The 72,089-nt window shown below is 38.2% G+C and overlaps 1 long non-coding RNA gene across 1 annotated transcript; it reads right to left on the bottom strand.

The window, feature by feature from the left end:
- Positions 1–40,508: 40,508 nt before the first annotated feature.
- LOC144218383 (uncharacterized) lies at positions 40,509–59,114 on the bottom strand. The gene is made up of 3 exons (XR_013331142.1): positions 58,744–59,114; positions 42,492–42,630; positions 40,509–40,559 (listed from the first exon to the last, which is right to left on the bottom strand). It is a non-coding gene; the product is annotated as an uncharacterized LOC144218383 (long non-coding RNA).
- Positions 59,115–72,089: the final 12,975 nt, after the last annotated feature.

The following is a 72,089-nucleotide window of genomic DNA, read 5'->3' on the forward strand; positions in this document are numbered from 1 at the left end:
TTTTCCTCCATAGAAAACTTAATCACCCATGGGAACATTTTCATTCTCTCAGTTTTGGCATATCATCCGTCCTCTCTGAACTTCAGTCTCTTTATTTGTAAAATGAAGATAAGCACATTTACATCATCATGCTTGGGAGAAGGAAGTGAGACTACATAAATGAAAATATTGTTCAAACTGGAAATTACAGAGGATAAATCATCTATCATTTTTATGATCTGTAAATATACTAGTTCGGGTTTCCTTCACTACTCACCCATTCTCTACCACCACTATAGTAACATAATTAAAATAAATAAGTAATGGGGACATTCAAGCCCCACTTGACATGTTGCATCAACAATCTTTTGTATATGTTCTTACTGATTTTGGTGAAACCAACCAGGGGATCTGGGACTGCGTCTAGAGTGCAGTAGTGATGAAAAAGCAAGTCAGGCAAGAAGAAACTTCTTGAGTATATATTGCAGCAGGCATTTTGCTAGAAATGCTCACATAATATTTTAATCTTTAGGAGGACACATAGATAGCAATATTATGCCCATTTTAAAGATGGGCAAAGTGATGCTGAAGATTCAGGATTTGTGGTAGAGAGTATTGTGTTGATAGTGGCTCTGTCTCTCCAACATGCCCACTAAAGATACACTTCCAAAATTAACACCTCCCCCCAAAAAGTCCTTCTGTTGGTAACTTCCTGTATAAGTCGAGGAATCAGACAATGCCATGTGTGGTTGTGAACAAAATCTTTTGAGCGTCAATTAAACAGGTCATTTTTGGCAGTAACATAACTGTGAGTGAATGAATACACAGGTGATTCAGTGACTAAAAAAAGGTGGCAAATGTCATCTTAAATAACATGAACCCATCACTCTCAAGTTAATTCCTTCTCAAATTCTTTCCTTCAGGCCACCCTCGCCCGACCTTAGCCTTGCTCATACATAAAACAAAAGTTCCCCTTTTTGTTCCACACGCTGTAGTCACTTATCTTTCATCTCCAGTGGAATGAGTTATTTTTCAAAACAACATAGTCACTGTAATAAAATGGCCATGTGGTTAGGTTAGCACAGAGCATTTTTGTGCAGAATAGACCTACTTTGTTCCTATCTATTGTATAACCAACATTCATTACTGAAGCCTTAAGTTTACATTTTAGATATCTAAGCAAAAATGTCAGAAAGGGGTTCCTTTATCTTTTTGTCCTTATTGTTAAATGGCCCTTATTCCTTTCTAATTGAAAAGCAAGCAGGCTTGGTGGTAGAAGGCACTCTCTTTTCCTGATCCCCTACATTATAGAAAGAGTTTGGTTCTTAAAGAGCACAGGCTTTGAACTCAGATCTGCAGTGGTTACTCAGGATCTCAGTGTGATCTTAGGAATCTTAAACTTCAAAGCCCTAATTTCCTCACGGGAGTAATAGCCACAACCTTGACGAACTGCTGTTGGGGCTAGCAAATGGGACATCTGTGTGAGAAAGCACTCTTTAGTTTTTCTTCATGTTTATTTATTTTCCAGAGAGAGAGAGAGAGAGAGAGACTGGGTGGGGAGACGCAGAGAGAGACACACACAGAATCCGAAGCAGGCTCCAGGCTCTGAGCTGCCAGCACAGGGCTAAAACTCAGGAACCGCTAGATCATGACCTGAGCTGAGGTCAGATGCCCAAACAACTGAGTCACCCAGGCGCCCTGAGAAAGTGCTCTTTTTTTCTTTTTTAATGTTTTATTATTTATTTCTGAGAGAGAGAGAGAGAGAGCATGAGCAGGGGAGGGTCAGAGAGAGAGGGAGACCCAGAATCTGAAACAGGCTCCAGGCTCTGAGCTGCCAGCACAGGGCTAAAACTCAGGAACCGCTAGATCATGACCTGAGCCGAAGTCGGATGCTTAACTGACTGAGCCACCCAGGCACCCCAGAAAGTGCTCTTTAAATGGTAATGTTCTGATGTTTGACACACTTTCTGCCATGACTTGTTCTCATTTGGCCACTTGTTCATGGAACAAGAATTATTTCCAGAGGGCCTAGTACGTGGCAGGTGTTGTTTCTCTGCGATGAATGGTAGCATCTCTTGATACTTACAGAAAATTAGAAAAGGATGAGTAGTTGGTACCTTTAAATTCTAACACAATTTTTAGGGAGAGGCAACTGTGAGCTGGAAAATTAAAAGAACCCCAAAAGGGATACTTATATGGACATGATGAAGAATATGAATATATGTTATGGTATGAAAGGAAATGAAGGTTTTGGCAGAGTGATTGGCATGGGACGTGTCCAGCGACACCAGATTTTCCTATCATGGTGATGGTGATACCCGAGGGAGACAAACCATACAGGACCCTGAAAGTCAAGCTAAGGAATATAGGTTTTATTTTTTAGGAAATAGAGAGCCTTTGACAATACTAGATATAGTAACAGTATGATCAGAAATAGGACTTGGAGAATGATGGTCCGAGGAGCTCAGGAAATACTTCCCCAGTGAAACAACCATTTAAATTATGAAAATTATAAAAATTATAAATAATAGTTAAAAAACTCATGTCTCAGGAAATATTAAATGGGAAAATATTTATTCTAGAAATTCTATTAGCTCTTAGAAAGGAAAGCAAGAGTCTGTAACATCTTAGTCACAACCTACTCTCACCTCTGATCAGTGTAAGGGGAGCTCTACTCCAAGCAGGTGTGGCTGAGAGGTTGGATGAAACAGTGGAACAACGTATGCCTGAGGTCATTGTCAAAAACAATGGATCAATCGCTTAGAAATTAATGGAAGCTACCATTCAGAAGTCATGTTGGCGACCCTCAAAACTGACCTCACTTCCACAATTCACAAGGACAAATCAAAGGGCTTCTGCATACAGTTGTACTCGAGGCTTGTGATTTATAGTTCATTGCAAGGTGACAAATTAAAATCAGCAAAAACAACAGGTGAATGAGGTGAGGCCCACAGGAAAGCAGGTGCAAGTTTCTAAGAGGCCTTTCCCAGTGGAGTCACACAGGATTTATTATTCCTCTCACCGCATATTGTGGTGACACGTGAAAAGATGTTTAGCAGTGAAGCTCATTAGAGACAGGTTTTTACTGGACACTGGTCACCTAGGCACTCTGTCTAGCATGGATGAAAATTTCAGAATCCCAAAAGTAAAGCAAAAGGGGCACCTGGGTGGCTCAGTCAGTTAAGCATCCATCTTTTGCTCAGGTCATGATCTCATGGTTCATGAGTTCAAGCCTCACATCAGGCTCTGTGCTGACAGCTCAGAGCCTGGAGCCTGCTTCGGATTCTGTGTCTCCCTCTCTCTTTGCCCCTCCCTCGCTCACATTCTCTCTCTCTCTCTTTCTCTCAAAAATGAATAAACATTGAAAAAATTACCAGACAAAAGGAAAGCAGGAGTTTAGCATAAGCCACATTCTTTGTGCAGTTTAGCCACAGTGAGCCATTATTATTGGTTCTGGTAATGGTAGAATCCCTTGCTCAAATCCAAGTTCCTAGATGTGAATTATATCACAAGCAAGCTGTAAAAAATAATGTAACCAAAGCCGAACTTCTGAAAAGTGAATGCAAACTTAATGTAGCGGGACTAGAATGGAGAAAAACTGAACACAGAAGAGAGTTCGGGGGTTTCTGCAATAGGGGGTTTCTCCAATCAAGAGGTACCAAGGAGCTGAAGGGCAGAGGAAGAGAATCTTCAAATAGTGAGCAATGATTGTGTGTATATCATGCTTGATGTGGCCCAAACCTTCATTCACAATCTTCTTTCCTGTTACTCCTCTTCACACACCCTATACTGCCGCTAAACTCAATACACCACAACTAAGGTGGTAGTAGTAAGAATGGTAGAGGAGATCATAATGAAAAATGTAGTTATAGTTTTAATTTTACCATTTCCTATACTTATTCAACAAGTTAAAACATGTATCACAAAGTATTAGACAGGAGAGTTTAGGTTATGCTACTGCAGTGGTACTCAAACTGCAGCTTGCATATGAATATCCTGGAGGGATTTTTAGTATATAGATTGCTGAGCCCCAGCCTCAGAGGTTGTGACTGAGTATTCTGGAGTGGGACTTGAGAATCTGTATTTCTAATAAGTTCCTTGATAAAGCTGATACTCTTGGTCAACGGAATGCACCCTGAGAATACCTGTGCTATTTTAACAAACATTCCTCCAAATCCTTTTGGTTTATCACAGGAGATGATTTGTCATACATGCTATTTGTCCAGCACAGGACACCTAAGGTGGGATAGAGGTGCAGGATGGTCTCTGTCCCACATAGTCACTCAGGGACACAGGCTGGACTCCATCTAGCTGCCCCATCTTGAACGCCTATGTCATTGGTTCTCATAGCAGAAGAGAGCCACAAAATCTCATGGCTATTCTTTCATGTTTGGCCTAGAGGTGACACCCATCAGGCCTGCTCATGTTCTATTGACCAGAATGAGTCATGTAACCCTCAAAATCGTCAATCTGCCAGAGTGAAAAGGAAACTGGGTATTTGTTAGATCCAATTCTCTAATATTGGAATTACCTGTTTACAGTAATTAGCTCTAGCTAATTGAACTGTGTTTAATGGAACACAAATGATCTACCTATACAAAGCTGCTGACCAAAACTTACTGTGGCTGATTAGAATATAGTTATAAATATCATTTTCTATAGTAATAAAAGTGTGATCTGGCATGAGGATAGACATATGGACTAATAGAACACAATAGAGAGCCCAGAAATAAACCCTTGCATATTTGGGCAAATAATTTTTTACGAAGTTTGTCATGGTGAAAGAACAGTCCCTTCAACAAATGGTGCTGGGAAAAATGGATGTCCACATGTAGAAAAATGGAGGTGGACTCTGACCTTCCACCATATACAAAAGAAAAATCCAAAATGGATTAAAACCTAAATATAAGAGCTAACACTCTAAAACTCTAAAAATAAAATATAGGGAAAACCTTCATGACTGTTGACTTAGTGATTGCTACTTAATGATAATGGCTAATATATAGGCAACAAAAGAAAAAATAGGTAAATTGGACCTCATTAAAAAATTTGCGCATCAAAAGAAATATTTGAAAATCATAAATTTGGCAAAGGTTTAATACCCAAAATGTATAAAGAATACATACAACTCAACAACAGAAAGACAAACAATGTGATTAAGAAAACATACAAAAGACTTGAATAGACATTTCTTTTTTTAAATATTTTTTAATGTTTTATTTATTTCTGAGAGAGAGGGAGAGACAGCGTGAGCAGGGGAGGGTTAGAGAGAGAGGGAGATACAGAATCTGAAACAGGCTCCAGGCTCTGAGTTGCTGTCAGCACAGAGCCCGGTGCGGGGCTCAAACCTACGAACCCTGAGATCATGACCTGAGCTGAAGACAGACGTTTAACTGACTGAGCCACTCAGGTGCCCTGACATTCCTTGAAAGAAGTTACATAAATGTATAAATGACCAATAAGAACTTCAAAAAATTTCAACATCATTAATCATAGGGGATATGCAAATCAAAAGCACAGTGAGATAGCACTTCCCACCTACTAGGATGGCTATAATTAAACAAAACCCAGAAAATAACAAGTAGTGCTGACAATATAGAGAAATCGTACATTACTGATGAGGTTGTAAACTTGTGCAGCTGATATTGCAAACAGTCAAAACGCTTAACAGAACTACCATATGACCTAACAATTCTAAAAGAATTAAAAACAGGGAGTCCAGCAGAAACACGTACATCAGTGTTTATGGAGGCCTTATTCACAATAGCCAACAAGTGGCCAGAACACCCCAAATGGCCATTAGCAGTTGAATGGATAGACAAACTGTGGTATATACACATGATGAAATATTTTTCAGTCACAAAAATAATGAGATTCTGCTACATTGTATGAACTTTGAAAATATTATGCTAACTGAAATAGGCCAGGCCTAAAAGAAGATTCTACTTACATGAAATATCTAGAATAGGCAAGTTCATAGAGACAGAAAGGATACTAGAAGTTATAGAGGGGGTAAAGGGAAATTATTGCATAATAGGTATAAAGTATCTATTTGGGGCAATGAAAAATCTTAGAGCTAGATAGTAGTGATGGTTGCACACATTGTGAAAATGCCACTAAATTATACACTTAAAAATGGCAAATTTTATGTTAAATACATATAATACAAAATTAAAAAGAAACTAATACTAATGTTATAGTGCCTATGTATCATAGTAAAAATAACAGTAATCACATTTTAACATGAATATCAAAACCATGTCTGGCATAATATGTACCAGAACATGGACCATACCCTAAAATAATAGGAGAAATTCTTTTTTCCCATTGTTATGAATCTATTCTTATTAATAAAACTATCCTATCTTTATGACTGACTAATGATACTTAATGATATCATTATCATTTCTCTGTAACTAAAGTTTCTTTGAGAAATACCAGATGGAGTTAGGTGGCCAGTCAACAAAGTAGGAGGGTCGTGAGCTCAGATCTTGCAGTTGGAGTTTGTGGGAATCGAATCCCAGCTCTGCCATTCATTGCCTGAGTGACCTTGGGTAAGTCACTCAGCTCCCTGTGTCTCACTTTCCTCATTTTGAAATAGAGCTAATAATAGTACTTACCTCTTATGTTATTTTCAAAGTTAAATAAATTAATGCCTATGAAGTACATAAAATGCTGTGCCTGTTTTATGGTAAATGGTATCCATGTTTGTTGTGTAAAATAAAATTTCTCAGTACTGTGGTTGGCTGATTTAATCTGTAACAGCCTCCTAATTTCCAAAGTAATGCTGACATAGTAGCTATGGTGGTAATTGCTCTATCCTTTACCTGGAACAGATTTTGCAGAGGTTATACACTTGAAAAGTTTTTGTATGATGGTGATACAACGTAATTACATTGGTGAGCAGAATAAAAATGTTTGAATTATGTTAAGCCATCTCCGTACATAAGAAAGACCAAACATAGTACAGTTTGCTCTAACGCTTCTTGCCTAGTTGGATAGAAGATGTTGCCCAAGTCTCTCTCCTCTCAGGGAATAGGGGAGTTGAATTGCATGCTCCCTGAAGGGGTCTACAAGGTGGAGATGGAAGTTGGAATCTCTTGACATTGAAATCCCAGGAGTCCACCAAATCAGTTGCTGAGATGGTTTCCCAAGTCCAATTAGCCAAAAAGCTATGCAGGCAGCGGGGACACAAGAGGGATGGCCATAGACTCAAGAGCCAAAAGGAAACCAAAAAAAGTGAACCTAAGAATAACAAGTCAGCTGTTAACAGGAAGAGGTCTGGGTCAACTGCCTGTAATTTTACTTGTTGTCTAAAACTTGATTGTATGTGCAAACCACAGCTATTGAACTAAGAGGTGCATTCAGTCATTTGTTCATTCAATGAGCATTTACACATACATTGCACCCTGCTCTGAATACCACATTGCATGTGAAATGAGATGCGGAGCCTTCAAATACACTGATATATTGTTGAAAGGAAAAGAACCTTTGAGACATAGGAAGGATCCCATGGAACTTATTGCTGTTGTTTTTAAAAGGAAGTGAAAAAGGACACTGAATATTTCTTGCATGATGTCTCAGCAAGGAAATTCTTACACCTAGCTTGAAAAAGAAAAAAAAAATCAACTGTGGGAATAAATCTCTTTTGACCTGGTGACTTATCTAAGCAGAAAGTCGCTTCCCTTGATGGTAGTTGAGATGCCTTGTTTGTACTCACTTGATCCCTGGGCTCTTTTACCCTGCCCCCAACTCCCATTTGCCTGAAAATAGTTAAAAGGCAAAGCAGTAAATCAGGAAGTCTCCAAACACAGCAGGGTTCAGATGACAGTACATCAGGGTTAGGGCTGAAAACTGAAGTCGTCTAATTTCATTTTCAAAGCTGAACATCTAGTGGTGGATTATCATTAATGACAGACAGCGTGGTGTCAAAGGGTTGTGTCGGGCTCCAGACCTTTTCATGCTTTACATTCCTATGTTTAATCAAAGGTTAACCAAATCATTGCTGGTAGCAAACTGCAGCTTCAAGGTTCTGTGGGTGGTCTGCCTCTGCCACTGAGGCAGCCATTGCTGATAAGAAAAAGACTACACTTATAGTCCATATATACACATTCCTGGATGTTTACCACTTCATGAAAACTGTAACATGCAACTGCCTCATGAGATACTGGGGCTGGAGAGGCTATGCCAATTTATCTTTAATAAAATTATTTGAAGGTATGATTGAGTTATTAAATCATTTCTTTAATTTCTTTAGTCAAACAAATAGAAATATGTCCAAAGTATTTATTACTTTTTAATTTCTTGCTTCTTTCCAAGACCTTACTTCAGCTGCTTCTCCACGTGACTGATAACTTTTTTAAATTCTTTTAATGTTTTTTTATTTATTGAGAGAGAGACAGGGCACGAGCAGGGGAGGGGCAGAGAAAGGGAGATACAGAATCCAAAGCAGGCTCTAGTCTCTGAGCTGTCAGCACAGAGCCTGATGCGGGGCTCGAACTCACAAACCATGAGATCATGACCTGAGCCGAAGTCTGACGCTTAACTGCCTGAGCCATCCAGGTGCCCCTCCACGTGACTGATAACTTTAAGGAGCTCTTCCAGCTAAGCTCTTTGCTAGGCCTCCAAAGACAAAAATAGGAGAAAATTCCTGCAGGCGAGTTCTCCGCTGCTAACAGAGAGGAAACCTGGGCTGGTCTACTCTGTGGTGTGCTGGTCAGCTAGGAATTCAGTGGCAAAAGTGAAGGGAGATAAAATTTTCTTACATACATAGCCAGAGATTTTTTAATGTTTATAGGTAGGGAGGCCATCAGCAGTGGTTCTCAAACTTCAGAGTGCATAACAATCACCTGGCTGCTTGTTAGACACGTAGAGTTTCTAATGTGAAACCTCCGGGGGATTATTTAACCTGCCCCCTCATTTCACAGAAGCAGAAATCAGGGCAGGACAACAGAGGGCCAAGGCCTGTGCACGAGAGCACCAGCTGGTCAGCAGAACTGGGATTAGAATCCAAGTGTCCTGACTCTCTGATGTGGGTAAGTATTCAGAGTTAAATAAGATTCTGTCCTTAACCTTGATAAACACATAAGCAGAGCATTCAGTTCACTGCGATAATTATTGTATTAGTAGGGTAAATGAAAGGCTTTGGGACTACAGGAGACAGTAACTGCTGGGCCACAGCCAGGAGATGTTGAGGGTGGACTTGAAAAGTGGGGTTTGTCTCTCCCTCCCTAAAATAAAAAAAGGGTGGGGGAGCCCGGGGGGCCGGGGGGCTCAGTCAGTTGAGTGTCCAACTCTTGATTTCAGCTTAAGTCCTGATCCCAGAGTCCTGGAATGGAGCCCAGCTTTGGGCTAGCGCTCTCTCTCTCGCTCTTGCTCTCGCTCTCTCTTTCTCTCTCTCTCTCTCTCTTCCTCTTTTTCTATCTTTCTCTTCCTCCCTCTGCCCCTCTTCCCACTTTTGTTCTCTCTCTCTTTCTAAAATTAAAAAAGAAAGGAAAGAGTAAGGCTTTACCAAACTGAGGGAAGTGATTGCAAGCATTTAAGAAAGAGTTTGGTTAGGAGAATGAAAATTATGCATGTGTCTGTAATACACTTGTGCTCAGCATCAGGGCTGGGCTGCAGGCCAGGGCAAAGGCTGAACATGGCTGGAGAAGTGGGTTAGGAATAGACCTTAAAGAGCCTTGTATGATATTCTAAGGAGCCATCATTGAATCCTATAGGTGAGTAGCTCTCTACTTTATCATGCAGGAGAATCACCTGGAAGCCTCTTTAAAACACAGATGGCTGGGCCCCACTTACAGAATTTCTGATTAAGCAGGCCTGGGGTGGAGTACAAGAATGTACATTTCTAGGGGTGCCTGGGTGGCTTAGTCGGTTAAGCGACGGTTAGGTCATGATCTCGCGGTTCGTGGGTTCGAGCCCCGCGTCGGGCTCTGTGCTGACTGCCGGCTCAGAGCCTGGAGCCTGTTTCAGAGTCTGTCACTCCCTCTCTCTCTGACCCTCCCCTGTTCATGCTGTCTCTCTCTCTCCTAGAAATAAATAAATAAAACATTAAAAAAAAAAAGAATGTACATTTCTAACAAGTTCCCAGGTGATGCTGCTCAGAGGATCACACTTTATAAACCACCACTGCTGATCATAGCCAGAAGCAGTTTTAAAAAATAAAGAACATAATAGCATTCAAATTGTGGAAAGAAAATCCAAGGTGGGGTGGAGAAATTAGAGTATGCTCGTTCCAGGGAAATAAGAATCTACTTTGTCCATTTGTTGCCATTTATTCTGTAGACCATTGTGTGCTAAGAGCTAAATTTCTAGCTTTCATTTAATATACTTAAACTATACAGTTGCCAAATCTTAAGCATTAGGCTTTGGTCTGACTGTTAGAATTATAGCTAATAGCCTCTCAAGAATAAGAAGAGGTAAGGGTTGTTGGGCAGTGCAGGGACCAGCTATTAACTGCTGGTGCAGGGGAAACATTTCCACTGCAGTGAATGGAGTTTTGGCACAGCCAGCTCTACACTAGCTGGGGTGTGGGAAAGGACACCTATCTCTCTTCCACTTCTTCCAGGCTCCACTGGTCCTCTGTATCAGGAGTCTTAGTAACCTCCTCAACATGACCTCACCATCTAGCGTAAAGGCAAGTTACCTAGATGTAGCTTAAACTCTGAACTCCTCATCCTAGCTCTCCAAATTCTTTTTAACCTAGATAACTTCCGCATTCACACCCTTAAGCATAACTTGTTTATGTTTGAGGGCCTGGTTACCATACCAAAATTATGCCATTTTTGGTCCCATCCTCATGTCATTTTTCATACCAATTATACTAATGCTTTCCTCCATTCCTGTCCAGTCACAAACCCTATCCATCCTTCAAATCCCAGCTCCGAATGTTCTTCCTTAGACCGGAGCCCCGTATTTCTCTAGGCTGCACTGATCCTGCCAATTGTGAAGTTCGATAACGGCAATTGACTTGTAACACACTTTAGTCCTCAACTGTGCATATTTCTGAGCCCTGCTCAATTTTTTTTTCCTTTTCCGTCTTAGCTTCTCATCCAGACTGCCAACCCTAGCTCCTCAAAGTCATCTTCTGTGCTTCCCAAGAAGTCCATAAGGTGCTCTGCACAGAGGAATTAGATTCTCAAGTACTGATCCATTATATCAATCCATGTCAGTGAAAACAAGTACAGCTAAAACCTGAATCAAACATACATTTTAAGTGGCACAGTAAGGCGTTTTAGCAAATTACCTAAAATTAAAAAAAAACTAAAGTAACCAAAACGTATGTGGCAGACGTTCTGTTTGCCCATCCTCACCATGTCTACTCTATGGCAACATCATCATCGCACCATTGTGTTTGCTTGTCCCCATTTTTGCAAGCATTTTTCTTTTCTTTGTTTAACTTTTTTTTTTCCTTTTGCTCATTTTAAGCTTCTGAATTGCAAGCCCTCTAACCATAGAGAGAGGCAGGATTAGTACAGATGCAAAATCTTGAAACTCCAGACAGGAGTAAAGTACCCTCAGCACTCCCACCTCAGCCTTCCTCTATCTGTGTCTGGGACCAGCTCCAACTTGGCTCTGCTCCTGGATTATGTGGCGCCCAGATCTCCCTCTCCCTGGCAGACCCCTACGCTCTCCCAGCTACAACAGCATCGCTTTGCAGATCGTTCCCAGATCTACCTGTCTAAGCCAACCTTACTACTCCTCCTGTCCAGACCTGCACTTTAAGCTTTCAGATGCCTTTGCCCACATGTTTAACAGCCTACAAACCTATCATCATATGGATAAACATAACGCATGCTGTTTCCACCAAGGCCACGTTCCTATCTTGCTTGTCTTCATTTGTAATATGAGCTCCACAGCTCTGCATTTGTCATAGACAGTCAGTGCGGGGGTCGTTGCAAGTATTTCTGTTGGTTCATTTTTGTCTTCTGTACTTTGTCGATAGTATTTACAAAGTATCCTCATTTATCATAAAAGGTGAAATCCATGCCTTCCTAACCACATGGAGGAATTCCGGTAATACTGATCTCTCTTTTCTTTTGTCCATTTACTTTGGATTGGTTTTTCTGTCCGCACAAAATGTGGCTGTCAAAGATTCTAACATGATTAAATCACACACATGTTCCCACCATTTTTCTACTGGATTTTCTAAACTTTTTAAAAGATGAGCGGCCACATGTGTAACCTTATTTGCATTCTTTGTCTTCTTCCTTTGGACTCCTGAAATCAAGATCAACATTGGCTTGCCTTCAGCCCCTTTACTCTCTATACTTTCTTTTATGACATCCTGAAGTCTGGTACAAACTTCTTCTTGAGTTAGAAACTATTTTAGGACCCTTACCCATCAAAGATCAAGAACTCACTGAAGCATCCTACTTGCAACACCAGTCTTAAAAAGATAGGGAGATATATTGATTATTTTTACTTTTCCACTAATAATGAACCTAGATTAATCATTCATACATTTAACTGGAAGTTTTTAGATTGTATGGGGGAAAAAAATCATGGGCCATCACTCTAGGAACTTGGAAGGAATACCTTGCAATAATGGGAGATTAGATAGTTGCAACAACGGTTTTCCTTCCCTTTCCTGTTTTGTGTTCTAACATTTATCATGGTCTTTGATGCATAATAGGTACTAAGTAAATATTTGTCGAATTATGAATTAACATGAAAATAATGTGTAAAAAGTAGTAGCACGTGGAAGCATTCCTAGTGGTTCCAAAGTATGCAGTGTTCTTAATTCAAAATGCTCTAGTTATAATTTCTGCATTTTGAAAACAACACTGAGGATGCAGTCAAAATATATCGTGTACCCTACATTTAGAAAATCTTGTTAGTTTATGTTTCATCTTAGAAGAATGGAATTTCTAATTTATTTCCCAGAGTTTTGTCAAAAGGGTGGTATTGATTACAATGTTTTATTTATACTTGGGAATCTCTCTAAGGTTTAAACTCAGCTTGAAAGCAGGGTCATGAATCTGTTCTTGAGGAAGTATAACACGAAGTTGCTATAATCAGATAACTTTAGTATTCACGTTAAAATTAAAAATAACATTGAAGTCATTTTAGGTAGACAGTTTGCAACGGCTCCCCTGAGCCCCCTTAAATAATTTTATGTTCTGGAGACATCTGAAACTTTGATTGATGCATCGATAAATGCTTTCTTCTGTTTTAGATAACGAAGAAACCATTGGCTAAAACTAAAGCCAAGTTTTGCCTTTAAAATATCCTCCAGTGAATGTCAAACTATATCAAAGCCTAATTCACACTGCAGTACATATCATGAATATTGTACTGATCATAAATCCAACTTTAAGTCCAGATCTTATAATGACAACTCTGCTTTCAAACACTTATACTGTTGGTGAGATCTCTCTGAAGACTGACTGAAGGGATTACAAGGTCATCCTTGGTTCCAGAGAAATCCATAAACTTGTAAATAAAAAGCCCTTATTTTTCCAGGGTCTTAAGTGTCATGATAAGGAATATGTTAATAACCTGCTCTGTAGGTTTCCTGTCTTAGACGTCTGGATTTGATCACATCTCGGGTAATAATTTTGCCTCCTAATTATTTGAAGTGGATCACTTGGAAACATGGATAGCTAAGTGTCTTTGGAAATAATATTTGAGGTTAACCTAGAACTCAAATTAATTAATTAATTTCAATCTATTTTAAGTAATGTTAATTCCAACCAAGTTCATGTATTTTCAGCATTTCCTTGATTATTCATATTATTATTAATGCTTATTTGTCTCAAGCTGTTCTTTCATAAGTGAACTTAAACTAATACTGACCATCAAGTCTAATCCAGATTGCAGTAATGATATACACAAAAGCGTTCTCTGTATCAGTTCTCTGATTGAGAAACTAGACTTTCTCTCTCCCTCCACATTCCATTAACCTGAGAATAATGGTTCCCCAGCCACTTGAATGATGCCCTACTTCTCAGCATGTGCAGCGGACTCAGCCTTACATTTTTGGTGTACACTTGATCTTTCTTGCTCCTGTGCCCTTGCCTTCAATGCCTTTCCTTTCACTTGCTTCAAAGTCAGAAAACCTTTCCTGACTGTTTCAGCTCCAAGATCTCCTTCTCTTTATTTTTAATTTCCCCACCCATTTAGCTGTTTGTACGACTCTTTTTTTTCCCCTGTATGTCATTCTCAAAAAGGCAAAAACAATGTGTTTTTTTCTGGGCATTTCACCCAGGGCCAACTGAAATACTCAGTCTACAGTAGATGCTTCCTATGTGCTGATGAGCGAAGGGACATCAAAGAAAGCTTCTTAATAAAGTTGCCTTAGCCCTTTACAAATTCTGTTAACCCCCTAACCAACTGTTTGTGTTGAAAAAAATGGTAACATGAATTACTGTTACATGTTACATCCTACCACTCTCCTTTCTAATTATCATTCAAAATAGGAAGTCTTGGGAATGATATTGCCTAGGGGCAGGCACTTGGAAAGAAAAGGGAAAAAATTCAGGAAAATGGCTCATCCTTAGGCTGATAATTCAGAATTGGTCCTACTGATTAACAATCATAATTTATTATGTAGTTCTGATAGAAAAAGGATTTTTAGTTTAGACACATAGCTTGAAAGAAGTTATTCTATTTACAAAATTGCAAAAAGCAAGAGTTAGGAAATTGTGCCTGCTTGGTGCTATGTGATAGATTTTTCTAGCTAAGTTATTCCTGAAATAATCTAGATCTAGAAGACTAGTTACTCTTCTGGAAGTCTGATATTCTTGTTTCTCAGATTAGTAGCAAAGCAGAAGCAGGCTGTTGAATTAAGTGGAGCTGAAACCAAGACTTTCTGCACCACACCTGTTAATCACTGAAATGAAAGGCCAATTCAAAGACGTAACACAACACTGTTGGTCGTCAAAAACTGCTTGAGTTACCACAAATTCATTTATGACTCTCTTGGGAGCATCACTGCTGTGAAATCTATCGAATTAGGAACTGCCCCCAAGTTCTGCTCAGTAAAGAATGCAAACATTTCACTCAAATGGCACTTGTTTGTCAAATGGGCAAGGGCAGGGAAATTGATGAGGGTACTAATTATTCCTGAAAGAGCCAGAAAGGAGTTCAGAACATTCAAAGACTTTGTAAAGCAGTGAGGAGCAAGGGAGTGAATTTCCCCAAACTTTAAAAGGCTTCAGATCCACAGACAGCAGGGCTGGTATGAGGGCAGGGCTTTCTCAATTAGAAACAGGTCTCCTCCTCTGTTGCAATCCTGACATTTCCCTTGCGGATTAAGACAGTTGGAGTTGAATTTTGGAAAATTGTGAAATTTTATATTTTCTTTCAAGCACTGAATATTTATGCGTAATAGGGGGATATAGACCATAACCATTTTGTCTAATCTTTTGTTCTTCCTGGGTTTTATAAAAATTAATGTTCTTTGGCCAAATACCAAAAAGGAACACCCTGGTAGTTCAAATGGTGAAGCCTTTCAGGGAAAGAAGGGTTCAGCCACTCACTATTTAAGCTAGTGATACTAATAAGCAACTCTGGGCCTAAGTGAAATGGCTCCGGACCCAGACATGGCCAAGTCAAATTTGGTTTTCTATTTTTTTTAATTTTTTAATGTTTTATTTATTTCTGAGAGAGAGAGACAGCATGAACAGAGGAGGGTCAGAGGGAGAGGGAGACACAGAATCCGAAACAGGCTCCAGGCTCTGAGCTAGCTGTCAACACAGAGCCCGACACAGGGCTCAAACCCACGAACTATGAGATCATGATCTGCGCTGAAGTTGGATGCTTAACTGACTGAGCCACCCAGGCGCCCCACAAATTTAGTTTTCAATCAACAGGTACTTGCCTCTAACAAGTTAAGAATTTCAAAAAGAGAATAAATTCTTTGACTTAATAAACTAATACAAACTGGCAACTAATTTTAAGTTCCATGCAAGGGTAAATAAAATATCCATATGATCTTCTGGAGCCCTTCTCCAGATATTAGACAAAGGAGATACTAGAAAGCAAGGACCTGAAAGAGAAATACCTTGAGAAAGCAAGCACACATTGTCATAGGGGAGACCTTAAGTCCACTCTGTCCAGGTGTGTTTGAGCTTTTAATGGAACATAGTTAAAGATGAAGAAACTTCTAAGCCTAAAGAAATGAAGTCTTATTGTTAGGAAATCAAGTGATATAACTGGTATTAGGATGGAAAATGTGTTTAGAATGGAATATACTTAAACGTATGCCAGAGTACGGTGGGCTATTTGATATCCATTAAATTTTGCCATTGAGAGAGCAAACACTTTACAATGAAATTTTGCCATTTGCAAAGCACTGTGGCAGGCTCTCGGAACTTGTGCTTGCCTTCAAATTGGTTTTAATTCAGTTGTGTTGAAGAAATACATGGCAGTCTAATGAGATAATGTTTAGTTTAAGACATAGCATAGGAAAAGATGTCATGTGAAAGTATGAAGATAGAAAAACCAATTCTCCATGCTGTGATGAGGAAGAATATTTGTGGCAATTAAGCATGCATAGTTGCTTGCTTTGCCTAATTGTAGAAACATTCCTACTTGTTAAACTATGCTCCTCTGCTTCTGGATTGACCCTCAAATCTTTCATTATTGATTTAATGGGGAGCATAGCAATCTTGCCAAATCTCCTCCCCTTTTTCACTTGCTATGTCACCTCTTGATTATTATGACAAAGGGTGGTTACTATAAGGCGTTGCACAGTGACCATAATTATTGTATCCATTATAAAATATTTAAACTACATGAGGAACTTAGAGCTGGGAATATCCAGATAAAAGGTAGGTTTGGGTTATTAAAAGAAACTACCATGAAGAGTTATGGTTGGATGACCCCATTTGAACTAAGGAATTATCTTGGAAACATACCCACATAGAACAGAAAAGACATGTTCTTCCAGGAGGCTTTGCCAAAGCTTGTTCTAGGCCAGTACATTTGATCTCAATGATCTCCCACAACTGGGACTGTGGCTCAATAAAATGGAATTATATCATCCCTAGTTTCCAAAAATAAATATAAATTTGGGGTGGCCATCTGGGACATGCACTGGTGCCCATCAAGCCAAGGCAGTACATTCTGTCTAAGAATGACCTGATCATTGTTTCAGAGCTGCAACCAAAGGCTGGAAACCGTTTCCCAGACAGGATGGATTATTCAAAGGACTGAAAAATGTTTTATAGCTATTTAATTTCACAACCACCAGGTCTGGATCACAGGGAATTCTATCTAAACAAGGACTGAAAATCTACAATAGATGCAATCCATATCGATTCCTGGATAAAGATAGTGGCTTAAATCTTTAAAAAATATTTTGTTTGTTTCTGAAAGAGTTGCTAGATTGGCCAAGCATAGATCCATGGAACAACAGAGTACACCTTCTGTCTCAGGCAGATTATTAACATTTCTTTTCATAATAAGTCTTCACTCTGTTGACTGCATACTTGAGAATTAATGACATGTGTTGTGCTCCTTTCTTTATGCCCAGGTCTAAAGTAGTAAATGATAGGTTATTGTCTGGCTATCTTCTAGTATGTCAGAAAAGAAATATCAAGCAACTAATTGATGCAGAAATTTTCTGCCCAGTTTTGTGTGTCAGGGAACCTCAGTTGTAAGAAAGACTCTGAGAATGAAGAGTGGGTAAGAGAGCACTGTCCTTGGACTCCTTTCTATGAGAGTTATTGGTTATTTGTTACCTCTCTTCCACCATTCAAATCTTCCCCTCTCTTGTGTTTTCTTCCCCTTGCTTTGAATTTTGGGCAATAATCAAGCCTTCACCCTATTCTGCCTCTCAGCAGTCCCCAAAGATATTGGAGAAGCTGAAGGTTTGTACTGGCCACAAACCATTTTTTTTTTTTTTTTTTTTTTTGCCAGATTAAACCCACTCATGTCAAAACTGCCATGTTCTCAAATCTTTTTTATAGAAGGACAATTCTTTTGGTTGGAGGAAGATTTTTCTCACCAGAATGTTAGAGAGTTAAAAAGAAGTTTCTCATACTGACCACTCCTGCAGAACCCAAATCATTCACAGCTTGCATATGATTATAAAGGAAATCTTCTCTCAGTAGACAGTATCAGCTCCAAACCCAAACAAACAAGCTGAGTTCCATTCAAAGCAATAAGAACACACACTCTAGGTTTCCTCCTTTCTGAAAATAGCTTAGCACCTTCAAAATAATGATATCCTCAAAGAATTGTGATGAGCCAAGGAATGAGAGCAAGGGGCTGGTCTCCATCAAACCTTGGGCTTGCTAAGTAAAGCTCTATTGGACTGCTCAAAAGGCTTGTACTATATCTCTCCCAAATGTGATTAGAATAGACTGATGTATAATTTCTGAGTAATTTGCCAGCAGTTCCCTCTTTTTATCATAATGGGTTTATGTTAATCATCATTTTTGTCTTCAGGGATCTCATTTTGAGCTCAACAAAGTTGTGAAACTATCGACTGACTTCTCCAGTTTCTACTCTAACATCCTTTATCAGTCGTGGATGTATAATGTTTGGCTTGGTGCCCTGTCAATTATAACATCTAACACTTGCAGAGTTCCAGCCAAAGTTGTTAGAACAGTCTTACTCTCCATTTGATATCCAGGGCAATTTAATCCCCACTTTAAGGGACTCTCCCTCCTCCCTGTCCACCATGATTTGGGATGGGGAAAGGATAATTGTTCTGCTATTTTCCTACCTCCTTGGGTTTCATTTCATTTCAAAATGATGCTCTTTTTTACTCTTCTGAAGACAGTGTTTGCTATCACTAGGTATTTGTTGTATATTTTAAAAATCTGATAAAGTTTAATGCAAAGAATTGCATCTTTTATAAAACCAGAAGTTGTCTCAAGATGTAAAAATATGTATCGTCCTTGCAACTATAGGTTTGGGGAAATACAAATTAAAATAACTGTATAAAACATGGGCTTATCCATGTGGCAAAATAAAAAAAGAGGATATATTATTGTACCCTTTCTAAGAAAAAGCAGGAAATATGTATCAAACATTTTAAAATGAACATTTAAGTACCTTCACCTTAAAGTTTTTGTCCTGAGATGATTATTAAAATCATGGGCAAAGAGACTAATGAACAAGGATGCTCTGCTGAAACATTACTTGAAATCAAATTTCATACAATAGGGTTTAACTGGCTATATTCATGGAATAAAATATTATGTGGGTATTAAAAATCATGCTTTAATGTAAAATTTTTATGCCTTTTAGTAAAAATTGAGATTATCAAACTTTACATATAGAATGAGTCTCTATTTAACCATACATATATTTATATTAAAATTTTTTGTATCTCTAAAAGGAAGTTATTTTTTTCAAGTGTCAAGTTTTTAAGTTCTGGATACTATTTTATGATAGAGTTGTAACATAATTTCCCTATTTAAAAAAATACAAAACAATTATGTAGGCATTTGTAAACATCGATTGTAAGTGTAAACAGACCATCATTTGCAGGCTTTAGCTTTTAAAATCAAGTCTGTCACCTTAGATTTCAAAAGCAAGGCTAACCACAGTATGCCCTATAATGTATTATCATAATACACATTTTTGGAAACTGATAACTGACATTGCTCTAAAAATAGAAAACCAAAATTATTCAAAGACAACTATTCTCTAATATATAGCCATTGGGTATGAAGTATTCTTTTTCAGAAATACTGTGCTGTAAAAGTTTGCAGACTGGATATATAGTAGTTGTCTTTCTATAACTAGTTAACAAAATTATCAGCCAGGTCCCTGGGTGTTAAGAAGATGATTTAAATACAGTTGCTCTAGGTTAATGCTACTGCTTTGTTTGAATCATATGCAGGAAGGCAAGTTCCCAGTCTTCTTCCAACTGAACAAGCCTAGTAACATACGAACACTGGACCCTTGTTAAAGATCTGTTAATTTTAACAGTTTTTATGTAAACTTCTCCTACATTCCTAAGTCTGTCTTAGTCATGTAGATAACACGAGGTATAAGAGTGGTTGCATTCTAAACTCAAGGATTAAAATCTTTTGTTTTTAAATATTTATTTATTTTTAAGAGAGAGAAAGAGCCTGAAAGTAGGGGAGGGCAGAGAGAGGGGAGACAGAGGATCCAAAGCAGTCTCTGTGCTGACAGCAGGAAGACCGATGTGAGGCTCAAACACATGAATCGTAAGATCACGATCTGAGTTGAAGCCAGTCTCTTAACTGACTGAGACACCCTGGAGCCCCAACAATTAACATCTTTTTTTTTTTTTTTTTAAATTTATTTCTAGGGGAGAGAGAGAGAGAGACAGTGTGAGCAGGGGAGGGTCAGAGAGAGAGGGAGTCACAGACTGAAACAGGCTCCAGGCTCTGAGCTGGCAGTCAGCACAGAGCCTGACGCGGGGCTCGAACCCACGAACCGCGAGATCATGACCTAAGCGAAAGTCTGACGCTTAACCGACTAAGCCACCCAGGCGCCCCCAACAATTAACATCTTAAATAATAAACAGCAACATGAAAGACAGATATTATATGATTTCACTCATATGTGGAATGTGAAAAACACAACAGATGAATATAGGGGAAGGGGAGGAAAAGTTAGATAAAAACAGGGAGGCAAAACGTAAGAGACTCTTAAATACAGAGAACAAGCTGAGGGTTGCTGGAAGGGAGGTGGGTTGGGGGTGGGGTAAAGGGGTGATGGGCACATAGAAGGGCACTTGTTGGGAGGAGCACCCGGTGTCATATGTAAGTGATGAATCCCTGGATTCCACTCCTGAAACCAAGACTACACTGTATGTTAACTAACTTGAATTTAAATAAATAAATAAATAAATAAATAAGTATGATACAGGGAAAAAAGAAGAAACAGCAGCACAAATGAAAACATTAGTAATAAACATACTTGAGGAGATGGAAAACTCATGGAACTCAAAGGCATAGCAAATCATTAAAAGCATGGTCAAAGGGTTTGAGAAAAACGTTACTGGAAAGTCTGAGTATGGTTATTATTGAGTAAACTGGAAAATGCAAACTCAAACAACCAAAGGTCCGAGTGTGTGTGTGTGTGTGTGTGTGTGTGTGTGTTTCTATTTAAGGGACTTGTTACAGGGATTTGACTTTATGCAGCTGTCAGAGCCAGTGACATAGTCTATTTGAAGCTCTTATGTCTTGCTTCTGTGTCTCATGCTGGAACCTGAGGCCCAGGAGCAAGCACTTAAGAAGGGAGAACAGGCACAAGGAAAAGCAAGGAAACACTGGAGTTTGTGAGGTTGATCTGAAACCCACAGCAGAGAAACCGCGGGCTGACTTGCTGCCCCGAGCAGAGCAGCTGAGCCAGGATGCAAGCACCCACGTGTGTGGCTGCGGCAGCATCGTGGGCTCTCCCGTCACCTAAAAAGATGCTTGTGCAAATGCAGCACCTGCCTCGTCTTTGTTCCGCTTCTCCACTCTTGGGACAAATGTGTTCGCTGCTGCTTCTTTTAAGTTTATTTTGAGAAATGAGGAGGCGGGCAGAGAGAGGGAGAGAGAGAATCCCAAGTAGGCCTTCTGCTGTCAGCATAGAGCCCGATGCAAGGCTCGAACTCACAAACCATGAGATCATGACCTGAGCCAAAATCAAGAGTCAGAGGCTTAACTGACTGAGCTGCCCAGGTGCCCCCCAAAGTGTTAGCTTCTTGATGAAGGATACCAGTATTTCCTTCAAGACTTTGCCATCATCAAAGGTGGAGTCTTGGAAGAGCGGAAGAACTTGGATGAAATGTTTAGTTCTGGACTTTGCGTTTTCCTGAATAAATGACCCCAGGCTAGTCACTTAACTTCTCTGGTGGTCAGTTTTCTCATCAATAAGATGAAAGAACTTGGGTCACCTCTAAACTGGCAAGCATTACTAGGAAAGTAATGCTTGCAACAAGGAAAGGAATATGAAAAAAATTATACTGGGAGAGGCTGTTCACAGCCTTGTTTCTACTAATGGAATATCTGAAATTAAGATCATAGGCAGTCCAATCAGAGGTGACCATGTGAAACAAGGGGAGACAGAAAGATGGGGTGTAGTGGAAATAATAAGATAGAGAGTTGGGAGACTGAGGCTTTTGTTCTGGCTTTATCACAGACTCCTTAAGCTAAAGTCAATCATTTAGCTTATGAGGGTCTCGGTTTTGTCCTCTGCAACATGAAAGCATGAGGCTGTGGTGCTCATCAGGACTCACAATGGAATCCCCTCAGGAGCTTTAAAATATATTGAAGTACACGTCCCATCACCAGACATCTTGACTTAATTGATCTGAGATGTGTCTGGACATCAGGATCGTTTAGAGCTCCCCAGATTCTAAGGCGCAGCTAAGCTTGTGAATCCTTTATTAGAATTTGCCTTGGAAAATGGCAGTATGATTTAACAGTTGTGGGAAGGCTCTCCCCCAACCACACACATGTATGTCTGTTACAAACCTGTCAGACTGCATGTTAGTTCACCCTTAGAGATTCATCCCTTTGGGTATCGAAGCCTCTTAATTACTTATTAAAATTCATATGCTTCTACAAATGTGACACCTTGAATTTCCAGTAAGTATATCTTACTTAGAATCATAAAAACTAATTTTGAAAAAAAAAAATCTCAGAGGTCACAGTTCAAACTGACAAGTATTTTTATTGTGATTTTTACAGATAAGAAACTGAAATTCAGAGATGTCTTCAGTGTCAGGCTTTTCAATAGCATTTATTTTGGTGCAGATGTGGGAGGGGTTTTAATTAATGTCCTCTTTCTTACATAATATTATTTTCAAATAAGAAGTTCGGGGCTATAATTATGTGACCATGCATTTTAAAAAGCCAGCTGTGCTTTCATCTCAATCTATTCTAGAGTTTAAAACCCTTTTTTTTTTTCGGATGGGGATTCCCACAAATGACGTTTTAGCCCTTAATGTGTCTCATTTATCTAAATAAGCATTTCCTGCTCTGATTTATCATCACCCTGTGATTGCTTCCTATGATCTACCTTTCACTCTTTTGCCTTTCATCCTAATCCACAATATATCTGCTCTGCTGGCCAAAGAGAATATGTCACTGCCAGATTCCAAAGCCAAAAGATCTCCCCCTTATATCAGAAGACGTAAACAGCTGTCATGTAATATACATGTCTGTTCTCAAAGACCTGTGGGGATTTTGCCTGTCTGGGAATTGTTTGGGGTTCCACTGGGGTGAATGGATCCAACTCTATAAATTTGTAACACATTAATTAATACCTAAAGATAAAGTTCTAGTCTATTTAACGTTTGACTAGTCTAACTGGAGCAACCCCTCCCCTCCCCTCTCATCAGCGTGGTCCTATCCAAATCTGAAACTATCTGAATAAACCTGGAGGCATCTTAGTACGACATGCGGTGAAGTGATGTTTGCAAAGGGCTGACCTCATCAGGAATTCCACTGGAAGGAATTCTAATGGGCTCACACAAGCAGAAGGTTATGACCAATACACGTATTACTTTGAGACCTAAATTATAATTGGAATCACACAAATCTTCTTGTCAAAATTCTACTGCATGTTTACTTCTCCAGTGGGAGGATGTTGGGAGCCATTCTGAGCCCACTAGTCGAGAAAACTCCTGGTGAGGTTAAAGCAAGTTTGCACGGTCTCTTGCCAATCAGATGACGACCGATATCCACCCCCACTCAATTATTTCTGCTTGAGCACTGACCCCTAAGGTACCTTGTTGATCAATATCGGGAGTGACTTGTCCCCTTATTCTGGCCCTGGTATGATGATTGCACCTTGTGAAGGAACTTATTGTGGGAACAACTTCTTTTGATTATGGGAACTGACATCGTGTCTCTAGAAGGTCCTGTTTCCCTCCATACTTTCCCTTGAGCTATAAACAGGCTAATGACCCTTACTCATAAAAGATTGACTTTTACATGTACAATTCTGTTTCTACCATTGCGTTAGTTCAGGATGTTCATACAGCTCAACATGTAAATCAACTAACCGAAAATGTCTCTCATGCCCTAGCTCTCAAGAAATCATAAAACTAGACACAAAGGTAAATGCCCTTGAAGAGGCTATTCTATGTATTGGAAATGAGCTAAACTTTTTAAAGGTATGGTTGGCTCTCCGGTGCCATAAAGAATATAACTGGAAAATCAAGTCTTGCCTGGAGACAAAGAGCCTAATTTAGAGAGAAGGAACAGATAAGGGCAGAAGATAAGTTAGTACATACACCTTTGCTATCTGATGGTGTATAGCAGCCCCTTTCCTAAGGCCTACTTTCCACAGACACCTTCCCTTCCCCTGACAGCTGTGATGAGGATGGATAAGAGTATCTACAAGCCTATGACTTAATCTTAGCGTTATTAAAATGTGAACACCTTGTTATTTTCTTAGTTACTCAACCTGACTACAATTGGGGCAGTTCTGCAAGAATATTTCTATCAAACCTGTTTCTGTACATTTTCCAAAACATCTTATCGCAGAGAGCTATCCATTGTAAAAATCCCATTTTCTGATGCCATGTTAACATTTGACCTATAAATAAAGACACCAAAACCGACAGGACGGAGATGCCTGCCTGGTGACCAGAAAGGATCTCGGGGCTCTCTCACTCTCTCGCTGACACCGTCCATCCTTCAGGGACCCCTGGACCTGCCGGAGCCGGCCTCCGGCAAGAGAAAACAATCATTTTTCTGCACAAAAATATAGATTTGAATAATTTTTAAAAAATATTCATCAGCCTGATAGAATCAGGCTTTAAAGATACAAAGGTTAGGGGCACCTGGGTGGCTCAGTCAGTTAAGGGTCCAACTTCAGCTCAGGCCGTGATCTCATAGTTTGTGAGTTTGAGCCCCGCATTGGGCTCTGTGCTGACAGCTCAGAGCCCGGAGCCTGCTTCGGATTCTGTGTCTCCCTCTCTCTCTGCCCCTCCCCTTCTCTCTCTCTGTCTCTGTCTCTCAAAATAAAACAAAATAAAGACATAAAAAACTTAAAAGATACAAAGGTTAGTGCAGTGTTAAAGTACATTATATACTGTTTATGACATCTCACTTCCATAAAGGACAAGGCTCTAATGTATTGTGCTGACAAACTACTCGATATGTTATACTCTCCAGTCTGAGAGAAGCAATCCCTTAAGACTTTTCATAAATATGACCAAGAGTTTTCCATTGACTGATCTCAAGAAATCATTTTTTAAAGAATTGAAGGAGCAATAAAAATTGTTAACATTACCTATCTAGGAAGAACTTTAAAAATGCATGACTTCCACTTAGAAAAGTTGTTAATGTGACCTCAGGTGCTACATTTTAAGGCTTAATATTTGGAGAGCCTTGGGGATTTTCCTTGGGATCTTACGATTTATTCACGAATTAATTAATGACTTCTCAAATTTCAATTCTCTTCATTTTGAAAGAAGTGATGTGCAAAAAACATTTTAATAAGATTTCTTTGAAGTATCCCACAGAGCTTTCAATTACAGTAACCAACATAGAATGATTTAATAGGTATTCCTGAATTCTAGTCTTTATTCTACCACCTACTAGTTGTATGCAAATTGGGAAAGTTACCTCTTCACAAAGTTCTCATATTCTCATTTGTAAACTTTGTTGTATGAGAACGAATGATAATGTATGTAAGACACCTTGAAAAGTGCCTGACAAAATAGCAGCTACTTAAGAGAAAGAGCCTGTAAAACAAAATGTGTTTATCCATGGAAGATTTGGTACTTAATAAAATACTCAATCCATTAAGGAGTCTATCAAGTTTTATCTTCTCCAAACCTGGCAAAACCTTGATCTCACCACTTCCTCCCTATTCTTTTTGTTTTTTTCAAAAATTTTTAACATTTATTTTTGAGAGACGGAGAGAGGCAGAGCATTATCAGGGAGGGACAGAGAGAGAGGGAGACACAGAATCCGAAGCAGGCTCTGGGCTCTGAGCTGTTTGTCAGCTCAGAGCCTGACGCAGGGCTCAAACTCACAAACCATGAGATCATGACCTGAGCCGAAGTTGGATGCTCAGCCAACTGAGCCAACCAGGCGCCCCTTCCTCCTCATTCTTAAGGTCTCTTCATACTTTGCTACTTGATTATATTCAATTTGTCATTATAAAAATCTTTCTTTTTTTGTCTGTTTAACTTTCTCATAGAACTATGGTATGACACATTAGAAGAATCTTAGAAAATAGTGTATTAGGGAGATGTGAATTGTGTGTTTGTGCACTTCTGTACATTTTGTTATAAGAGCTGCATTTATTCAATACATTTCATTTGCTTATTTCAATATAAGAGTTTTCTTGATATGTAATTCATATACCATACAGTTCACCCATTTAAAGTGTATAGTCCAATAGTTTTCAGTATATCCATAGTTGTACAACCATCACCACAGTAAATTTTAGGATATTTTTCTACCCTAAGGAAACCCCATAGGTATTAGCCGGGACTCCTCATTTGCACCAATTTTACCATCCCAGGTAATCATTTTTTTTAAGTTTACTTATTTATTTTGAGAGAGAGAAAGCACACACGTGGGTGTGGGGGAGGGGCAAAAAGAGAGTGGGAGAGAGAATTCCAAGCGGACTCCACAGTGCAGAGCCTGATGCAGGGCTTGAACAACTGTGAGATCATGACCTGAGCCAAAATCAAGAGTTGGGCATTTAACTGATTGAGCCACCCAGGCTCCCCAATCCCAGGTAACCATTAATCTACTTTCTGACTCAATAGATTTGCTTGTTCTGGACATTTCATGTAAATTGAATCGTATATCATATTACAGAGACAGAGCATGAGCAGGGGAGGGGCAGAGAAAGAGAGAAACACAGAATCTGAAGCAGGCTCCAGGCTCTGGGCTGTCAGCACAGCGCCTGACGCAGGGCTTGAACCCATGAACCGTGAGATCATGATCTGAGCCTAAGTCTGGTGCTCAACTGACTGAGCCACCCAGGTGCTCCTCTGAATTTTTAATTAAATCCATCCTAGTAGGTATGAGGTGGTATCTCATTATGTCTTTGTCTGTACCCTGAATTTCTCTGATGGCTAATGATGTCGAGCCTCTTTTGATGTGCTTATTGGTTATTTGCATGGGTTTTTTGAAAAATATTCTTTTGCCCATTTTTGATTGATAAAATATGTCTTTTATTATAGAGTTGTAAGAGTTTTTTATGCATTCTAAATATAATATTTTCTTGCATTGTGCAGGCTGTCTTTTGATATATATGATGGTACCCTTTAAAAACAAAAGGTTTTAGGGGCTCCTGGGTGGCTCAGTCAGTTAAGGATCCAACTCTTGATCTCAGCTCAAGTCTTGATCTCAGGGTCCTGCATTCAAGTCTGAATTAGGCTTCACACGGGGAGCCTACTTTAAAAAAAAAAAAAAGCATAAAAATAAATTTAAAAAAATTTTAAAAAGGTTTCAGTTTTGATGAAGGCCAATTTTTCTACTTTTCCTTTTGTTGCCCATACTTTTTTGGTGTCACATCTAAGAAGTCTTTGCCTCACCCACATCACAAGGATTTAACTCGTATTTAATTACTTTAATGGTATGTTCACATTTTTGTCGTTATTTCTCTAGTGGTTACTATATATACCTAGAATCTACTTCAGATTTATACCAACTTCATTCAAATTAGATATAGAATTGTTACCTTAGCTAGCTCCTTTCCTTCTTCCCCTATTTTGTGTTAGTATTGCTCCATCTCTATATAAGCCAACAATACATTTTCATACATGTTTCCTTATGTTATTTTATGGCTTTTTAAAAAGCTGAGAGAAGAAAGTAGAGCTAGTATATATTTATGTAATTTGTTATATTCTTTTTTTTTTACTATTTCTTGGTCTCTACTTCTCTCTATGGATTCCACTTTATCTGGTGTCATTTCCTTTCTATAATACACCTTGATTCCTACCCACCTTCTTGTTCCTGCTGTTATTGTAAAATATATTTTGGTTCCTTATGCTCTAAGCCAATAACAATTATATCCATTTTTATGTGATGGCTTTTTAGCTCAATTAAAAGAAGAAAGTGGAGGAAATATGTCATTTTTACTGTCTTTTGTCATTAGCTACATGATTACCTTTACTAGAGCTCTGTTTTTTCACATGGGTTGAATTACTTACTGTCTGGAGTCCCTTGCTTTTAGCTTGAAGAACTTCCACTAGTATTTCTTACAAGGCAAGTCTGCTAGCAGTAATTTTTCTAGGTTTTGTTTGTCTTGGAATTCCTTTATATCACCCTCACTTTTTAAAAAGAGTTTGCTGGATATAATATTCTTGGAACTTTTATTTTTCCAGAAATTTTAATATCACCCTACAGCTTCTGGCCTTCATTGTCTCTAACAGGAAATCATCTGTTGATATCTTTCTGTCATATGTGAGGAGTTGTTTTTATCTTTTAAGATTCTCTCTTCATCCTTGGCTTGCATTATTTTCTCTATAATATGTCCGAGTGTGGATCTCTTTCTGTGTATCTTATTGGGAATTCTTTGAGTTTCTTAGGTATATAGATTATTTTTTTCCATCGGATATTGGATAGTTTTCTTTGATCCTTTTCTCTAACTTTTCTGCTTCCTCTCATTTGGGTTCTCCACCTATGAGTGAGCTTAGTGGTAGCCTGCATTCCTCTGAGGCTCTGTTCATTTTTCTTCCTCATTTTTCCTGTTCTTCAGATTGCGTAATCTCTACCAATTCATCCCCAAGTTTGCTTATTCTTTTTTCTGCCAGTTCAAATCTACTATTGTTGAGCCCCTCGTGTGATTTTTTTTATTTCAGCTATCATACTCTGAATTTCCATAGGTTCTTTTGAGAACTGCTGTGTCTTATGGATATTCTCTACCTGATGAAACATTGACATCATATTTTTTCCTTTCATCATGATTCCCTTTAATTCTTGAAAATGTTTATAATAGCTGCTTTGAAAGCTGTGTTTGTTAAGTCTGACATCTGAGCCTTCTTACAGGCAATTTCTTTGCTTCACTTTCTGGTCTCTTTGCATTTCTCACAATTCTTTGTTAAAAATTTGGCATTTTAGAAATTCTGTGTTAAGGGATAGTACCCCCCTCCCCCCGCTGCCAGGCTTACTCTTGTACTTGTTTGCTTGTTTATTTGTTTAGTGGCCTGAGAGAAGTCTCTATCCCTCTCAGTATGAAATCTCTGATGTTGCCATCTCAGAGGGTAAACCTTGATCATACGCAGCGCCTCCTATGACGGTAGTTTTAGCAAGGTCTTTGCCTTTTTCCCTGTTTTATGGTAAGCTACCTGCCTCTTTTGGTATCATGCCCAGCTGTTAGCTTCCACTCACTGCTATCTGATTGCTCTATTGTTTGCAACAATTCTCTGGGTCATAAAATGCTCTGCAGTCTGGTCTAATTAAATTCAGATGTCTCTTTGAAGGGGTACATTTTGAGGCTAGGCTTTGAGGTTTGTTCTGGATCCCAGGAGTGCTCTTCTTAGTTATCCTTTTTTTTTTTCTTTTCCTGCTTCTCTCTTTGAACTAGGTGGCTGAGGATTTACTCTGTTGATTTCATGGAGCTACCAGCCCACTCTTAGATCTTACCACCTAAATCTCTTGGTTTTCAAGCTTGCCATTAGGCTGAACTTTCCACTGTCTATTCTAAATAAAGTCATTTCCTTAGGGGGAGCTTTGAGGCTCTTTGCTATGATCTACCTCTCCCCTCCTTGGGCAGAATTTCTGAGCTTCTACCCTAGAGCTGGAGTTACAGTCTGCTTTGTGAGCAAGTCACTCCGCAGGGATAGTAGCAACTAGTCTTCTCAACTTTTCAACCATTCAACTCTCCCACAGTAGAACCTCTGCTGTACAATGGAGTTGAAGTGAGGTATACTTGGGCCCCCAATACTTGGCCTGCAGTACCTGGAATAGAACCTCCACCCCTCTGAGGGGGACTGTGTGGAGGAAGCCCCCTCCCCTCAGCCTCTCAGCCTCACTCACTTAGAACACAGACTCTGCGACACAAAGCTGAAGGGGATGAGAACTGTTGTTGTCCTACTGGACTTGAGATATGGTGGCCCTCAAGGGAGACGTGGGGGACAGCAATAAAGGAAGCAAGAAATTTGTGTTCTTGGCTACACTGACCCAAACTAAAGCTTCTGTCACACTGAGCTGGGGCAGAGGAGGGAGGGAGCAAGTCAAGCTGAAGCACCACAGAGCTTCAAGGCATTATGGAGACTTAGTAGATTTTCCTGAGTAATTTTTTTTTCATTAGCTCTATGCCCTCAGGAATATTTGCCGAGATTTTAAATGGTTGTCTGTTTATCATTTGGATCAGTTATAGTTACTCTATGGGGAGCAGTTCTGCAGAGCTCCTCACAATGCCATGTTAGAAGTGAAACTTTTATTCAATAACTTTTCAGCTCTACAGGAAAAAAAGTCTTTGTCCCAACACAAATAACTGTTGCAACATTTTGATATATTTCTTTCCAGGACATTTTTCTAGACTCAATTACATACATTTGCCCTTCCTTCCTTCCCTCCTTTTTTCTTTCTTTTCTTCCTTTCTCCTTTTTAACTATTAGAAATCACCATCTTTGTGTGGTTAGATATATTTTATTAACTTAACATTCTAAGATAATAATTTGTGCATTATTCTATAGTCTTTATAAATGTCAATATTGATAGGCACATGTTATTCTATCCGATCTATCAAATTAACTTAATAGTCATTTCCCTATGGCTAGAGATGTATTGGTGATGTTGTATTGCAGTCATTAACTGAGCACATGAACTCGGAACCTCATACCCTCTCAGTACTCATAACTGAATGAGGTAGAGCTTCTTATCATGTTTTTCAGAAAATGAAACTGAGGCTTACTCAGAAAGCAATCACTCTCAAAGCCACAGAACTAGTCAGGGATAGGGCCAAGGTGACCACAGATCTGTCAGATTCAATGAATATGGTTGTGCATAACTTTTTTTTTTTTTTTTGCCTTTATTACTATTTCTATTTTTAGGCAGGTTTCTAGAAGTAAAATTAGTAGGCAAAGGAGATTACTCCTTCACTTTTCTTTGCAAGAATTGACACACTGATTTTTAGAATATCATTTTTTATTCATCACTGTACTGTGCTGCCCTTAGTGGAGCCAGAATATCCCTTTCATTTTTCACCAGAAGAAAATAGCACTGCATGATCATCTTCATTTATCACCTGTTATTCCCAATGTTGACAACATTTCTATTCTCTCAATATATGTTAGTTATTATACATTTTGTACATATGTCTGTTGAGACTCTTGAGGCTTTCTTCCTATTTTTATGAGCCCTTTATATAATATAACATAACAGCCATCAATATTTGCTGCAAATAATTGTATTTAATGTGTTTTTCACTGTTTTATTGTAGCTGAACACATTTTTTTTATTATCTAAAGAATTTATACATAGATTTGCTAGCAGAGCATCTATTTGGTTTTTGATATGGTAAAAAAAAGAGGAATAAAGAGACTTATTCTAGAGATCACAATTCTGAAAATTATTGTCCCCTTTGGTTCACGGGGCACTTTCTGGGGAGGGACTCCCCTCACACTGGCTGCAGGAGCACCACCTCTTCTGTATGATGCACCTCTCCTTAGGGGTCTGGCAGAGCCCATTATGGGCATCTCATCAATTTACTTTTTGCTGGTAAACTCTCTCTTAAGTAGCTATGCTTAAGATTCTAATTCCAGTGGGCTGGGCACTGTCTACATTTTTTTCAACCAAAACACTCTAACAACTATGATATTATGTATTAGAGACATCAATTTTCCTTCATCCAAGTCGCACATCTTTCAATTCACTTGATGGGTTAGCTGGCAGAGGCTAACCAGGTAATGTAAGCAAAAAGCACGTTTTTTAATTCTAATTCTTTCCTTTACCTGTTTGAATGAGAATACCTGAATTCATCTTGAGTAAGTTTATGGTGACTAATCTCTTAAATATTCCTTAGTTGGTGGGCACCTGCATGTGCCCTCTAAAGCACATACTTCATTATGAATTTAAGACCTTAGTTCTCAAGTCTTTCTTAGACAACATCCTCACCTATTTAAATGTTCCTACATAGCCTCCACTTCTTTCCTTCAAGAGGGCAGCTATATTTAGTTCGTCCTTCATGGTGGATCTGTCTATACAGCTTGACCTAGAGTGTTCTAATGACTGCACGCCTCTAACTCAACTGTGTAAATAAATCCATAATTACTGTCGATTCTGCACCCCCCCACAAATTCAAACCAACAGGCAATGAAAACACAGTACATACCCTGCAAGTTACCTATTTATTATTAATTTGAGATAGGACTAGTGACAAATGTCACTTTATTCTTTCCTTAAAATTTCTGGCTAGTAGTGGTATTCATAGAAAATATTGATCTAAATAACAATCCAGTTCATCTGGGAGAGAAACCAACTTTTACAAGAAAATAATTTTTGTCTTGTGGTATGAAATAATATATAATCATATTAATTTAGTCTAGAAATAAGTCAAAATTATGTGTTATCCCACATTCTCCCTAAATAAACATCATGGGCTATAATAACTTACAGTTTTCTTCTGCCATGAAAGTAAAACTTTCTAGCTGAAAACTTTATAGAATCATATAACCTATATTTTATTGGCAGGGGTAGGAGTGTCTTAAATATGGAAATTCCAAACTGGCATTTTTTCTAAAATGCAAAGGGGCTCACTTTTCAGATGTGACCTTATTCTGAACTTCTCTGAAATAGCACAATCAAACAATGTATTTAACCCTATCAGTTTACTGAAATTTGAAGCTTTCTATCTATCCATCCATCCATCATCATCTATTATCTATCTCTACAGTATATCTATCTATCTATCTATCTATCTATCTATCTATCTATCTATCCATCTATCTATCTCTCCCTACTATCTATATAATACCTGATAATCAGGAATGGTCACCAAAATTTTAGTCCAAAGGTTCAGGTATTCAAAAGCTCTTCACATAAAAACATGAGTGATTTTTGGTACTAACTGAAAATGTCCTGCCTGTTATTATCAGCTTCTATGTGAGTCTTCCCTTTATAAAAAAAAAAAAAAAAAAAAAAAAATTAAAAGATTAAAAACTAAAACAAGATAATTACTAACTGTAAAATCCTCAGAGTATACTGTTAGCCTATATCTACTTTGAGGAGGGGAAAGGAAGTCATACGAATTTTGTTTCAGGTAATTGCTATGGCCGCAGCTACCAGGAAGATTTTTCAAAAGCAGTCTCACAGACAGTGTTTTTATCCTCAATGAATTCCACCAAGTAGGTATTTGACAAAGATCCCACCCAGTAACACCCCAACACACCATGCTTTGCCTACATATCCTTACCAGAACAATTCTCAGTGGCTCAGAGACAAAAACAATATAAATTCCTCTGAGCAAGAATATGAGCCAGCAGGTCCTAACCTAGTGGAGAATGTTTGGTGATACCAGCCTTTAAAATGCTTAATAGTTTTATGAAAGTGGTTTTATAAGCTTTAATATATAGACTCATACATTTTGCTAGTGATATTTTAAAATAAATATCCCACCAATCTAGTTTATGGATCCAACTTTTGACAAGACTGAGAAAAAAATAAAACTTTCCAAAAGGGAAACATGTCCACCTTTTGTTGTGAGTACTCATATGCCTAAAAGCATTCTGTAGAGAATACCATTTACCAAGCACACTTGGCCCAAACATCTGTGCTCTATTGCATTTTCCTGAACAAATCAACCCATTCAGGGACAATAAAACAAGAATTCATATAAAAATGTATGTAAGGAAGACACACTTCTCTTTTTAAAGGCTCATTCATCCACGATGAGGCTATTAAAAGAAGGTTCAAGTTAACAATAAAGAACAAGACAAAACAATAAAGAGACAATTGTGTGGATGGGGTGGGGAGGCTCAGACAACTGGCAGTGTGGTTAGAATGATGGAGACCCAGCATCCAGACAGACCACAGGGATGTCCTCTGAGACTTATTTGAGTAAAAGAGAGGGGGATCTACACAGATGTGCCAAAGATTCATGGTAAACAGCTTGCAGACATTTCAGTTAGTGAGGAAAGCATGGTGCCAGCATATGCTGGGGTTATGTTCTCCCCAGGCAGAGCACGGGGACGGTGGTAGAAAGGGATGAGAAGTAAGCAACCCACAAAAGTATAGGGAGAAAAGCAGTCAGAACCTGGAAAGTATAGCTATAACACGTACCAGGGGAGATAGGTTCAGAAATAGATCTCTGATACCACAAAGAATGCAGGTGCTAGAGAATCTGAAATAATGGGGAGACTCACAAAACCAGGAGTAAAGTACAAGTGACCCTGCCTCTGAAATCAAAGTACCTTAAAAGGATTCCCCCCAAAAGATGGTAAGGGGTCACTTCCCCCCTCCCAGCAGTCTATAGCAGAACGTGTTTGAAGTAAGGACAAGCCATTTTCAAATTACACAATTATTCTGCCCCATCTAGCTTCCACTCTACTAACAGGCTATTGTTACTGATAGGAAAGCTACTTATTGTACAAGTGTACTGGGGCAAATACATAAGGCAGAATGCTAAAAATCACTGAAATAGGGCTTGTTCATAAAGAAAAAAGAAAAAGGCAAGGAGCTCACTATAGCTCCTAAGCGCCATATCAGATATACAGTTGCATTACGGTCAATCTTGATGCTGAGCTGTGAACACGAGGCAGCTGATATAACAGAAAGCTCATGCACCTTGGAATCAGTTGGCCAGAGTTCAATTCCCAATCTTCTGCATACCACAGGCATTTTTTTAAACTCACTGGCTCTCATTTTTCTACTATTACTTTAGATCCATACAACCATGTGTTTAGAGAAAAAGTATATATCTGGTGATCCAACTTTTAATTCCAGAAACACATTTTCTATTGTACTTCAGTTCTTCAGTGGCTTATAATATCCTTCCCACCATTCCCCCATTATCTGTCCCTTTCCAGCCAGCTGGAAATTCCCCCCACCCCCTGGCCCCGATCTAATTCTCTGGGGATGAGTCTCAGACAGAGGATGTTGTGGAGGAAGCAAGAGATATCGATGAAGAACAAATTGGTAGTTGGACAGGAGAGTAATGATCATGAATACAGGCTCTCAGCAAGTCATGGGAAGGAAGTGCTGAAAAGGACCTGAGGTCTCTATGTAATTCCAAGAGGCAAGTGTTCTGAAATGGTCAGAGGTGGACCACTACTCTTATGTTCTTCTCAGGTCCCTAACTGCTACCTGCCATCTATGATGAGGGTCTCTTTATCCCCCGCCTCCTAGGTTCTCTGAAGAATGAAAAATTGTTTCAAATTTTATAAATAGCACAAGTAAGGGGCGCCTGGGTGGCTTAGTCCGTTAAGCGTCCGACTTTCGCTTAGGTCATGATCTCGCGGTTCGTGGGTTCGAGCCCCGCGTCGGGCTCTGTGCTGACTGCCAGCTCGGAGCCTGGAGCCTGTTTCAGTCTGTGACCCCCTCTCTCTCTGACCCTCCCCTGTTCACGCTGTCTCTCTCTCTCCTAGAAATAAATAAAACATTTAATAAAATATATCTCTAAAAAATAAATAAATAAATAGCACAAGTAAGTTTACAATTACAAATAAAGAAAATTGCTAAGTAAGAGAAAAAGAGAATGCAGGGAGGAAACATAATAGGGACCTGATTTAAATATAAGTGTTGGATTTGAGAAGTGGAGAAGTAGACTAGGTAGAAGTTAAATGTATAATGAATAGAATGAAAGGGGTTTCTAGGCAGAGGAAACAGCAAGACTTCTATTTTAGCATCATTATGATAATAATTCTAAGAGGCATTATCAGTATCTCTCTCTGTTATCCAGAGACCAGATGAGTTGTAGAACTCTTTGACCTGTGAATTATTTGATAGTTACAATTTTTAAAAAAGAATAATAAAACCAAATACACTTAAATTCTTAAAGAATGAGGCTAAACCAACAATATAAACAGAAAAAGTAAAATACTTTAAATAATAATAATGTGGATATAGTCATTTCCATTGTGATCCAATAAGTGTCCATCACTTTTCCCAGGCCTCAATGAAGGGAAAGAGAAGAGAAAAAGGTAAGAAGCCTCCATAATGTTTGAAATTTTCTTCCCCCACTCCAAGTTCTCCAACCTGTCACTGATGTTTAAGGACATAGACCCTCTCACATTCTTCCAGAACAATACTGGAAGTCCTGGTTAGAGTATCTCACATGTGCTCCCTAAACTGGGGTTTGGCCCCTTCTAGTTTCTCCTTCTTTATTTTCTTCTCCAGGCTAATGAACCCTAAAGCAGTACTGCGCCATCCTTTACTCCTCAGAGGGTTGGCCACAGGTTGATGGGCACCAAAGGAAGGGTTTGCCAGCCTGTATTTTCTGTCTTGAGGCAACTAATTTACATAAAGGGCTACACTGAACGTACCTAAGAGTGGCTTCCGTCATTATAGAAGTTTCTGACACGACTTCTCCTCATCACAAGTAGTTAAAAGCTTCGGATATCACTATTTCATAGAGAACATACTAGAAAATAAATTAGATTTTACTCATTTCTGGAGAGCTCCGCACATGGGAATTAACTCATCAGTCCTTTGGTATTGTATGGGGGAATGGATAAGACAAGTCCAAATAATAAGTATAATAATCATAAACAAGGTAATGCCTTACATTATCGATATGTTTTCCTTTTGCCTTTCTGAATATAGGAGCTCCACCCTCACTTACTCAAAACATCCATTAACCTCAGAGTTCATTTGGATATTATGAGGAGAAAGGATAAGATGCTACCTGGCCTCTGAGACTGTTGTTATGAGAATAGAATGTTCAGGTTCCATAGATCCTTTGTTTCCCTTTTAGGTTGAAGCTTGAATGCTTGAAGGACTCACTATTTTGTGGAGGGCATGCTCCATCTGAAGCAAATGAATGTAAAGAAAAGGTAAGATCAGGGGGAAATAGAAGAAATGCCCAGGGGAGCGCCAGGGTGGCTCAATTGGTTAAGCATCCAACTCTTGGTTTTGGCTCAGATCATTATCTCATGGTTTGTGAGTTTGAGCCCCAAGCAGAGCCTGCTTGGGATATTCTCTCTCTCTTCTCTCTCTCTCTCTCTCTCTCTCCTTGTTGTCTTCTTCCTCCTCCTCATCCTCCTCATCCTGCATCATCTCTTCCTCCATCATCTCCTCCTCCTCTTCCTCCTCCTTCTTTGTCTTCTTCTTCTTTCCCTCTCTCTCTTCTCTTCCCGTGCTCTCTCAAAAATAAATTCATAAACTTGGAAAAAAGAAGAAATGCCAAGCCCTTTTCAGGCCCAGGAAACTTGTGGGAAAGAGAAGAGAAAAATGGATGTTAGTCAGATAGATATCTTCTGATGTCCTCTCTGTGGTGAAAAGGAGAGAACAACCAGAGAGGTGAGGGAACACTGAAGAGAGTATTTTTCTCTCTCCACATTAAGACTCCTAGAAATATGTCACCTCTGAAACATCTCCCAGCCACCAAGATGGACAGTAGACACAGTAAGTTGGAAATGCTAGGAGGTCAAGTAGAAGAAGTTTCTAAAACGTTAATATTCTGGTGTCACCCTGGGTTTCAGAGCAAATGAGATTCTGGATGGGGAGCTTGTCATAGTGCTTTGACCACATGACTTTGTACCAAAGGTTACTGAGCAGACTGCAAGGCTCAAGGTCAGCTGAGTTAAGCCCTGCAAGGTCTATACATTAGCACAAGTCAATATGAGGCTCATTTGCCAGAGATGGCTTTTCAGCCCCGACCTCAATGAGAAAGACCAGCTCATGAATTTCACCAGCTGCATATTTCAGCTGCAAATGACAAGAGGACTGGGTACACAGCTGGATGAGGGACACTGTCCTAGAGCTCGACATAACAGATAACACTGAGCCGGAGGGCCTGGCCCTTCTTAATAATTTAAGATTACGTGCTTGGCACCTCCTTCTCCTTATTCTCAGACACTAACTTAAGGAGACTAACAGTATTTGAATGACTATTTTATGACACTTAATGGACTCTTTAAATCAGACTAATATCTATACCAGATGGTTCATTTACTCTTGTGACTGATTGACTTTAATATCTTTTGGAAGATGGTGAATTGTGTAAGCATCTTAATGTCAAAGACTATGTTTCATTTATTTTTGTGTCTCTTCTAGTAACCAACCCATGAATCTACATGTAAAGGAAGCTCAAAAAAAAAATGCTCTGTAAATTAACAATGAGAAAATAGATATTTGTACATCTTAATGGCTCACAAAATTCTAGAGAGCAGCTTATGGTATCTTAAAGTTTATCTCCCTATTTCTATGCTTTCCTAACTCAGGACTCTAGAGGTAAATCACCTTGAGAAAGAAGAAACCACATCTATATGACTGGATTTCTAAACCTGAAGAATTTTTGTTTCCCAGTCATTTTGGGTTGGAAGGAGGGAATCATATCTATTTTGTGAAACCCTGGCTAGAAGAGATTTTTCAGTCAACACACAATGGTTCACAGAAGTTGTTCCTTCCAAGAATAATCTCCCAGGGCCCCATTCAACAATAAATATTGCCCAACTTCCCCATGCAGAAGTCAGCGTAAGGCCTCAAACGCTAAGGAAATTGCCTCTGCGTCCAGCCAGCTGATTTGGCAGGCTGAGAGCCAATGCACAAAGAAGGTCTGTCTCTGTTTGTTTTCCTCATACTTTTCCTCCTTTCTGAGCAGTAAGCCATGGAGAGTTACAGCAAAGCCTGGGAAGAATGTGTTAGAGACTCCCCCGTCCCGCAGACCCCCCTAATTACAAAGAACCAAAGGTTTTGCTTACACTGACTGGGTAGTCATGATTCTAACCACTGGACACACTGCTAACATGGACTTCTGTAACCTCACCTTGAAAAAAGTCTTGGGAGGAAGGCCTCAGAGTCTTGGCTCACTTTGTTTCATATTCAGGCTTCTTCTCCTAGGAAAACTCAAATAAAGACAAGAGCCATTTTATGATTCATTGGTCTTGTTACCCAAAGGGACATTCTTCTTCTAATGTCACAGAAGGAGCACTAAAATAGCAAACAGTTTGTTATCTTAAAAGACCAGGATTTAAGAGATGTAGCTTATGATTCTAGTGTGGAAGAAAGCCACTGGATCCCTGCATGACATGGTCCAAGTCCCTCTACTTGTCTGGCTCTGAACTTTCATCCTGAAAAACAGGAGATCTTAATGTGTTTGAAATTCTGTCACATAGAATAGTTTTAAAATTATTAGCTGGATATAAGTCTTGACACTTTGGCCTGAGTTATAATTTTTTTCAAGAATATATTTAGTGATTTTCTAAATCCCTTTTTTAAGTTAATTACTTTGTATTATTCTCAAATAAAAACTTTCCTTCACTAGCTATCTGTATATATTAAGATAAAATTCATACAGAAAATATGGAATAAATATTTAATTCTTTCCCAGTATTATGCATTGTAATATCAATGCCACAAGAGCCTTGATGTATGCATAGAGTTGTTTGTTGGCAATTTTTTCTTTGGAGTTATGAGTAGCTGTCTCTTCTAGGTCACTGTGTTTTTGTCAGATGCAAGATGTACTTTGCCAGTAAAATTTGGCTAAAATAAGGGGTTTGCTGGAGTCAGTCTTGTTTCATATACTAATTTCTGAATTTAAAAAAAGCTAATAATTTCATTAATCAAAGGGCTATCGTGCTGTATAATCTTCATCTGGACCATAAAAAATCTATTCAGACAAACTAGATAGTCTCAGCAAGAGAAGAAAAGTTTGTAAATAAAAAAATGACATCAGTGGGATATTGACATGCCAGCTCAAAAATAGTGACTTTGTCTTAAGAAATGGCATGAAAAGTGGTGCCTGAGTGGTGCAGTCAGTTAAGCTTACTGCTCAGGTCATGATCTCACAGTTCATGAGTTTGAGTCCCCACTTTAGGTGAGCAGGAACCCCACATCGGGCTCCTCACTCTCTCTCCCTCTCTCTCTCTCCCTCTCTTGGCCCCTCGATCACTCATGCTCTCTCTCAAAAAAAGAAAAGAAAAGGAAAAAAGAAATGCCATGAAAAAGAGTTTTGCCATATACATTCAGAAGTGACTAAACAAAATTGCCCCCATAATATGTACTGAGTGGGCAAAATATATGTCAATTTGTTTAAGAATTGTATAGATATTAGAGGGAGGACATGCTTTTAGATATTTTAACAAAATTATTCTATTTATAGTTTTCAAAATGTTAGTTTCTATTATATTAAATATTAGCTTCTATTTTGAAATGGCACCATGTAGTCTAAACATACTGTTCTATTATCAATAGCCACTTGATTTTATTAAGTTCTCAAGAATATCTAGGTTAGCAACATCCTATACCTACACTTGGGTCAAGTAAGTGCAAATATCTAACAGAAATCAATAAAGAACATGACATATGGAACCATTACTTTTCCAGTTACAGGTGATTATGTTCAGAAAAGAATGCAATAATTCCTTTAATGGTAACTCTACTTAAATTTCCATTTTCCACCTTTGTCTCTTGCCAGAAGCATAATAATTATTCCAAAACTGGGCTATGTAATAAATGTCTGGGAATAGTTTACTTGCTTGAGCTGTTTCCCATACAAAGATATAGAACATATGGTATTCCACCATCTGGGTCCTTTAAATGTGACTTTTCCTAGTTCTCCACCAGAGTTAGCCCCATGCCCTGAAATACAATAATGCAAATAATAAGATATTATTTCACCTTTGGCTCAACCTATTATTCAAAGAGCCTAAGGAAGTCAATTAAACTATTCATTTTAAGTAGGGCTGAATAAAATGCTGTGTTGGAAAATAATGCAGCAAGTGCATTTGTATTTTAAATTTCTACAACTATTACCAGAGTATTAGGAGTTTACAGCTTGATGGTAATCCTCCAACAAGAAACAAGTAGAACGGGATATCTAGGAATCAAATGGTCACATTTTAACCTGTAACCTGGGAGGGTGATGAAAGCATATTAAGAATTTTTAAAAATTCAAATACTAGCAGTTGTGGAATATTGTACAAAGTATAAGCTCAGTAGGCATCCACATAGATGGATTTTCATTCATGTGAATGAAAAGCTAAAAGGAGTTTGCTGTGGTGGTTTTTGTATTCAAGTAGGATGTGCTCAGCCAAATTTGCTGAGAAATTTGGTCTGACCAACCTGGATGCCTAATAAATAGGTCGAGCATGTGGAGATAAGTGGTCAGCCTAGTGAATGGAGGTATAGCCTGGAAATTACAGAGGGCAGACATTCTAAGTTCTGGAATGTATAACACTGTGTATAGTACATTATATGATGTACTCTTGAAAATGAGAACCCTTGTTCTTCTGGATACTTCTTTGTGGACAATGGCCCTAAAAATGGACTTTCTTGAGTTTCTCTCCTGATCCTCATTCCAGGTCCAGACTGAACATGTTTATGCCTAATCTACCAAGCAGATTATTTTCTTGAAATTCTCACCTGGTTTTACCAGGCAACCACCAGAGCTCTCACAAAGAGACATCACAATGGGTCTAACATTGTTCCTCAAGAGTTTGCTATGACTTACAGAGCTCTCCTGTGATCTGGCCCCAGCCTCCCTCATCTCTACTTTGTGTTACCCTCCAGCTATGCTGGATTTCAGTCAATCTCTAAAATACCACAGGAAAGTTCCCTTCTTTTCCCTCTACCCAAAATGCTTCTCCCAAGTTCTCTGCATGTTCAAGTTGGTCTCATTCTTCAGATCTTGGCTTAAATCCAACTCTTCAGAGAAGGCTTTCCTGAACACTAGGTAGAGTGCTTTTCCTTCAGCTAGAAAGGGATCTGTCTCCATGAGGATCTATAACAGCAAGCCATCACTCTCTTGATTATGGCTTTTGTCACGTGTGTACTGTTGGTTTTCCTCACTGGAATGTAAACTGGTCAGGGAGAAGTTCTGTCTAGTTCATTATTACCTCCCTAATGCCTAGTACAACCTGAACATGAGAAGCCTCAGCATAATGTTGTTAAATAAGTAAGAGAAGATTTCATAGTGAAAAAATGGAAAGATGAGAGAAGGACATGGGGACAGTGAAGGACAGGAGAGAATAAGAGTGAGAGGTTGATTTCCTTTGCATCATTTTTAAACTCTTAATTTTCTCTCACAACCTAAGCAGATGAGATGAGGTAGTATAAGCATACCCCAGGATTCTTTAGGGATAGAACTATAGAATGTGACCTTAGGAAGCCAAGGAAAGTAAGAGGAGAATGTCCAAAATGCCACAAAAATAAGTCTTCAGATACTCTATAAGAACTAACCAAGCCTCTTGACACACTCATAGACCGGTTACCTTAACCATCTACTCTGTTTATAAATTGGGAAATTCAGCTACCAGATTAAAGCATAAACATCTTAAGTGTGTTTACTCAAATGACTAATGAAAATAGAGGACAAAATCTGGAACACAATTTGTTAGAAGAAAGAAAGACAGTAAAAAGAATGCTTATTATACCCACATTATCAAACCTTGGGGAATGAGGTAAGATTAGAGATGTAAATGTGAGAAGGTGAGTTAGAGCTCGAGCCAGAATACGGCTGAGCTAACCCTGGGGTGATGTGTGGTCATATCCCCTCAATTACAGAACACCTACCATCATCCTGTGGGTTGGTTCAGGAGTTCCAGGACCTTCCATGAAGCTGTGTTATACAGTGTACCAGTGAGAATGACTGTTTCCACAGATAATGAGGATGGAACAGCTTTTTCCTGATGTCTATTAAATGGAACGTGGACTGTAAAACAACAGCGACAAAAAGAGAATAGACAATGTAAGCATTTTCCTATAAGCACAAGGATCACATTTGTCCCTGCCAAGGGCTCAGAGTCAGTCTGCATTGAGCAGCAGGCTGAAATCCACTGAGCAGACAGCTGCGGCTGGCCTGGAGCCCACCATGGACCTGAAAAGAATAAGCCCTACTCCATTCAGGGCTTAAAATAAAGCTGACTCACCACTTTGGACATACAGAGTGTGTCAGCCTGGGGAGGGCTGAGGTCATTGCTTGAGATCATCTCAGGTCGGACAGCAATAAAGGCCTTCAGAAGATATGTTAACCAAGCCACAAACTATATTATTACTCCAGTTTATCAATTTGATTATTGACCTGCTTACTATGTAAAAGATGGATAGGTACATTTTCCAGAATTATTTTTCCTTCCTCAGAAAGTTAAGGATGACTCTCCAGACCAAAAATATTTCTAGAATGACACTTTCTGAAGAGAATGTAGAGATCTCCTTGACCAATGTGTTTGTGGTCCTAAATATCTAGGGATAGGCAGGACTCGAGGATCATTATCAGGAACCCCTCTATTTCTGTTCCCTGATGCCCCAAGGTGGTGGCAGAACTTCAAGAAAGAGAAAATATGAGACCATAGCTTTTAAAAATAGCCAAATAATGTAATTACAAAGGTTTTCTGGGATGTAGCTCCGAGATCCATCTTCCTTTTTGACAAAGGATACTTAAACACATATAATAATTCACCATATACAAAGACTGTGTGTCATCAGAAACAATTTATGAAGCAGTAGGAGGTTGTATGTGGCAGTATATTAAACACTTCTCAAATACATAAACAGTTGGGGTTTTTTTTTTTTCATATGCAAGTAACTTAAGTTTTCTATTAGTCATCTCATGAACTTCAGAGGAAATTGGACACCATATAAATGATATGGAAGCACTGGAAGACATTGAAACAACAAATGAATACATCTAAGAAACTGGATAACATTTTAATGATGTGTATTTTGTTATAGGCTGGTTCTTTGAAAATTGGCAAACTACTTCTGTTTTTAACAGAGGGATCCAGATGGACCAGAATGTTCCAAGTTCTTTCTATTTATTTTTATCATTTCATTTATTAAGTAGTTGTTGACATCAACTATTTGCCAGACACTGTGCTAAGAGCTAGATGAATAAAAATTAAAAAGAGACAAGACCCATGCCCCTATGCAAAGGGTTACCAAAGGAAGCAGACTAATTTGCATGTTTAATTCTGTAATTATGTCTATGAAAAGTGCCTCTGCCCAAAGAAATAGGTGGCATTAAAAGAACTTGTAGCAGGATATCCTAACATGCTGGAAGATCAAATGAGGGTTCTCTGATGAAGTGACATTACTCTTAAGTTCTGAAGGGTGAATAGTTATTAGATAAAGAAGGAGAGGAAAAGCATTCCAGGCAAAGGAAGAGCATGTGCAAAGGACTTGGGATGGAAAGAAGCTTAGCAAATTTAGTAAGTGAAAAACTACCAAAATTCTGGAACATCAAAAGCCAGAAGGGAAGTGATGGGAGATGAAGGTAACCAGGATCTTGCTGATTTTTTATCTTAACACTTTGGGATTTAAAAGTCATTGGGAAGGTTTTAAAGTATTAGTTAGATACACTGGAATGCTAACATGAGAAATGTATTAAAACTTTTTTTTCGCTATTTAAAGGAAATGAACTGACAAAGGAATAAAGTATGTAAAGATGTACTTAGCAGCTATTGCAAAAGTGCAGAAGAGAGATAATTGTAGTATTGAACGTGAGTGGTAGTAGCAGTAGAAATGGAAAAAGTAAGTTACTCTGCGTTAGAATGAAGAGTGTTTGATTTACCTGGCACACAGGTGGGCTTCAATAAATATTTGTTGAACAAACGAATGATTAGTTGTGCATTTGGGAAGAGAGAAAAATCAAGAATACGTCTTCTTACATGGGTCTAATTGAGAACTTTAAAACATAAAGTTGTTCTCTCTTCAGTGCTGTCCATGGAACCAGCAGCATTAGTGTCACCTGAGAGCTTATTAGAGGCTCAGAATCTCAAGGCCACAAGGAATGGGGCCTTTAATGAGATCCCTAGGTGATTTGTAAACACATTAAAATTTAAGAAGTGTTCCAAAGTGAGGCAGCATTGGAGCTGAGAGATACACAAAGAGAGCAGGAAAGAATCAAAACCAAAAGGCAGAAATACAGGGAGTATTTAAATTATATATGGATCAAGAATAAGAACCTATTAAAGATGGGCTTGAATGTATAATTAGGTTAGACTCCTTACAGAAACTCATCACCCAAATAACCAAGTTAAATTTTCTAATTCTACAGTGTGATAATACAGTGCTAGTGATGACTATTTCCCTGCCTAATAACAAAAGTAATAATAATAACTATGATAATAATAAATTATAACAGGAAGTCTTATATTACTTGATGGTTTTTTAGTGCTTGCTTTTACATACTCTTTCTGTTGGAAAAACCCTTACGAGTATGGGAGGCAATGGCATTTTTTAATGGTGTGTGTAAGAAAATGTTGAAATTCTTTACTCCCGTGTATCTTGACAGAGGCTAATTTAAAAATAGAAAACAAGATCAATACTGAAGGTATACATAATAACCTCATAAAATCTGCATTCCCTGTGTATACGACAAATCATGTTGGCCATTTCTATAGAGCAGGCACAGAAATATTGGAACATAGAAGAGACGTGTATCCCGCATGACTGTTGCTATGTCATTATGAATCTTGATAGGAAGAAAATGCCAAAAATAGGTCTGAGCTACACTCTAACTCTAAGTACCACACAACAAAGGTTACTAGGCTGCTCACCATTATGCACTAGATCAGTTCCACATACCCCCAAAGTATAGGAGGTGGGGGAGGGAAGCCACAGAATTTCACGTATCTTTAATATATTGCCAGAAAGAGATGCGGTTCACTTGTGCTCGATGGCTCTTGAGGTTACGGAACATCATTCTTTTCTAAAGTTCCAGTTGGCAGTTGCTTTCTCTCAGTCTCATCTGCTCCCTTGTGTTTATTTTATATTCATGCACACGACAGCAGAGTTACCGAATCAGCCTGTGCAGTCTTGCAATTATTGTTTTCAGAAAAACGCACATGACAGTTATTAGAGCCACAACTGACTAACTCGAAGCAGTCACTTAATATTAATATCATGTGTGCATAACTTGAAGAGGACACAGAGAGGAGCAGCAAGTATGTTGTAAGGCCTAAAAATTTGACCTGGACAGAAAAAATGAAAAGAGTGACTTGTTTGACCTTGACAACAATAGTCTGGAAGAGAAATCAGAAGCCTAAGAATATAGATAAACAGGTTTGAAAGGAAGAAGCTCTAGGACTTGGTCAGCAGAGGAACCAAGGGACACAGTCGAAAGAAGTTTTAATGGCCACAGCAGCAGTGGAAGGTAAACATTTCAGCGAGTAGAGAATCCAAGGTAGTATTGCTAATACCAAGCTTTGGGCTTTGGTGTTCCTGAATTTAAATCCTGGATGTTCCAGATTAAAATTAAACTGACCAGAAAACTGTGAATGGAGGGAAAGTGTGCACTTCTGGTTCTTTAATTGTTTGGAAAGGGCTAGAGCGTGAAATGTGGGAATCCGATTAATTGAACGCTCTTAAGGTAGAAGATGGGAACACATAACCTTAACCTCTGTATTGATTCTGGCAATTACTTGGTAAATTCACTATTTTCTGACTTAGTGCCTCCTCCCCTTTCTTGAGGGCACCTGCCCTGAAGTCACACCACCTGGGTTTCAGTCCTGTGTGGGAATATTTACCAGCTATTCATTCTCTTGAAGTCTCAAGTCTCATACTTGTAAAATAGAAATAATGAGAGTACCTGTCTTATATGAGTTTTGAAGTTTCCAGACTGATTGGCGTATCATAAACTCCCAATAAATGTAAGCTGTCTGCATTGTTATTCCAGGCCTGTGCAGAGCACTCTCTAAGGTCTATGAAGAAGTCAGAGATGAATCCAATAATGAACCTGAACTCGGAGAGCATTTAGAATCAAGTGCAGGAAAGACATGGATTCAGATGGCCAGACTAAAGAAGAGTAAATCTGCCTTAGGAAAGACACGGGTAATAATCTGAGCATTTAAAGTAGAGAGCTGACTTTTCAAGTGTGGAGGAGGACGACTCGGGGGCGCACTTTGAGGAGGCGGTGGTATTTAAGGTGGATTTAGAAATACAAAGAGTTCCACCTCCTGGAGACGGCTGTGTGGCAGAAGCGGTGGAGGTAGCGTGGGGTGATGCATTCCTAGCTAAGAGAATATGACAGGCGTTCATTCTGCAAGGTTTTCGGCTTCTAATGCTGACTTGAAGATTTGTTTCAACACATTTTCCAGCCTAAGATATTCCAACTGTTGGCTAAATCTTCAGCAGTCAGCCGGCCGCCCACACACCAGCCTCAAAAGTAGTGACATACCAATTGCTAAGAACAACCATTTCAATGAAATACCATGGCCTAACATCACTACAACCCTCATGAGTTTTCATTCTTACTCCATTATGGAGTTTACTTCCAAATTTTATCATTTAATCATCCACATTGTGCAAGAACAGTAGTTTATTCATGATTGTTAAAAGGGAAGAAAAACCTCAAATATTCAAAACAACCTATTTGGATTCAAACCGAGTACAACACTCACAGTGTATCTTTTGGGAACTGATGTTTTATTTCATACTTTGATTAAAATTAAAATGTAGAAAATCATGAACATCAACAAATTAAAGATGCTAGAAAAGAATGGATTCATTTTCTGAGACACGTAGAATTTATTGGGATTAAAATACTAGAGGGAAACATTCTTGGCAAAATACAGTCTAGATTTTCCTTCAGGCAGTTAGTTTGGAAACTTTTGCATGGCTTTAAGGGGCCGACTCTGAGACAGAGTTGCTTTTTTTTTTTCTTCTCACCTCCTGCTTCCACATAGAGTATTTAAAAATTGAGGCGCCTTGGTGGTTCAGTTGGTTAAGTGGTCGACTCTTGATTTTGGCTCAGGTCATGATCTCACAGTCTGTGAGTTCAAGCTCTGCACTGAGCTCTTTGCTGACAGTGCGAAGCCTGCTTAGGATTCTCCCTGTCCCTCTCTCTCTGTTCCTTCCCTGCTTGTACTCTCTCTCTCTCTCTCCCAAAGTAAATAAATAAACTTTAAAAAAATGTTAATATACATATGTTTATATAAATTAAATCTGTTACATGTGTGCATCCCAATAAAAAGCTTAATTGTATAGCATGGGGATTTAAATTCTTACCTCTACCAAGAGGGCTTTATTTTTTGAAACATTGCTGATTATTAGCTAGTCAGAAGTGGGCACAAGAAGGGGGGGGGTGGCATCATTTTGCAATCTGACCCATCATGGAGAGAAAAGATTGAGAAAAAAGATGGAGAGAAAAGACTGAGAAAAAGAAGCAAGTACATATTAAGATAGCCCACACTGGGAGGCGCTCACCCCCTCCTCTGGGATGTCCAAATGAATCAAGTATGCTTCCCTGAATCCCATGGAATTGGCAAACAACTAAACTCAGGTTCTCGGTGAAACTGTTAACGTTGTCCGTAAGCAATGGCACACCCCCTTTCTTTGGAATGAATTGAAGTTTCCTCTGAATTAGAATATCCCACATTATTCAAAATTAAACCTACTGCACAATCCCATTTCCTATGATAAAAATCAAGTTTATCATCTCATCAGAACTGATAAGAATTGAATCTAACTGAATGCAGAATCCCCTGATTGGGTTACATCTTTACTGATTTATAACACCATCTCTCCTGTTTCTAGTCGAGACACAATTTTATTTTTATTTGTTTTAATAAAGGAAGATTTTCAAAGAATTGCTTAGGTAGGACAATGTACATATTTATAAGGAAGATCATGTCTCGGGAAACACATTTTGTGTTTGTGTTGTCATAAGCATTAAAAAATACTTGTGTGAGGCTGGACTGTGTATTGTGGACAATGGAAGCTCTTAGTCTTATCTGTATGCCATAGGAGCTGATAGTGAGTGAGTGTGGTATACGTAAGCCTTTCTTCACACATTAAAAGTGATAGCTACATCTGAACTCACATTTTCTAAGGAAAACCACATTGAGAATCATCACATTGTAGCAGCATCCTGAGGTTTTTCGAACACGGGTGAGGACAAAATTCTTCACTGGGGATTTCATTTTATAAAAGTATCAATGAATTCTAACTTCTAGGTCATGAGAAATGCCAAGTACTGAAAAAGGAATGCTTTGCATGTATATGTCAAAGAGAAGACAAAACAGTATTTTTTTTCCATTGCAACCAGAAGACAGTTACCATGTACAGTGGAGAGAAAGTGAACTTTAGAGTCAGAAATAGTTTGAACCCCAGTTCTGCAACTTACAAGAATCTCTGAATTCCAGTTTCTTAAACATCTAAGGTAGAAATAATAATAATGCCTATTTTAAAGCTAGCTGTGGACACTAGATAAGATCGCCTGTGCATCCAAGGTGGTTCTGGGTTTTACAAAACCATAGGCACTTTGGAGTCTCATTAAGCATAACAATACAGAGGTGCCTTGGTGGCTCAGTCAACTGAGCATCTGGGTCATGATCCCATGGTTTTGTGAGTTTGGGCCCCTGTCGAGGTCTGCGCGGACAGTGCAGAGCCTACTTGGGATTCTCTGCCTCCTCTCTCTGCCCCTCCCCTACTGTCACTCTCTCCATCTCTCTCGAAATAAATAAATAAACTTAAAAAATAATAACAATATAGATTTCAGTATCTCTTGCCCAGCCCCTCATAAAGGAGGACTTACAATTTATCCAAGTCTCACCCAGTTACTTCTTCATATCCCCAGAGAGATCTCCCCCAAATATTTAACACACCAGTTCTTTCCTTCGTCAGTTTCCTCTGAGCATGCCAGGACAAGGTCTACACACGTGCTTAGAGTGTTGGCTTCCAGTGCCGCCCAAACGGGACACTCCAAGATAGATGAGCCACTGCCTTTCCCTGAATCCTCACTGGACCGAAGCCAGGATGAGATCCACCCAGAAGTGAGAAGAGAGTCTCTCTTTCTTATTCTGTGTCACACCATGTCACCCGGGCCCAAAAGCTGCTTGTGCCACCCTGGTTTTCAGAGTCACCCCAAAACCAGTTTCTTCACCTTTTGCGTATGGCTTTGCTCTCCATAGGCTCAAAGTGATGTAACCAAACCATGGACGGCCAGTTGTGAGACTATTCTGTACCTCAGTTTCCTCCTGTGTTAGTAGGTATTATAATAATATCTTCCTATACATGTTGTCATAACCAAATACATTAATGTATGCAAAGGGCACATTGTGAGTAGTATATCAATGTCAAGGATTATTAGAACTTTTATTATTCTCAGGATTGTTCTAGAATGTAGACCCTGGGAACAAGAGGAAATTGTTGGAAGAGGTTAAAGGATGACTCAAACTATTTAATTTTATTTAATGAAATATGAAAAGGAGACGTGACTTAAACTATACCCCCATGCTGGTATAGTATAATTACTGCCAATCAGAAGATAACAGTTTCAAAAAATATAGTGTTCTGGGAACATAGAGGAGAAATTAATTTGTTCTGGGGATGCTTAAGGGAGGAGGGAGAGGACTCACATTGGAGTTAGTGTTTCCAAGAGGCTTGGAAAAAATAGTGTGACTCTGAAAGAAGAGAAGATGAGATGGTTAAGCCAGACTGACAGCAAGTCATGACTATAGAAACAGCATGAGCACCAAGCACACGTGCGAACAGTGAGGGCGCACAGGGTAATGGAAGAGGGGAAACAGAGTGCTCTTGCTTGAAAATAAGCTGGGATTTTAGGTGATACGGAATAGCATGCTTAAAAGTTTAGATCTTTTTTTAAGGGAAGGAAGAAACATGAAAAGTTTTTGTAAATAGAGCCCTTGACCACTTTAATATTTTTAAACAAAACTTACTTTCAGACAGTATGTTCAAAAACCCTAAAATTGTTTTTTATGTTCTAAATATATGTTTGTACCCCATTCAACATGTAACCTTTTGAGGGTAGTGGCTGCTCAGTGTCTAATTTATGTCAGCATCTTAGCACAGGAATTTAAACAGTAGTTTTATTGCCTTCCACACATTACTTTACAAACAAACATTACCCAAAAAAGATTCTGAGATTAGTGACAACGAGCAAGATCTCATGAACTAATAAACTTGAGCTAAAGATGGGAATCATTAGGCTAAACATAGGGACTCACTGAACCTAAGCTTATTGACTACATTCATAATTAGGAAGGAAAAAAACAAAGTGAAAGGATGTGCATGATGTTAGTTATAAAATTTTAGCAACCCTTTCTAGAAGGTGCACTGTAATTAGGAATTTGGGATCAATTTTTAGTCCTCCAGGGAGAGATTTTCCTTATAATACAGAATTCCATTGGTGGCCTGCACATTTTTAACTTTGGTAAATTTTCAGGAATATCATCATGTAAGAGAAAAGATGACTATCTGATGACATTGTTTTAGAATGTTAACTTGAATAGCTATATGGCTAAGGGAAGAAACAACCTGGGTAAGGCCAGAATTCTGTGTTACAACCCAGATTAAAGATGATGGAGATCTAAGGCAAAGGCAGAGACAATAAAAAGAGAGTTCATAGCAGCTGCTCGAGGAGATAGAAAAGAGAGCCAGGAAGGATAACCTCCTGCAGTATCTCTCTCTACTGCCCTATACTGTCAAAGTTTAACTCATGACCACTGTCAAAGGAAAAAATAATTAAAGGGCCCAGCTCCATTTTCACAGAGCAGGCAAAAAGGTGTACACTTAGAGCTGAGAAAAAGGAATTGATAACGGTCACAATTAGCAATGAAAATCTAACAAAAAATTTACAGTAGCAATTATAATTTATTTTAATACAGTCTCTTTGAAATCAAGAACAGGACAGAAATTCCAGCTATTACTGCTTCTATGCCACATTCAGCTGGAGGATCTAGTCAGTACAGTAAGACAGGAAATGACACAAAGCATATTAGCATTGTGATCAAAGGAAAGAAAATTCTAATATTCATATGAGAATCATAAAGAATACGATAAGTAATTAGAAAATTAGAATTTATAGGGAATTTAACCTAGGCTGCCAGACTAAGGGTTCATATTTTTAATTGCCTTAATATGTTGTCCTTTTAAATAATATTCAGAGGCAATTCAGGCTTTAAATATTTGTCTGTGGCACATTTTCAGATTCATGCTACTAAGGCTGGAGGAAATACTCTGAATATTCTCCATGGATATAGAAGTTCATTAAACCTCCATTAGTACACAAACACACACATAGATACAATGTTCACAACATACAATAAATATAGCAAGGAAAGGACTTGGAAATCAGATTACAGTACCCAGGAGACTGTGGCCTGACTTTGATTCCACCTGGATATCTGATGCAGTGCTTAATTTTATGGCTGAGTTTTAATATGTAAGTGAAACATCCAATGAATATTCACTGAACACTTGTCATTGGTCAATCTTTTCAGATGCTCTGAAAATAGCTATAAAAATAGCCTAAATCCTTGCTCTCTTCAACTCACATTTAGACTGGAAAAGCACTGTGAAGAAAGTATAACAGAATGAGATACTAAGAGTGTCTTGGTGAACTTAGCAAAGTCTTTTTTTCCTTCAGAACAACTCAATATATATTGGAGTGCTATCATCAGTCTCATGAGTTTACATTCTGGTTACAAAGCTAAGTTTGATAAAGCATCCCTTATCCAAATTAACATTCCAGTTCATCACTTTCAAGATTATGCAATGCCTGATGGGCTCTTGAAAAAGCATACTTTGATCTGTAGGTGTGGCCCACCACTTATAAGCTGTTTATGAGAGCTACAAAATGGGAATGTTAATAACAAATGATAATAGATCTCTCGATACATATCATAATGTATAATCTCTTAATGCAGTCATCAGAACACATTTAAAGTACTAGGAGCACTGTTCCTAGAAGATAGTATTCAACAATTATTGATGATAAGAGTGATTACTTTTCTTTTTATTAAAAGTCATACAACTTGAATCACAAGAAGCCATACAGCTTATTCTATCAAAAACATGTAGCCAATCCAATGACATACCTATCTGGTAGTCACTGAGCTGGGTGAATGAATTTGTTGGTCTACATCCAATTAAAATCTAAAGGATTTCTGTTAAAGAAATCATTAAAGCTAGGGAAACAGAGTTCTACATGTTTCTCACCATTGGGTGTAGGCTTTCCAGACTTAGTGGAAACACATTTGTGGGCAAGTTTACATAGACCTGTAGTTTAGATTTACACTAAACTATACTTTGCCACACTACCAGGACAGAAAGCCAAAGCTGTAAGTCAGCTTTGTATGGGAAATGCTTACATATTTACTCCAATGAACAAATTAAAGGTGATTCCAGAGGTTTTAAGGGAAAGAGGAAAAAAAAGTCCTAGTAATCCCTATGTGGTAATCATTTCGGTGAGAGTATAGTTAAGACTGTAGAAGTTACCTCATGAATCTTTTGCCAATAGCAGATACTAGAGAACAGGTACTGGTCTCAAAATAAAATTGAAGAGAGAGAGAGAGAGAGAGAAAGACAAAGCAAAGGAATGAGGAAGGCATGGAGAAGGATGAGAGAAAGAGAGATTCCTTTAGTTCATGATAACGGTTCATTTGTCATCTTCCTCTTAGAGCTGCTGCTGAAGCATCATCATCGATGGAATTCTTTTCCTTTCCTTGTAACACCCCTCACTCTCTTTCTCCTCTTACCCTCCTCTTTCTATAGCCCTTGAATTCTCTCTAAACTAGGTTTCTTCTGTTCGCTTATTTCCTATTTGTTAATAGAAAGGCATTGTCCAGTTCAGCAGAGGAGCTGAATATCAATGCTGTGCTCTCTTTCCCTATGTGAATAATACAACACAAGCAAAGCTTTGCATAGGAAGAGGGACAAAGTAACCTGTCTAAGAAGTTCTTTCTGGATGGAAGGATTTGGATAAAGATTATTCTTCTGTTTTTAATCTTTAGAAACAGGCTATAGTAGTATTCTCTAATAGTACCTTAGTGATATCTCTAGCCCTAGGTAATATTATATATAAAATATAGAATCACAGAGTTGTGGCAGGTAGCCTCGTTATTCTACCTGTCCAGGAGTTCTTCTCATTCTTTTTTTTTTTTTTTTTAGTTTATTTATTTATTTTGAGAGACAGAGAGAAAGAGGGAGCACGTGTGCTTGCAAGCCAGCAAGAGACAGTGAAAGAGGGAGAGGGAATCCCAAGCAGGCTCTGCACTGTCGGTTCAAAGCCCGATGTGGGGTTCGATTCCATGCACTGTAAGATCATGACCTGAGCTGAGATCAAGAAATGGACGCTTAACCCACTGAGCCACCAAGGCAACTCTGTTCTCATTCTTAATCGCATCTTGATTTGCATTCTAGGAGTTGTCCTTTCCCCATTGTGTATAGTCTTGGTGGGAAGTAGCTTCTGCTTTCTATTACAGAGTCATGGGGAAGAGATAAACCCTCTCCACAGCCCTGTGCGTGCAGTGGGTGTAATGTGATCTAAGCCAGGCCAATGAGATACACTCTCCCTGGACCTGAGTAAATGATGCAAAGATATGAGTCATGGCCAGAGGTTATTCTTTCCCACTGTAGGGCTGACAAGTTACCTAAATTCCTGCTGTATGCCATTCCATCTGTGAGTCCCAGATGTGATCCAAGTAAACTATCTTGCTTAAAATAGCCACAGTACATTTTGGTAGCTTATAGTCAAAAACTGAATTTTATAGAGCTCTTGGGAAATTCTATCTTAGGAAAGATATAAAAAGGTAAGCGGTCATCTGGAAAATGAGGTTCAGAAACACTAACCCTGTGCATGTACATCCATCACTCTCCCAGGAAGACTAACAATGGATTTGGAGCACACAGTGGTTTTATCAATAGAGGGACATTCAGACATCCACACGTATGGACTAGGGTCCCTGTCTTGGGTAAGGGAAGTCACACTCAACAGGGAAAAGAAAAGTTGATTCTCAAAGAACAAAAGAAAACTTTTAAAAATGTTAGGGTGCCTGGTTGGCTCAGTTTGTTAAGCATCCAACTCTTGATTTCAGCTCAGGTCACGATCTCGTGGTTCATGGGTTCGAACCTCACAATGGACTCTGTACTGATGGTGTGGAGCCTGCTTAGGGTTCTGTGTCTCTTTCTCTCACTGTCCCTTTCTGACTCATGCTTGTTTTCTCCCTCTCTCCCTCTCTCTCTCTCTCTCTCTCAAAATAAAGGAATAAACTTTTAACAAAATGCTAAGCAAAGTGTACAGAGTATGATAAAGCATTTTGGAGTTACTAAAACCTAGCTTTTTGTTAATGAAATTCAAACTGGTATATATAACCAATAGAATTGAGAAGAATACATATAAAAGCCGAGTTGAAGTTGTGTTTGTTTGTTTGTTTTACCCTAAAATTGCTTTAAAAAATCAGGGCTGAGTCAGGAAAAGAAAAGCATGCAAAAGAGCAGTAAAAACACAGGTTGGGTAGCTTTGTGCAGAGGCACCTCATGCCATCTTCTCCATATTGTCCCACTTCCAACAGAGATTTAGTAAGATTACAGGGCAGATGATATGTTCCCAGGCCCTGAGGGAGCCTAAGGAGGTGCGAAACCTTGTGACCCTGACACCAGAGGCAGTTGTAGCGGAAGGAGTAGACAGCACTACAGTGTCTACGCAGAAGAGCTGGGTGTGCCTCCTCCAAGTTTTTATGGTAACGGAGAGAATCAGAAAAATTTTCCAGTCCTTTGAAAGGTACGGAGGTGTCCCAGAGAAGGTTAACTTCTCTTAGGACCTAAAAGGATGCAGTATGCATGGACCTATGCCTGCAACAACACATGGGAACTTGACTTCTCCACAGATGCCAGTGGAGATAGAGATGAAATACATTTTAGTGACATCAGTCAAATATCTGACAGAGGTCTTCCATGTTTACCTGCTCAGAATCCATCACTTTCTTATTCTGCTAGAAGCACATTACTTTTCCTTTGTGAAAGCCCTCATCTCCATTCTCTCTCTGAGACTGACCTCAGCCGCTGGTCCCAGAGGTGGACAAGTCACTCAGGCACAGCAGATCGGGGTCAAAGTGATTGGTTCCCAACCGAGTTCATAACAATCCAGAACAATGAGTTATCTTGAAGTATTTTCACTACAGTTACTGAAAAGCAGGTGTTGGTAGGGAGATGCCAATGGGCATCTTTCTGTGTTAAAGTAAAAACACTGCCTGAGAGAGGAACCCAAGGAGAGAAAGAAAGAGATGGAAAAACAGTCTCCTGAAGTCATTATTGAAGGTCTGGATGATCCAGTTCTGCCTGGATCAGATTTATCCCTTGAATATATTTTGATTGTAGGCAATGTATTTTTCTATTGTTTAAGTGAAATTTATTCACTTGAAATGAAAAGAGCCATAATAGGAATAAATTCTCTTTAAAATTAAAAATCAAATTGCAAGTCCTTAGCATGACCTGCCAGGTCATATATCATCAGCTGCTTGCCTGACTCTCCAACTTCTTACTGTGCGCTTAGCCTTTTCTAACCAAACTCCATGCGTACTAGGTTATCCTCTCCATGCTTCTGGCTCTCCCCTCTGTGCTTCACATGGCTCACTCCTCATCCTTCAGGTTCTGACTCAAATATTAAAGAAAGCTTCTCTGACCAAACCTGTCCCCCATCTCCCCACCTCAAACCTCATTTCAGCATCCTTTTTTTTTTTAATGAAAATTATCCATATCTGAAATAAACTTGTCTATTTAGTTATTTACTTACTTTCTTATTGTCTCCCTCCGCCAAACAGAATGTGAACTCCATGAGGACAGGTATCTTATCAATCTTATGCAACCCATAGTGCCTGACCTTTGGTAGGCATCTAATAAATACTGCTGGAACGTATCAGTAAATTTCATTTTTTATATTCAGCAATTACATAGTGCTTGTTACAATACCAGGCACTGTCCTAGAGATTTTATAATTATTTATTTTTTTTAATTTTCATAACAATTCCATAAGGTTGGAATTAGTATTATCTCCATTTGGCCGATGATGAAGCTAAGCTACATGATGGGTGAGCCATATGCTCACGTGGGAGAGCTAAGTAAGGCTCATGCATGGCACCTGGTTCTTGATTCATTTCTCTTGTCCTCTGTGCCATGCTTTCCGAATGACTTTTTGAATGGTTTGATAAACAAGTTGGCTACTAAGAACTGATCTATCTCTAGGTGAGCTGAGAATGCCAAGATATGAATTTAAAAAGTAAGTATTGACCATGGAATCGGTGACTCAGCCCAGATATTAGCCGTGAGAGATCCAGCCTCACTCCTTTAATTGCTACAGCACCATGCATGCTCGGGAATTGTTAATTTGCAGTGGTGAGTTATGAGTGCTTATAAAATATTTTACATGTATTTAATATTGTCATATAACTTTGGTTGGTTGAAAAGATACCAATTAGTTCATTCATGGAGAAAGATGGCAAAGGCTCTCAATGAAGAAAGACCTTCAAGGCATATTTTTACCATTCCTTATGAAACAGCATGATATTTTATAAAGGTTGATCAGCTATTTTATAGTTACTGCTATTGAACTTTTGCAGTGTACTTCAAATCCTACTCCCTAATAATTTTACAATCTTTGTGATCTGACACTACTAATCATCAGGAAACATGATTAATAATAATAGAAAAGATGTTTCTCATTTAACCTTCAAAGCCATTTTTATGTTACCCAACATTAAAAAGCTGTGGGTATATTCATTTCTTTCCATTGAGAACATTAGTCTTCCCTTGTTACAGACAACTTTTTTTTTGTCCTTCTTTGGGTAAAACTTAATCCTGCTGAAATGAGTTGCAGCTGTTGTACAAATTCATATTTTTATACTGATAGGAAGCAGTCAGACATTTCAACTATTCAGTTTTGTTTAAAAGTAAGTTAACAGTTCAGTTCACTCTTTAGAAGACGCAGATGAAGGAATTGTAGAGGAATGTGTTTGTGGCCAACTGAATGTTTGTGATTAAAAATACTTAGGAAGGCAACATGGCCGGACTGGAAAAAACGTTATAAGGTTCTACAGCCTGGGAGAAATTCATTGAGGGAGAATCCACTAATGCTTCAAGTGGTAGCTTTTGACCTCTGGCACTGGTAAATACCAGCCAGTGGTGCACAGGCTTCCCTTCTAAATGACTAACTCTTACATAATTTCCTTTCCTTAACAGTTCCATGAAGTCTCCAATTTTTAGAATTACAGAATCTCACATAACAAGATAAACTCTGATACCAGGCTTCCCTAAACACCGACCATTTGTTTTCTTCTCATATCTCCATTCCTGACTCAGAACCATATTGATTTCCTTTTTGGGGAAATTAGAAAGTATTAGGAAAATTAGTACTTCTCACACTTTCTCTATCTCAGATTTCCCACTAGCAATCCACATCTTACCTAATCTTATTAAATAGTGGTTAAAAGCAAGAGCCGGAGGTTAAACTGATTGGAATTAGAATCCAACCAATGAAAGTCTGTTAGAGAGCAGTCTTGCCACTGAAAAGCTGTCTAACCCAGGGTGAGTTAGAAAAGTCTTCTAAACCTCAGTTTACTCATATATTCAAAATGGATAATATTGCCTCCTTCCAAGAATTTAGGGGCCTTAAAGAAAATAATCTATATTTAATGCAGTATCTAATAATGCATCAGTTGAAAAAGCCAATAGTTACAGGAAATATTAAAAGCTTAACTTACAAACACATATTCAGCTTCACCTCCCAAGTTAGTAAGAGTCAGAACTAATTCAAATTAAGGAAAAACCCAGTGTTTTAAATAGTAATTCAAAACAATATTGGGGTGGCTCATAGAACCCCAGGACTGGGTCTCAGGAAGAATTAGAAGATGAACTTTCTAGCTAGTAAGAATCTCTGTCCCCCTTCTATCAACATTGTGAGTCTCCACTTGATCCTTCTCTCTTCCTCTCTAGTTGATTCCCCTTATCTTGGCCATGTGGTGGAAGCTATGACCATTAACATCTCACAAGGGTCATAAGGTCAGCCATTCAAGAAGGGAAAATTACTTACCTCTTTACATTCCATATCCAAATCGCTGAGGGAAAGCTCTGCTAGTCCAGTTTGGCTCATGAGCCCACAGCTGGTCCAGTAACTGAAGACAAGTTGCTCCTTGCTATAATCCTGCTGATGGAAGGGATTAGTTGTGGGAAGGAACAATTTAGTTTCTAGGAAAGGGGTTTCACAGGTGGACATGAAAATCACCAGCCTTCTCCAACTCTGTCCTGATATCTGCTCATGTTGGGATAAGTGTCTCTGGGAGGGAGAGCTCCCTTCTCCCTGAGTCATTCTTGGTCATCCTGGCTGCCATTGTTGTTGATGCCACTAAATTGCAGGCATGGAGCCCTTCTGCTGTATTATTTTAGCAGCACAACAACTGCCACTGATACAACCTATAGGTTCTCAAAAGTGCTTGTCTGATCCATGTACCTTTATCTCTCTTCACCCTAATGAATTATAGAATTTTGCCACTTAGAAGTAAATTTAGAAAACAGAAAGTGCAAGCGCGCATGCGCGTGTGCGCGCGCGCACACACACACACACACACACACATTTTAAAAATGAGAAAACTGAAGCCAAGATAGATCAAGTCCTTAGCTAATATCACATAGAAAATTAACAAATCAGGATCAGAAGCCAGGTGTCTAGACTTATAGACTAATCCTCTTCCTAAACTAAGTTGATTATTTCTTATTCACCATCAGCACTCATGATCCAGTCCTTTCTCTACAGGATACAGTTGTGTCTGGATCAAGAGCATTGTTCTTCAATAAGGGTAGCTGCCTTTACCAGCCCACTCTGATTATGACTTGGCTGATTGTATCTGACTTCAGCAAAAGCAGCTGCTGCACATGGCTGTGAATTTCACTTCCTTTTAGCTTAGGGACAACAATCTTACCTGAAGGAGATTTAAATTATAGATTGATAGATTGTAATCATTTATCTTTATAATTCATTTTTCCTTCATAAGTTCCTTATTATTAGTGCATAATATTAAGAAGGTAAATATCCCATTAATGACACTTTTAAAAGATATTTACAGGTGAAGAAAGCAAAAAATATATACAATAATGAAGAGTTTGATGACATTTTGAGATTTATTATGACTATGCCTGTGCCTTTGAAGTAATTTTCAATTTTTGCCCATTTCTAGACAGAAAGAGATCAATGAATGTTTCCTAAAGAAAAGAAAAAAAGAACACTTGTAGAGAGGGCCTAAAGGCCTTCCTTTCATCTACTTTTTGGTGATTCTTCAAATACATCTAAATATTATGTATTTGAAAAAAAGTAAGGATAATTCTATAATGACTGTCCAATGCCAGATATATTTACGTCATGATGCACTGAGCTTCATGATTAGTTATTTATACTTTATATATACTACTTCCTATTGACATAGTACCTGTATATCTTTCCTCTTCTCATATATAGTTCATATTTATTGTTTTTGAATTATCAGAATAATACTCTAATTTTTTAAAGCCCTCTTTTCTACTGCAGTCCATGAGGTTCTATAGAAGATGTCTCTACCCTTGGATCCAAGGGGTGGCATGTAACCAAGATATAGCCAGCATAGAGCACTTAAGTTGCCTGGTCATGGTGATAGGCTCAAGAATAAGCATGTGTCCCAATCGCAGCCAATCAAACTCAATTTTAAGACATTTGTTGGAATCCTTGGATAGAATGTGGAAAAGATCAATTGTAAGTTACAGCTAGTGGCAACTGCCAAGAAGAGAGTCTTTCTGAGACTTGAGCCAACGCAGAAGAATGCCAAAGGGAAACAAGAATAGAATAAGATGGAGTTCAGTTGATATTGATTGAGCCTCTAGCTCTAGCCATGCATGAAACTTGTTTGTTTTTTTAACTTAAGACAGTTTTAATTATTTTTATCTGTCACAGCTGGAAGAATCCTAACCAATTCTATGTAAAAACTTCTTTTACAAAGCTCCATCTCATAAAAGCACTCTTTAGTGGGGCGCCTGGGTGGCTCAGTTGGTTAAGCATCCGACTTTGGCTCAGGTCATGATCTCCCTGTTCGTGGGTTCGAGCCCCATGTCGAGCTCTATGCTGACAGCTAGCTCAGAGCCTGGAGCCTGTTTCAGATTCTGTATCTCCCTCTCTCTCTGACACCCCCCCCCCATGTTCTGTCCCTCTCTGTCTCAAAAATAAATAAACTATTTTTTAAAAAGCACTCATTAGTGTATCTATCACAATTTTAGAAAAATAGAATTTATTGGAAAGGGTACTTGGAAACAGTGCAAGATTCCAAAATGGAGGATGTTTTCCAAAATGAAAAGACTTACAATTAAATTTAATGGGTTGATACCAGAACTTGAATTTTTAAAAAGTAAACTATAGTAATCAAGATAGGAGATAAGCACACCTTATCTGGTGGAGAGAAAGAAATGAGCAATGTAGATGCTGAAGAAAAGCACATCAGTACTTAGAAATAATAATATTTATCTTTTTTTTTTTTTTTTTTTGGTGATGGGGGAGCTGAGGTAGCATGATTTAGTGCATTTGGAGACTGAGTCGGGGCTGACAATCATGAAAGTAAAGTTCACTGTTCTATCTTTGCTGAGTTTCCTTTGATTTGGCAACAAGACAGCTAGTTTGAGGACTCTGGGAACTGGATGATAGGTAGATAAGTCATTTCCATGCTATGTGTGAAGGGAAGGTGTTTTACTGAAAGATGAGGAATTAGTTGCATCGTGGCTGATTAGATTAGAACACAAAGCCCAGGCTGGAATGGCAAGAGTTCATGGAAATTGTGCAGAGAACCGAATATAACATGCCATGTGGAATCTTAAAAGGTAGAGGAGGTAACTTGGACAAGGGTATGTCTTTTCTGTTTTACCTATATATGAAGCCAAGGAAGATTAACTAAAGATAACGTTCTAGCCCACAGCCTATGTTTTGAAGAGGCTACCCACATTATCACATAAATTAAGAAAAAAAATTGGAATTCTTGAGTTCTACTTTAATGTGAGTTTAGCCATCATATAAGTCATCTTTCTTCATAATCCCCTCCTAGTTTGTTTGTTCTCCAAAAATAATGTGGCACTTATGGCAACATAGATGGAACTTAAAGGCATTATGCTAAGTGAAATGAGTCAGAGAAAGACAAATACTGTGCAATCTCACTTATATGTAGAATCTAGAAGCAAGTAAACATATATAATGTGCTAGATTAACATCTTCAGATATGTGTTCAATACAAAATGTGATACTAAACAAAACATTGCTGTTGTTTTCTTCTTATAAGATACTACATGATGACAATAATTAACAATAACTATATTGTATACTTAAAATTTGCTAAAAGGATAGAACTTACATGTTCTCACCATAGAAGAAAAGAAGAAAAAGATAAATGTGTGAGGTAATAGATATACTAATTAGCTTGAGTGTAGTGTTAATTTCGCAATACATACATATATCGAAACATCAAGTGGGTATCTGGGTGGCTCAGTTGGTTAAGCATCCAACTTCTGCTGAGATCATCATCTCACGGTCTGTGGGTTCAAGCCCTGTGTGGGGCTCTGTGCTGACAGCTTAGAGCCTGGAATGTGCTTTGGATTCTGTGTCTCCCTCTCTCTCTGCCCCTTCCACACTCATGCTCTGTTTCTCCTTCAAAAATAAACATTAGGGGCGCCTGGGTGGCTCCGTCGGTTAAGTGTCCGACTTCGGCTCAGGTCATGATCTCATGGTTCGTGGGTTCGAGCCCCGCGTCGGGCTCTGTGCTGACAGCTCAGAGCCTAGAATGTGCTTTGGATTCTGTGTCTCCCTCTCTCTCTGCCCCTTCCACACTCATGCTCTGTTTCTCTCTGTCTCAATAATAAATAAACATCAAACAAAATTAAAAAATAAAACAAAAATAAACATTAAAGCAACTTTTTTTAAACATCAAGTTGTATACTTTAAGTGTATACAATGCCTATTTGTCAATTATATCTCAATAAAGATTAAAAAAATACCATCTTTTTAAACAACTAACTTCATGGATATTAACCTAATGGGAAAAATCCTCCTTTAAAAATTTAGCACTGATATTAGTTTATCAATATCTAATGATTTATAGTGTATGGCACTGTCAAAGTTTTAATATGCTGGTGTCTGTTAAAAAACATTTCTACACTAATACAACACATAAGCATAATTTAATTTGCTAAACATATATAAATGTTAGTATTCTTTCATATATAGAATGCAGGAATCTATTATTTGAATTTTTAAATTTTTTAAAGTAATCTCTGCTCCCATCATGGGGCCTAAACTCACCACCCTAATATCAAGAGTTGCATGCTCCGCTGACTACGCCATCCAGGAATTTCAAGAATCTATCATTTGAAATAAAGAATAAACATGGCATAATACTTAATTTTGCAGGAATAACTCAGAAAACAGATCATTATTTATATGTGTATCTTGAATTAATATTTTACTTCTTACAAGCAGGGCATTATATCAGCAGAATATCATGCATAATGTACAATTAAGGAAATAATTACAAAAGTTACATTAATAAAATAATTCTTATAGGATTTGCAAAGATGCTTTATTTACTTCATGAAGCCATGAGACAATTGTTGTTAACTAATCTCTTTACTTACAAAGTCTAAAGATACATTAGATTCCTAATAGATTTCAGGGATAAACTCTTGTAAATTTGGACTTTTACAAGAGCACATCAACCCAAAAAAAGAAATGTCACAGGACAACTGATGGATATATTATATACTATTTTAATACTGACTTCTAAGTACAAAAGTACATTTATATGATATTTACGCTTAAAACCCATCTCTTTTCAAACTGCTGTACCTAAGAACCAAATTCAAAGACCAAAAAAAAAAAAAAAAAAAGCCTATTTGCCTTTCTCTTCACTTCTGAGGGCAATCTAAGTTCTATTTTTCCTCTAAAATGAGAGGGGAATTTAGAGAGACACAAATACCCAGAATGAAATTAGAAAATACAATCTAGTCTTGATTGTCTAACAGTCTGGAAATGCTTAAGAAATTTTTATGGGATAATTCTTGGGATTTGTTGGAAATAAAACCTGTTACTGATATGGGAACAGTTAGATTGTATTTGCCAAACTTTTCATCTCTATTTGACTTCCTATTAGGATTCTCCACCATGCACTTCCGGGAGCCTCCTTTTAAAAAATCCCCCTAAGTCTCATTTTATCCATAAGGCGCTCTCTGACCATTCCTACCCCATAATGGCCCCAACTATTTTTAGAAGATAGTCATAAAATGAGGAACAAAGTATAAATGACCAGAAGTGTTAACCACCATCTGTAAGACTAAAAATATGTTGCTAGTTGATGTTGTAAGGGTCATAGCTTTTCTGTGACCTGTAGTTTTTATTCAGACTCCACAGTTTATCTCAGTCTATTTTGATCACTCGGGCCATATTATCTTCTCATAGAGGAGCATTTTTTCCCTTTTATACTCCTAAAATTTATTTTACATGCTCAGGAGTTGGATTGCCTCTTATAAATTACAATAGTTATTACTATCTTAAAAGTACTCTAGAGAACATTTTGATTAAAGAATCTAACCATTGGGGCGCCTGGGTGGCTTAGTCGGTTAAGCGTCCGACTTTCGCTTAGGTCATGATCTCGCGGTTCGTGGGTTCGAGCCCCGCGTCGGGCTCTGTGCTGACTGACAGCTCCGAGCCTGGAGCCTGTTTCAGTCGTGACTCCCTCTCTCTCTGACCCTCCCCTGCTCACGCTGTCTCTCTCTCTCTCTCTCTCCTAGAAATAAATAAAACATTAAAAAAAAAAAGAATCTAACCATAAGATCATCTTTTATAATCCTCAAAATTTATATTTTAGTAAAGGCATGTAAATTATATGTACACACATATGTATGTGTGTGTATATACACATATATAAGCACATGCTTATAGTGTAAGGTATAGTACTCAGAAGCACACAGTGGGAGAGCTACAGACAATAATTTAAATGAAGTACATGACATAATTTATTAATTGACTATTCTAGGTAGAATAATTTTCATGTAGATGGAAAGGACCAAAAAAAAAAGTCATAGTGGTGATTTGTCAGTAGTAGTAATAACAGAAGTATCCTATTTCATTATTCCATAATCTTTCTACTTTTTATAACCTCCCAGAAACAACAAACACCACATTGTTTCCATGCTTTTTTAGATACTTGATTGCACTTCCTTTCTGTACTTTTAACAAGAAATAGAACATGATTATTTCAAACATGGTTATATCCACATAATTCAAACAATAATTTTTTGAAAATCCACATTGAGGTTTTACTCTTTGCCTTCCCAGCACTGTTCCTTCCCATAGTATCCATCCTAGATTTATGTCCAGGAATCCAAACAGTGAAGGCTGCAGATTACCTAGGCCTGAACTGTGCACATATCCTATTACTAGGGTTACTTTGGTGATTCGTTCCCAGGGGGGTGTTTCAGGGAGAGGCAGTGAGGGGGCAGTGGATTTCAGGGGAATGTTGTGAAAGAGGCTCCTTTTCCACTAGTCTGCAATGTGGGAGCACGTAAGGGAATGATTCAGCCACCTTGACACCACAGTGGAAAATCTTGCAGCTTTTGAGGTCATTGTATTGGGCCGCAGAATAAAACCAAAACAGGGACAGGGGGATCTGATAGATGAAGAGAAACTGAGACCTAATGACATTTGAGCCCCAAATCCATCCATGTTGGTGACCCTACTTCTGAATGTTTCTGATACTGAAAAATGTATTTGAACTGGCAAAGTCTCTTTTACTGGTTTCTTTCTTTTTTTTTTTTAATATTTTTATTTATTTCTAGGAGAGAGAGAGACAGCGTGAAGAGGGGAGGGTCAGAGAGAGACGGCAACACAGAATCCAAAACAGGCTCCAGGCCCTGAGCTGGCAGTCAGCACAGAGCCCGATGCGGGGCTCGAACCCACTACCGCGAGATCATGACCTAAGCGAAAGTCGGACGCTTAACCGACTAAGCCACCCAGGCGCCCCTCTTTTACTGGTTTCTGACACTGACAATATGAGCAAACAATCCTTGGTTAGGGTGGGATTTCTGAAAGTATTGGCAGTATGTTTTCCAAAGATACTGCTACCAGGAAATTTCTCATCAAAAGGTTTCCATGATCAAATACAGTTGGGGAAAGGTAAATATGATGCTATATTTTTCTTTAAGAAAATATTTTTTTTTAATTTTTTTAAATGTTTTATTTATTTCTGAGAGAGAGAGAGAGACAACGTGAGCAGGGGAGGGTCTGAGAGAGAGGGAGATATAGAATCTGAAATAGGCTTCAGGCTCTGAGCTGATTGTCAGCACAGAGCCCTACGAAGGGCTCAAACCCACGAACTGTGAGATCATGACCTGGGCTGAAGTCGGACATTTAACCGACTGAGCCACCCAGGAGCCCCAAGAAAATATTATTTTAACACCAGTTCCTTCATCAGAATCCTCCCTACTAAAATAAAAATCATCTTGGGGAGGCCCCTGGGTGGTTCTGTCGGTTAAGCGTCTGATTTCAGCTCAGGTCATGATCTCATGGATCATGGATTCGAGCCCCACGTTGGGCTCTGTGCTGACAGCTCAGAGCCTGGAGCCTGGTTCGGATTTTCTCTCTCTCTCTCTCTCTCTCTCTCTCTGCCTCTCTCCATCTCTGTCTCTCTCTGCCTTTCTTTCTCTTTCTTTCTCTGCCCCACCCCCAATCACACTCTGTCTTTCCTCTCAAAAAATAAACATTGCGAAAAAAAAAATTTTAAATCACCTTTTGTATGGCCTCTGAGATTCCACATGCATCTACCCTTCATTATTTCTTCTGCATCATCTTGGGCCTCTTGTTTACTGTGCCTTGACCACATTGGCCTTTTCTTCCTCTTGTGTAGCAAATTTTCTTTTGCCTCAAGCCTTTGGATTTGCTGTTCACTCTGCCTGGAATGCCTCTCTTTATCTGTCTAATTTTTCTTAGCTTTGGTTCATCTTAAATCTCACTTCCTTTCCTAAATCCGTCCTCCAATTAAACTGATAGCCTTGTTCATTCTTATGGCATCTTATTCTTTCTCTTCATAGCACAATACAATTTATTGCAATCTAAATATTTATGTCTTTATTAGTTTAATCTCTCTCTTCCCATTACTTTAAAAACTCTGTGAGGACAGAAACCATGCCTGATTTGCTGATATTTCTTTGAGCAAAACATGATGCTATTCCTGACACATAGTAGGGACTGGATAAAATATTGCTAGAATGCTATCTAGAGCCATGGAACATTTCAGAAGAGTGTAGCATTTCAACAAAGAATCCCATTTAGATATGTGTAATTCAGAATTTCTCCAAGTTACTTAGAAACTGAAATTTTTATAAGTAATTAACATGTGTGAATATTCCTAGGTACTATTATTCCATAGCTCACATATTAAAGAACACTGTTTTATATGTTTTAGGCCATTTGTCAGCTAAGCACTCAAGTCTAAAAGCCTAAGCTTATACTTTTATGAGCATTACATGGATGTAAACTTCAGAGGTTCAAATGAGACTTGGCAAAAGTGATATTTGAGGGCATTAACACCAGTGATTATATAGCATTCATATACTAATTTTTCTATGCTGTTTTCAGTGAGTGGGTTTTAATATATTCATCTCTAAGATCATCGGCATGTAGATGTGTATATCAGATGATAAAGAAATAATTAAAAGTCCCTGCACAGCAAAGGAAACCATCAACAAAACAAAAAGGCCACCTGCTGAACGACAGAAGACATTTGCAAATAATATATCCAATAAGGGGTTAATATCCAAAATATATAAAGAACATATACAACTCAACACCAAAAACAAACAATCCAATTAAAAAAGGGGCAGAGGATCTAAAAAGGCATTTTTCCAAAGAAGACCTACAGATGGCTAACATATCTGAAAAGATGCTCAATATTACTAATCAAGGAAATTCAGTCACAGCCACAATGAGAAATCACTTCATACCTGTCCCGATGGCTAAAATCAAGGAGAAACATCAATTGTTGATAAGGATGTGGAAAAAAAGGAACCCTTGTGCATTTATCAGTGGGAATGTAAATTGTACAGCCACTGTGGAAAACAGTATGGCGTTTCCTCAAAAAATTAAAAATAGAAATATTATATGATCCAATAATTCCACTATTGGGTATCTACCAAGGGAAAACTAAAACACTAACTTGAAAAGATATATGCACCCCTATGTTTACTGCAGCATTATTTTTACAATAGCCAAGGCATGGAAGCAATCTAAGTCTCTATCAATACATGAAGAGACAAGGGAAATGTGGTATACGTACACAATGGAACACTACTCAGCCATAAAAAGAATGAGATCATGCCGTTTGAGATAACACGGATGGACTTGTAGAGTATTATGCTAGGTGAAATAACTCAGACTGAGAAAGACAAATACCTTATGATTCCACTCATAAATGGCATCTAAAAAATTAATAAACAAAATGCAGACTCAGAACTATAAATATAGAGAACAAACCGATGGTTGCCAGAGGGGAGGGAGGTGGGGAACTAGGAAAAATAGATGAAGGGGAGTAGGAGATACAGGCTTGCAGCTGTGGAATGAGTAAGTCATGGAAATAAAAAACAGAGCACAAGGAATACAACCAATGCTATTGTAATTCAAGGCAACGGGACAGATGGCAGCCGCACTTGTGGTAAACACTGCATAATGTATAGAGTAGTCAAATCACTAAGTTGTAAACCTGAAACCAATGTAACATTGTGTGTCAACTACACTTTTTAAAAAAGACACCTGTATGTTGTCTACAAATACACAAAAATATATATATACTTTAAGTTAGCAAAGAATATGTATTTGCAATGGTAGGTCCAGTGTTTTGCATATGTCTACTAAGTCGGTCTTGCTAATTGTGTTCAAATTTGTTATAGTAGGAGAAATGTCTTTTATTTGCTTGTATATCAATACTGAGAAAGGAGTAATAAAGGTAAGGGTAAGAAGCGGAGAAAATTCTTCCCACTCTGTGGCTATCAAGAACGAATTGGAGGGCCCCTGGGAGGCTCAAGTGGTTAAGCGTCAGACTTAGTTTCATAGTTTCATGAGTATGAGTTTGAGCATCGGGGGCTCTCAGCGCAGAGCCTCCTTCTGATCCTCTGTCCCCCTCTCTTTCTGCCCTGCCCCCCACACATGCGCTCTCTCGCTCTCTCTCTCAAATAAATAAACATTAAAAAAATGAATTTGCACACATCAAAAACACCATTCACAGATGGTGTTAGGTAAACCACAAGTGGAAAACTGTAATATTTCTTAGTAAATTTTGACTGAAAATCTATTGGCTTAAAATGAAGTTGGGGAAGTTAGATCTAGATGAGCAGAAAAGGAGTGTCAGGTTCAGCTGAAGGCATTTCCCAACACTTCCTTGAGTAAGTAATGCATGTGTGTGGTTAGAGAGGAGCTCATGGCTTTTGAAAGAAGTCTTTTTTGGAGGTAAAATTCCAGCTGGTTGAACAAATAACAGTTCACTCTACACATGCTCAGTTTAAGGGCTTAATGGACCTTTTCAAGGCTTTCTGCACTCTATTGTGCTCTGGAGTTAGGAACCTAGGCTTGAAGATTTGATTGTTGTTGTGTGTGGCCATTTAATATATTCCTGGACTTGTCTTATCTGTTTCTGGCTGAGTTCAGGTAGAAAGCCAGGCCCTAAATTCTAAAGGGAAAGCAATGCAAGAGCTAGTGTTAAGTATTCTTTGGAGACTTTTTAAAAGGGCATTTATATGTAATTTTCTGTATTGGTAAAATACACATTTCAAATGTAAATAAGGACATCGTAAAATTATCACTATTTATTGGGATTTTAGTCTATTTTTATGTAAACTTTAGAACATGCCCAGTGGCAATATCTAGTCCTCATAGCAATGTATTTGACTGTTACTATCTAATTTAAAGGATGTCTGAAAAATATAAGCTAGAACAATAGCCTTCAAAACGCAACGAATAAGCAATTTCTTTTTCTATACTTAATTCATATTTCTTTCCTTTTCTTATTATATATATAGAGAAAGAATTATATATAATTGCTACTTTTTATATATAATTTATAAATCCATATATCATTTCACAACAAATTTCAAACATCTTTATACACAGACATAATTATTTATCCAAATCCAGTTTTAGAAATGAAAAACAAGAAAATAAACCTTTAAAATATTAATACTTATGTGTCAAAGAAGAAATAATACTGAAAATTTAAAGTACTTAATATCTTTAAAGAATTGCTAAAGGAATTCTTTAAGTAGTAGCAAAAAGAACACAGAAGGAGGACTGAGACCTCATGAAGGAAGAAATAGACTTTTTTTCCCTAAGGAAGTTGTCGTATTTGATGTTTGTGCAAAATTGTATCATTTCACATGGTCCATATACATACATATCATACATATCTATGTAAAAGAGACACTGAAGACATTTGTGTTTACCAAAAAAAAAAAAAAAAAAAAAGACATTTATGTTTAAAATGCAGGAGGGTAAGAGGTGCCTGGGGGTTTTAGTCCTTATGTGCCTGACTCTTGATCTCAGCTCAGGTCTTGATCTCAGGGTTGTGAGTTCAAGCCCTGCAATGGGTTCCACACAGGCTGTGAAGCCTACTTAAAAAAGAAAAAAAGTAAAATAAATAAAATATGGGGAGGATAAATGGAAAAAAAAATAAAGTACTTAAAACTGGTAATTTTTTCAGAATTATAAATTAGAGGTGGCATAGTTAGAGGTGAAGGAAAGACTAATAAGGTATTAAAAACAACTTTTAGTCAAAATATTGAAAGTTGAGGTAAAAAAAACAAATTCCTAGATTTATAAAGTGCCAAAATTGTCATAAAATATAAATATAAAAAGAACTTTGAATAATCCTACAACAACGTGAAAACTTTGATCTGTCATTCAAATTTTTCTTCCAAATACCATAGCCTTGATTTTTTGGTTCACATTACTACCAAGTAAAACCAAAAAAAAAAAAAGCAAAGAAAAGAAAAACACACACACGTCCTTTTATTAACAAAGAGAGATCATCTGGGCTACACAAGAATATAAAACAAATTAAATATACAAGGGTTTGAAAGGAATAAATGACAACATATTTGGGGAGGGAGGATTCTGTGATTGTATACACAGAAAACCCAAAATTCTAAGTGGGTAAATTATTATTAGAATTAATTGGAGATATTAGCAAGACTGATATATAATTATTACAGAAGACCAATGTGGTTTTTTATATCAGAAAGAAAATACTAGATGAGAAAATATAAAGCTCCTAGGAATAAATCTACTAAACGATCTATAAGACTATTTTGGACAAATTTATCAAACTTCAAAAAATGATTTTTAGGAAGGCCTACATAAATGGAAAGATATAACACACTTATGGAATAGGACACAGTAGCTTACAGACTTAACTTCAATTCTATTTAATCTGTAAATTTGTGTAAAACCCAATTAAAATTTAATAGGACTTTTCTTTGATGAATGTTAAATTTATTTGTAAAGGGCCAAGAAGAAGTAAAACATTCCTGAGGAATTAGCTAGAGGGAAATGACTTATTAGATATCAAAAATTTTTTAAAGCTATAGTGAATGAGACAGAGTGATAGTAGAAGAACATTGGACACATTTTCTAATGAAGCCAAATAGAGGGTTCAAAAATGTCATGAAATCCATGGAAACAGATGCAGGGCAGAGATACACTGTAGATAAATGGAAAAACAAAGGACTACTATTAAGTACATTGTACTGAAATGAATGTCTAAGTGGAGAAAATGGATATGGAGGTCTACCTCTCAATATACACAAAACAATTCCAAATGGATTAAATCATGACTGAAATCTGAAAGACCAAACTTTAAAACTTTTAGAAAATACATAGAAGAATAATTATATAATCTGTATTTAGGGAAGACTTTCTCTTTTTAAAAAAAATTTTTAACGTTTATTTATTGTGGTTTTTATTTAAAAAAAATTTTTTAAATGTTTTTAAATTTATTTTTGAGAGAGAGAGAGAGAGAGAGAGTGTGCGCCAGCATAGGAGGGGCAGAAAGAGAGGGAGACAGAACTTGAAGCAGGCTCCAGGCTCTGAGTTGACAGCACAGAGCCGAATGCAGGGCTTGAACCCACAAACTGTGAGATTATGACCTGAGCTGAAGTCAGACGCTCAGCTGACTGAGCTACCCAGGAGCCCCAGGGGAAGAATTTCTTAAACAAAAATCTATACAAGTTGCAAATATTTCTATAAGTATATAAGGAAGAGACAACTGAGAAAGAAAATGAGCAAAGACATGGACAGACATTTCACTGGAAACATACATGACCAAGAGAAATGTGAAAAAA

This window comes from Crocuta crocuta, unplaced genomic scaffold, assembly GCF_008692635.1.
Source record: "Crocuta crocuta isolate KB4526 unplaced genomic scaffold, BGI_CrCroc_1.0 scaffold39, whole genome shotgun sequence".
Taxonomy (NCBI): domain Eukaryota; kingdom Metazoa; phylum Chordata; class Mammalia; order Carnivora; family Hyaenidae; genus Crocuta; species Crocuta crocuta.